This window comes from Lathyrus oleraceus, chromosome 1 (assembly GCF_024323335.1).
Source record: "Lathyrus oleraceus cultivar Zhongwan6 chromosome 1, CAAS_Psat_ZW6_1.0, whole genome shotgun sequence".
NCBI lineage: Eukaryota > Viridiplantae > Streptophyta > Magnoliopsida > Fabales > Fabaceae > Lathyrus > Lathyrus oleraceus.
This window is the reverse complement of record NC_066579.1, coordinates 60,907,814-60,979,902: the sequence shown is the minus strand read 5'-3', so window position 1 is coordinate 60,979,902 and position 72,089 is coordinate 60,907,814. Positions and strand designations below refer to the sequence as shown.

The window sequence follows — 72,089 nt, the reverse complement described above, 5'->3', positions numbered from 1 at the left end:
AAATTTGACTCTTATGGCATTTCTACACAAACTTGCAACATCTTCTTCGCCATAGCATGTCCGTTGGAATGAGTACGAAAGGAACCTTCATGGACTTCAGTCATAAAGAGGTTTGCTTCGTGTCTATCCACGTATCTGAGCAAAACCATATCGAAATTTCTCTTGTAAAGCACATCACCATTTAGGTATAAGTTACCAGCTAATCTTGTCAAAGTCTTCTTATCTTTCAAAGATGCCCCAGATGGGTAAATCTGACTTTGGAGGAAACATTTGATATCACAATACCATGGCTTTTCATCTTTGACTTATTCAACCGCAAACATATGAGCCGGCCTATCAAGACGCATCACAGTCAAATTAGGAACTTCATTCGAGAACTTTACCACAATCAAGGAAGCCAACGTTGCAAGAGCATCTGCTATCCCGTTTTTATCTCACGGGATATGATAAAACTCAACCTTTGTAAATAAAGTTGATATCCTCCTCGCATAATCTCTATATGGTATCAAACTGAGTTGATTCGTCTCCCATTCACCTTTGACCTGATTCACAACCAAAGTTGAATCTCCATAGACGTCAAGATATTTAATTCTGAGATCAATGGCTTTTTCGAGCCCCATAATGCAAGCTTCATACTCAGCCATATTATTTGTACATGTGAAGGTCAATCTAGTTGTAAACGGAAAATGAGTGTCTTGAGGAGTAATAATCACCGCCCCAATGCCATTACCATACGAATTAATAGCTCCATCAAAATACCATGCCCCAGCGAGAACCAGGTTCGGGCCATTCTTCAAACAATCGTTCATCACAATCTCTCATGATCAAGTACAAAATCTCTTCTTCAGGAAATCATACTACACTAACTGATAATATTCAATAGGTTGGTGAGGCAAATTTTCAGCCAGGAGACTACCTTTAATAGTTTTTTGAGATCGGTATTGAATATCATACTCAGATAACAACATTTGCCAACGGGAAATCCTCCCAGTTAAAGCAGACTTCTCAAAAATATACTTGATTGGATCCATTTTGGATATCAAACAAGTGGTATGATTCAACGTACACTGGTGCAAACGCTTAACAACCCAAGCCAAAGCACATAACGTCTTCTCAAGCATAGAATACCGAGTCTCATAGTCGGTGAGCTTCTTGCTGAGGTAGTAAATGGCATATTCTTTCTTCCCAGATTCATCTTGCTGACTAAGAACACAACCCCTAATCTCTTCAAGCACAATCAAATACATGATCAAAGGTCTTCCTTGAACAGGCAGAGACAGAATCAGAGGCTCAAGCAGATACTTTTTGATGCTATCAAAAGCTTTATGGGAATCCTCGATCCAATCACAAGACTTATCTTTCTGAAGGACTTTGAATATAGGCGCACATGTGGCAGTCATATGCGAAATAAATTCGAAATATAATTCAAGCGGTTGAGAAAACCTCTGACTTGCTTCTCAGTTTTGGGCGCATGCATCTCTTGTATTGCTTTGGCCTTGGTAGGATCAACTTCAATACCCTTTTCACTGACAATAAAGCCCAACAAGTTACCAGAGCGAACACCAAAAGTACACTTATTGGGATTCAAGCGGAGTTTATATTTTCTCAAATGCTGGAATAACTTCAACAAATGCTCAAAATTCTCTTCTTCGGTCCTTGATTTAGCAATCATATCATCAACATAGACTTCAATCTCTTTATGCATCATATCATGGAAAAGAGTGGTCATAGCTCTTTGGTACGTTGCACCAACATTCTTTAAACCGAAGGTGCATCACTCGATAACAGAATGTTCCCTAAGGTGTAATGAATATGGTCTTCTCTATATCTTTGGGTGCCATCTTTATCTGATTATAACTGGAAAATTTGTCCATAAATGAAAATACTTTGAATTTAGTTGTATGGTCTACCAATATACCAATGTGTGGCAGAGAAAAATCATCTTTCGGACTGGCTTTATTCAAATCTCTATAACCAACAAACATATGGACTTTTTCGTCCTTCTTAGGAACAAGCAGAATATTAGCCACCCATAGAGGATACTCGGAGGTAACAAGGAAACCAACATCAATCTGCTTCTGCACTTCCGCCTTAATCTTCATTTCCATATCAAGATGAGTTCTTCTCAACTTCTTCTTGACCGGAGGGAATCCTGGCTTCAAAGGCAATCTATACTCCACAATCTCATAATCCAAACCAGGCATATCTTGATAGGACCAAGAAAACACATCAGAATATTCTCAAAGAAGATCAACCAACCCTTTCTTAGCTTTTGGACACAATTGTGACTCAATCTTGACTTCCTTCACATCATCATCGGAATCCAAGTTGACTAATTCAATCTTCTCTTCAAACGACCGAATGGTTTTTTCCTCGTGCTCAAGCAAACAGTATAACTCATCAGACATTTCTTCATCATCATTTTCTTCCTCGGCTTCAAACACACGCAAATCAAAGTTTGGAGAGGGAGTAGGATCATTATGTTCAATGGGTTTGAGAATCAACCTGCATAATGATTTGATATTTTGATTTTAGAGAAATGGAGTGCGAATAAATACTATGCAGATGGAAATATTATCATTTATTTATGTTTTTTTTGTGATTACCATTTTTTTAGAAAAAGCAAAAAGTAAAAACAAAACATCTTAGATGTGGATGAATAAAATTTGTATTTTATTGATGATAATATTGAAAATGCCCAATAATGTTTCACTTTTCCCTTAGGCTTAGGAGAAGGATTTTTCTTAAACAATAAAACAAATTACTTTGAACGGTGCATAACAATAGGAATGTCTATAGCAACCCAATTGTTGCAAGTCTGGCCATGTGTCACACAGTTGGCATAAGCTTCATCTTCATCACTGTCTTCAATAATTGCAGTTGAGGGTTGATCATCCTTATGAATGAACCCTCCACGGCGGATTTTTTTTTCATAGCCTTAACATTGGCGTTGAACGACCCTTGATGAAATCCCAAATCGGCCATGCTCTTATTCTCAAGAATTTCCACAACGCGCCCCCGCTTGTCGGTGCCACCAGCCTGAAAAACCTCTTTGGCATCCTTCAGAGAAGACATGGGTGCCCCAGTCTTCTGCAATTCATCAGCAATGGTCAAAGCTTGGAACGGTGTTCCAACTTTTTCTTCAGCTTCCACATAGGTGAAGGATGATAAATCTCTTACTAAAAGTGCTTTCTGTCCACCAACAACGATAAGCTTTCCGTTCTTAACAAATTTCAGCTTTTGATGCAGAGTAGACATCATATCGCCAGCTTCATGGATCCATGGCCTTCCAAACAAACAACTGTAGGTCGAGTGAATATCCATCACTTGAAAAGTAATTTGAAAATCACTCTGACCTATCTTAACCAGAAGCTTCACCTCCCCAATGACAGTTTTTTAGGAACCGTCAAACGCTTTAACCACAACACCATTGTACCTCATCGGGGCGCCTTGATAAGAAAGTCTTGCTAGAGTTGACTTGGGAAATACATTCAATGATGAACCAGTATCAACCAATACATTGGATAGAGCATCCTCTTTGCAGTTTATTGAAATGTGAAGTGCCAAGTTGTAATTTCTACCTTCCTCAGGAAGTTCTTCATCACAAAAGCTTAAATTATTACATGAAGTAATGTTGGAAACAATGTGGTCAAACTGATCCACAGTAACATCGTGCTCCACATAGGGTTGTTCTAACAATTTCTACAAAGCCTCTATATGTGCCTCAGAATTCATCAACAACGACAACACATAAATCTTTGACAGCGTTTGGAGCAATTGATCCACAACGTTGAACTCACTTCTCTGCATCAAACAAAGTACCTCATCATCATCATTAGCCTTAAACCCATTGGATTCACCAGAATAATAAGTTGGAGCACTAACCGGATCAACTACATGAACTTCTTCCTTCTTACCCACTAAAACATATTCCGCAACTCTAGGAGATACTGGGCCAAACACACAGCCACTACAGGTCACCTTTACTACATCTGCAATGGTCACCATTAAATTTGCAGCGGGAAGAGGAACCTCTTGCCCATTCTCAAACATGGTGGAATTATACTTATATGACGCAACTTTCTCAAATGAATAGGGGACGAAGCCCGCTAACCATATAACCAACGACGATACCGATCTGTTGACATTTCTGTTGCTGCTATCAAATTGAATAACTACCCGCTCGGGGGTCTTGAACACTGGCACGATAATGTTTACATCATTTTTCATATACCTGGACTGTTGAACTTGAATAACATTTTCATCCATCAGTTTTTGAATATCCCTCTTAACAATTACACATCCTCGAGGGTTGATACTACAAATAACACAACCATCATGGTCATGTTCATAATCACTTACCAAGCACAAATCTTTATGAGTTTCCACCAATGACCTATGAATACGAGGCACATCAAAAACCCTGAAATTCCCAAGACAACTGTCCAACATGTTCACAGAAGCATTGCCATGAGTAGGTAATGGGTTGGCTTTTACATTAGGTGCTCGGTCCTCAAAGGACACCATACCGTTCTTAACCAGCTTCTAAACCTCATACTTCAAAGGATAATAGTTTTCAATGTCATGGTCGGGAGCTCCCTGATGAAAAACACATTGCAAATATGGATTGAACCACCATGGCAAAGGTTCAAGAATTTATGGATGATTTCTTGGTTGGATCAGATTCTTGACAACCAAAGAAGGATATAATTTTTCATACGTCATAGGAATAAGGTCAAAAGAGACCTTCTTCCTCTCAAAATTCTGATGATGATTATTGTTGTTGTAGTTGGTATGTTGTTGTGGCTGTTGTTGTTGTTGCTGAACATGAACTAATTAATTTGCTGAGTTATTAGTGAAAACAGGAATAACTGGTGATACTTGATAATGTTGCTGACGTGGTCTAACATTCTTCCTTACATGAGGCCTCACATGCCTCCCCACTAACACTAAATTAATTTATCCTTCCTTCTTTTTGGAGAAGCTACCACCGTATTCCTTTGGACAACCAGCCTTCTCTAACAACCATCTTGGTCATATCCTTCTCTTCCAAAGATGGACTACTCTGAGCAGCCAATTCCCTCCATCTTTGGGCATACTCCTTGAAAGTCTCTTTGTCCTTCTGAGACATTGATCTCAATTGATCCTGATCGGGAGCCATATCAACATTATACTTATATTGCTTGATAAAATCCTTGCCCAAGTCATTAAAAGTACGAATATTAGCACTGTCCAATCCCATATACCATCAGAGTGCAGCACCAGTCAGACTGTCCTAGAAGTAGTGGATTAGTAGTTGATCATTTTCGGTCTGAGTGGACATCTATCTAGCATACATGAAAAGATGACTCAAGGGCAACTATTCCCCTTATATTTTCCAAAGTCTGGGACCTTGAACTTGATTGTAATCTTGACATTGGGAACCAAACACAACTTAATAACACTCTTACCAAACAGATCTTTCCTCTTTAAGGTCTTCAATTGCTTTCTCAGCTCCAAGAATTGGTCTTTCATCTCGTCCATCTTCTCATAAACATTGGGACCTTCAAATGGCTCGGAGTGATAAATGGTATCCTCAACACGGGGAAAAGTATCCACAATGGGAGGAAGCACAGACAGGACCAGGCTAGATGTCGGCATAAAAGCAAATGTTGGAGCGTACCCTTCAGGCACAAAGTTTGGCGGCATTCCCCATGGGAATCCGACAGGCATGGTAGGCATCGACTGGATAATAGAAACAATAGGCACAAACGCTGAAGCGATCTCTAAAATCACAGTCCTCTGAGGAGGAGGAGTTGCAGGAGGTGGAGATGGTTGGTTCTAAGAAGGAATCACAGACTCCATCAAGGCAGTGAGTCTGAAAATCTCATCCTTAAGCTTTCGGTTCTCTTGTTCAAGATGCTCCATTCTTCTCAAATGATTAGCGTGAGTGTAGTAGTGATGAGTCAGCTTGACTGATACATATAAGAAGAACTGATAAGACATTTGGCGGAAGAAACATGTTATGCAGATGATGCATGAAATGCAATGTTTTTTTATTATTTTTAATTTCAAGGAACATATGAAGTCTCATTTACAAATATTTTTAATTAATAATAGTAATAATCAATAATAAAAATTCAATTGACCAAAAAAATCTCTTTTTATTCATAAAATTTGGAAGGATTACACTGAGTACAATTTCAAAAACAAAAATATAAATACAAGAGAAATGGAAAATATCATCCTAAGGATCCCTAACAATTGCATCAGATGTTCTGACTAAGGGAGTGTACTTCTTTCGGATGTGTCAATAACTCAAAAACCATCTGCATCTGAGCTTTCTCGAGGACAATTCGATCAACAATCTTCTTCCAAGCACCGGAAGGATGAGGCATACTAGAGGAAAATATATCCTCTAGCTCTCTCTGTCTCTTCACTACACTCTCCTCAAGAACATCAATAAGTGCATCTTTATGTTTCGACTCAAGTTGAAACTCCTCATGCTTTCAATTTAAAATGGAACCGTTCTTCCCACAAGTCTCTCTCTTGCTTCATCTTGGTAAGTGTGTCTTCCAACTCCTCTACATTTTGGTTAGGGAGAGTTGATGGCTCAGCCACAACCATAGACATAGGTATCTTACAAGCGTACGACATCTTGAGCTTCAAAGCTCTTTTCTTCACCCAAAAAGTGTAAGCTTCCTAAGCTACACAGTTGCGTGGACCAAGCTCGGATCTTTATTTCCTATGCACGTTGTGCCAAGCACGCACCATTCTACTCTTCAAAAGTTGGGGATCTTTACCCTCTTGATAAAATAGACCTTCTAACTGAATATTATTAGGTTTATCTCTCAACGGGAACCCAAGCTGGAGACGGGCCAATGTTGGGTTGTAGTAGATTGCTCCTTGCGTACCAATATGAGGCACGTTAGAGAACTCACCGCAACTGTCAATAGTATCCACGCTACCCAATGCAGAATCATACCAAACAATATCATTATTAGTGAGAGACATAAGTCTCTGGGACCACCGTAGACAATTTCGGTTCTTCAAGAAAGCAGGCGTTTGAGGCAAGTGAGAAATAAACCACTTGTACAGAAGAGGAACACAACACACAACGGTTCCACCATCCTTAGAATTCCTCAAATGCAAAGAGAAATACATGTCACCCAACAAAGTCGGAACAAGATTCCCAATCAAGAATATTATGATGGCATTAACATCAAAGAAATCGTGGATGTTAGGGAACAAAGATAGACCATAGATGAGAAATACAAAGATGACTTCAAAAGAGTCCATGCTACCGGCTTGAGCAAAACCGATAGCCCTATAATCCCTCCTTTTTTCACCATGTTGGCATCAATCTCAAATTTCTTCAAATGAAGAGCTTCGGCTATGACGTGAGATCTCAGGATCTCCTCCAATCCGTTGAAAGTTCCCTTGTTATACACGGGCATACCAGAGATATGGGCATACTCCTCTAACGTGAGCACAAGCTGATAATCAGGAAAAGTGAACACGGATAGAGAGGGTCCTAAAATTGCACAAAGATACTCAAAAGTCCTTCAACCACAATAGTAGATAATACGGACAAGAGCTTCCCATGATGTTGCTTGAAGTCCAAGGGGTCTAATACAAAGGATGAAAACTTCATTAACTCTTTCAAGTCGAGACACCTGAAACTGTACTTCTTAGTGTTCCTTCATCCACAATCCCTGGTCTGAAAATGTTTGTAAACAAGACCTTATTTCCTTGAATTTTTATTATTGTGATGAATGTTATGATGCACATGTATGCATGAATGCAACAATCACACACAAGGGATCACACAAAAGGCAAACACAAACATAAGCCAAGGGATGGATCAAATCATCATCAAGATCAATCGTCCATTTTGGTGGATTATGGTTTTCACCTTATCAACACCCAAGTTCCATTGATATTGATGAGACTAATCGGATCAACCAAGAACCAAAGGGTTTGTTGTGAGTCACGAGCATGGAGTAGGGTTAAGAACCATCCCAAAGGAGTGTACTAAGGATAGAACATGTAAATCATGTTCTAAAATGTTCCCAGAGACTTGATCCCATCTATCGGATATTATAGGTTAGGATGACTGACTTATCAAACCATAATATTCTCAAGAGAAACTCGTCCGAGTGTAGTATCGCGTAATAACTGTTATCAAATCTACACTTGAACAGTCTCCGCACTACGTCCTAAAATAGGCCAAGTTGGGTTAAATATTCTACGATCCTCAGCTTCTCGGACCCCTAATTTAAAGAAAGTAATGCATATCCACGACCTACCCGTGTGACATCAATAACTCCAAAGAGGTCTGCACTGAGTGGGGGATCTCATGTCAACTCTTTCAGGACTACTCCTTCAAAGCCAACATGACTATACCACCTTTCTATCTTAAATTGCACTCAAGTTCGGGTTAGAACTTATCTCACCACACAGAGATCACCAAGCACAACAAACAGAGTGCCACATAACAATATATACAAACAAACATCAAATATACAAATATATACACACACAAAGAAGGCTAAACCCATTGAGGACTACTCCCCAGCAGAGTCGCCACATATTTTTTGTAGCGGTAAATTCGTGACCATCAAGCTATGAATAAACTTGACGTCAATAAAACCAAAGTCGTCACCGCGCTTTTATTGTTTCTAAAGGAAAAGGGGAAAAGTACGAACAAAACCCAAAGATAAGAAGTTTTCAAATCAAAATAATAAAATGTCAGAGATAACAAGTAAGGGGGTTGGTTACACAGAGGGAAGGTATTAGCATCCAAAGTGTCCTAGGTACTCAGAGGGAGCCCTTTTTGGTATGCAAGTGTTTCGGTCAAAATGTTGTTTGATAAAAAAATATAGAGTGAGAGGATGAGGAAAGAATTCTTTAATTATATTTTTATATTTGACAAGACCTTCGGTCTTATACCTATATACCAACATAAAAATGAGGGATCAAAACCCCGTAGTTCATAGTAAATTTTTTAAAGAAGTTGGTGAATTGATTTTAACAAAAGTTTAAAAGAAAAGGCACAAAAGGCCAAAGACTTGAATGTGGTTGTTAGTTTCTTTTGGTCTTTTTTTAAATTAAAGTTAATATGGTTAAGTTCATTCACAAGTTTGATTTAAGAAAAAGTTTGAAAATTCATTGGCATAAGGCCAAAGTTTCTAATCATTAAAACATGTCTAAGTTGAAAACACAAACAAAGAAGGTTTTGAAAAGAGTGAGAGATTTTTAAAATTAAAGAAATTGGAGGAGATGAAGGGACTATCTTAGACAAAAATTAAGAGTTAAGAGTTGAAAAGATCTTACCAATTGGGTGCAATCCACAAGACAAGAATGTCAGATAGAAACCCATTTTCCCTAGGACTTTTGAGCAAGCAACAAGTATAAGCAATATCAAAATAAACCAAATGAAAGCCAAGGCAACATATAAAGATAGCCATAATATCTAAGCAAGCACTCCAATAGTTAGAAGTCTTCAATGTCTTCCAATGTATCAGATGAAAATATTCCTTGGCAAATTCTCAGAAACAATCATCAAACATAAACAATAATAACTGTATAACAATCAAGCACAGAGGCTAAGTGACAGATGAACCAAGAGACCTCAAGGGTTGCATCAGATGAAAGGCACAATCAAGGATAACTTAGTCTCAGATAGTGGCATTAGCCAAGTCCTCAAAGCATAGAGAAGTTGCCTATTCTAAGTCTAAACGTTAATATCAAGTCCAAGAGTCCACCAAGATATCTTTTTAAGGTTTTTTATTGTTATTAGGTATTTTAAGGTCCTAAGACCACAAATAGAACAAAATCACAAGCAAACAAAATATACAACCACAAGATATGGCTCAAGTAAGCAAAGTGAAAAGGACTGAAACATAAACATCTTACATGAAATTTAAATGACAATAAATGATAAAGGTACTAAAATTTAAATTGCATTAAATAAATGACTTGAAAGTAAAGCAATATTAATAAGGAGTTAGTCAAATGTTAGTGGATAGATTTTTTTAGTTGTTTAAGTCATTCCTTGGAGAACACTTAACCATCCACTCACAAGTATGAATACATAAACCAAGACATCATCCATGAGAAGGGCTCCAACTTGGATAAATCAACAAGTATGCCACTAGCTCTCATGAATGGAAAAAAGGTCAAGTTTTCATACAATTCCATGAAGAATAGGAGACTTACAATCTCACTTACAAGAATGTTATGCCTTTTGGGACAAATTTAGCTCTATGTTAAGCAATCATAATTTGACTTATGTAGAAGTCACAACTACCTGAGGCCAGGCAATAAAGATATTGGTGTTAATGCATGTTAGAGACTCAGTACAAAGAACCAAGCTCCTAAAACATTCCACACACTAAAAATAAAGTGGGAAGGACCTATCTCAGTCAGACTCATGTTGATTCATATCACACAAGGTCATTGATGAATCAACTAGCATTAGACATGAAGAGAATTCATTGGCCAATGATGGATTGGGGAAGAATAGGGATGAAGATGAAGAGGGAAGGGGAAATAGAAACCCAAATTGATCATAGGAGGAGTTTCATCTGATCAATACTATCCATTCATTTTGATGGATGAAATGTACATTTAATCAACCTTCTAAATCCAATAATATTGATCAAATGGAAGTTCAAATCAACCATGATCAAGGCCAAACAGAAAGTCAAACATCACAAAGTCAACCAAATGGCTCAACAATATTTTTAAATAATTAATCAATTAAAAATCAAATTAAAAATGAATTAAAATGTGATTTAAAATGGATAAAACCTCAAATCCCTTCAAACCACCAAGTAAATGACCAAGAGATTTATCCTAGGTCAAACAAGGTTAAAGGACCCTAGGCAAAAAATCTCACAATTTTTGGAAAGTCAGAAGTATTTTAAAATATTTAAAAATTAGTCCAAAATCAATTAATTCACAAAAAATATCAAATTCAATCCAAAAAGTTATTTTATTTCAAAATATGGAAGAGGAAAATATTTAAAGATTTTTGGTGAAAGTCCCATATTTTTTGGATTAAAAATGACGTTATTATGAATTAATCAAATTAACCGGATTAAACAAAAAATCAGAAAACAAAATAAAATTTAAAAAAATAAGGGCCATCATATCTGCCTCATCAATTGAGGTGGCAGATTTGATGGCCACGCGCTAAGATGCATTATGCACTCAAGTCAACTGCGTGGCAAACATGGTCATCACAATCAACGGATGATATTAGAACGTTGGGACATGATCAGATGGTTGAGAGATTGCCAATGTACCACAAGAGCTAGGGCTCCGATCATCTTCTCTGGTGGACCTCACCGGACTGGATCACCACCAACTTCCATAAAAATTAAAATTAAATACAATATTTTGAAGAAAAATCCTCTGGAGTCCAAATCTGACCTCAAAATTTTCAAATTCCAAGTATATTGAAAGATACATGGATTTGAAAATTGAGGAGTATCATCTGAGTTACTTCAATTTGACCTCAAAGAAACTCAATCTTGTTGCCTATGTTGGTAGGATTACAGCCAACCAAAAACCAAGTGAAATGATGGAGAATTGAGAGATGATCGAAGAAGGAAAGTTTCACAAAATTCACCTTATATTTGCAGTAATAAAGCTCGATCTAGATCTCAATTTGCTTGGGCTTGTTTCCACTAGCTTGCAGGAGATGAAATGGATGCTCAAATGGTTTGGACTCTTGTAGGGTAGGAATGTTGCAGGAGCAAAGCTTGGGCAAGGTCTCCCTGATTCTGAGCAGAATGAGTTGCATTTATAGACTCTTCAATTGTTTTCCACACATTTCCATTCAAATGCCAAAAATAGTAATTCTAGTGTGCATGCTTGAAGTCTTGACATGAGACCATGTAATGTGGAATTAAAATTGGTCATGAGAAACTTCCAAATAGGGCGATGCAATACAACCATGTGCAAGTCCTTCAATTTTTTTGCAAATGCCATGATCTTGGACTTGTTGGAAGGTAACATGAAGGGTAACAACTTATCTATTTAACACTTTTCAATTTGAATCTTATATCATGATGAATATTAAGGTGGAAGTTGGAGAAATCAAACATAGTTACAAAAATTCTAAGTATAAAGTCAAATGATCACTTTTTCCATCTTGAATAACTCTGGCTATGAGCTTTAAATAAGAATGAATCCTTCTTCAAAGTTGTACATATTTCATTCCTATTCAATATGGTAACAAATTTGACACCATTCGAATCTTGCATGAGGGAGTTATGGATTTTATTAGTTGAGGAAAATTACTTGTTCAATGATGATGGCCCAAAATGACCTATAACGTTTACTCTTGGCACATGTCCTTTCAAGTAGAATTTGAAATTTCTCAAAGAAGAAAAGTTGGATAAGACATCTTCAAATTGATCATGAAACTTGTATGGACTTGATATCATAAAAAATGATCATGCTATGATTCATGGAAGTTGACATTCCATCTAGGGCACAAACAAAATGACCTATAATCTTTCATCATAAAAGATGACTTTCCAAGCCAAATTTTATCTTGATTACAACATGAGAGTTGTTTGGAATGTCTTAAAAAGGAACTTTTCTATTGGAATCATTTTCATATGACAAAAATTGTAGGATATAGGGTCTAGGGAACCCTAGATTTGGCCGGTTGACTTTTCTGGTCAACCTCCTTGAACCAACTTGCAAACTTGAAGTTCCTTTGATATTTAGGGATCATGGAGAATAATATATACTTGAGATGATGTAAAATTAAGTATAACTTGATATCTTTGACCAATTGTTGAAGAAACTTACTGAGGAAGTCACACAAGATACCTAGATGAATTAGGGCTTCCAAGGCAAACAAGCTTCAAAATCTTGATGAATTCTTGATAAAAATGATAAATAAAGAATATGGGGATCCATATATGATGCTTGGAAACATTGTGAACATTTCCTTGATTGATATTTTGAATTGAGGGTCTCAAACCCTAGATGTGAGCTTGATAAGGCACATATGGATGCACACACTACCTATAAAAGAAATGAAACTATACTAGACATATTTTTGGAATTTTGGTTTGTAAACAAAAGAAAATAAAGTATGATACAATCAAAAGTGCTTGGTGATATCTCCCAATGCAAATCAAATGAATGATGGGTGAGGAGGATACTAAGGTGTGATCCCAAAGCCAATGCAAATGATGAGATAGCATGAGGGATCTTAGGATCAAAATTAGGGTCTTACATGACTAAAAGTCAATAGTAGACCAAAACTCAACTATTTCTCAAACATTGTATTTTTTCCATTTTTCTTTCCTTGTGTTTGGGACATTGTAATGAGATTTTGGGCAATGTAAATATGATGTTGACTTGTGTTAATAACTTGTTTTCCAAGTAATGCAAAAGGTTTCCCTCCACTATTTGAATTTGAAATCTCCTTGAGTGTAATGCCTTGATAAAAAGATAATAACCCATCCATGATTAATAAAACAAGAAACCTCATAATACTTGGTCAACAAAAAGTAAACCCCCCTGGTTGACTTTGTTGACCAAAAGTCAACTTTATTATGAATAACTTCTAAATGATGTGCACCAATGGTCATGATTCATACTTTAGTAGAAGCTCAAATGATTGGGTCAAAAGCCAATCTTCAAAAGGTAACTTTGACCAAAAAGTCAACTGCAACCCAATAACTTATTTTCCAAGCAAACACATACCAAGAGGACCAATGAACCAAAACAACACAAAAAAGAAACCCTAGTCCATAAGTAACAATAAGAGCACCAATCATAGTCATATGATCAAATCTTCAATATCCCAAATGTTGAGCAATCCAGTTGAAGTCATGAACCTTTTGAATCAATGATGTTACCTTATGCAAATGAATGAAAATGTATGGTTGGGAAATGACTGTTAAAAGGACTATGTAGATGAATTGGAGACGTGATGAAGTAGGCTCAAATAATGCAGTTAAATGCCTTTATACCTAACTCTTGCTTAGATATTTTTCAATTTTTTCGTCCACCGGGATACCTATTTTTTCCTAAATCTCCACTTAAATTTTTCGACTTAGTGAGCTTATTATCCTCATTTTTTATTTGATCCCTAATTTTTTCCTGGACATTTCTTTTTTGATCCACTGGGATATCCATTTTTGCCTAGGTTGTCCTTTCGGATGTTAACCTATCAGGAACTTGTTCATCATTTTTTTAGGTATAATATTCTTTGACTGCATCAGAGTTCACTGAAAGTGGAAACTCCTCCTCATCCATGGTGGTGAGGATCAAGGATCCGCCTAAGAAGGCCTTCTTTAAGACAAATGGTCCTTCATAGTTATAAGTCCACTTGCCTCGTGGATCCGAATGTATTGGCAAATATTTCCTGAGCACTAAGTCAACTTCTTGGAGTTTGCGAGGGTGAACCTTTTTGTCAAAAGTGTTCTTGATTCGTCTCTGGTATAATTGACCATGAAAAAGAGAAATCAAGCGCTTTCCTTATATGAGATTTAGTTGATCAAACATGGATTGGATCCATTCAACTTCATCAAGCTTGGCTTCCATGATGGCCCTTATTGAAGAAATTTCAATCTCGATTAGAAGGACAACTTCCATGCCATATACAAGTGAGAACGGAATTGCCCCAGTAGAGGTGCGTGCCGAAGTTTTGTAGCCATGTAGCCTGAAGGGAAGCATATCATGCTAATCTTTGTAGGTTTTTACCATTTTTTGGACAATCTTCTTGACGTTCTTATTCGGTGCTTCCATGGTGCCATTCAAATTGGGATGATATGGTGAAGAGTTGGGGTGTTCAATTTTGAAGCTCTCACACAACTCTTTCATCATTATATTATTCAGGTTATTGGAATTATTAGTAATAATTTTGCTAGGAACTCTGAAGCGACAAATTATTTCCTTTTTCTAAAATCGTGTAACCACTTGCCGAGGTACATTGGTATATGAAGAAACTTCCACCATTTAGTGAAGTAATTGATATCGACTAAAATGAAGCGATGACCGTACATCTAAAGCAACTTCCACCTCATGGATTAATGAAGCGAGTACATATCTGAGCAAGACCAAGTCGTAGTGTCTTTTGTAGAGTACATATCCATTAAGGAAATTTATGGAAGCAAGTCTTCGTAAAAAATTTCCGTCACCGTTGGATGCCTCTGCTGGATACTCTTGTTTTTGAAGGAAACACTTGATGTCATGGTACCAAGGTTTGCCATCAGATTCTTCTTTGATTGTAAAACAGATTGTTGGTTTGTTTCTAAGATCCATCTTTATTAATGGTGTTTCATTAGGGTAGTTTACTTTGTACATTGATGATAGTGTAGCCAAAGCGTCTGTCACTTCATTTTTTTCCTCTAGGAATGCGATTAAAGGTAATTTCTTCAAAATTCTTCATCAATTCTAAGACATGATCACAATAAGGAATCAAATTTGGGAAACGGGTTACCCATTCTCCTTTTACTTGACAGATAACGAACGCTTAGTTTCCGTACACCTCTAGAGTTTTATTCCTTAGGTTGATAGCAGCTTCGATACCCATGATACAAGATTCATATGCAGCCATATTGTTTGTACACTCAAAGCATAATCTTGCAGTGAAAGGAATACAACCATTATTTGGAGTGATCAAAATGGCTCCAATTCCATGCCCCGTAACATTTGAGGCACCATCGAACACGAGCTTTCATCTAGCCCCTGGTTCAGGTTCCTCATCTAGACCGAGAATTTCATAGTCTTTTACAAGCATTACATCCTCATCAGGGAAGTCAAACGACATTGGTTGATATTCATCCAAAGGTTGCTGAGCAAGATGATATGCCAACACGCTTCCTTTGATTTCCTTTCGGGTAACATACTAGATATCATATTCAGCCAATAGCATTTTCCAATGAGCTATTATTCCAGTAACAACAGGATTTTCGAATATGCACTTAATTGGATTCATTTTGGATATCAATGAAGTAGTATGACATACCATGTACCGCCTTAAGCATCGAGCAACACATGCCAAAGTGCAACATGTCTTCTCCAAAAGTGAGTATTTAGTCTCACAATTAGTGATTTGTTGCTCAGATAATAGATGGCATGCTCTTTTTTGCCTGTATCATCATGCTGGCCAAGTACACAACCCATTCATTCATCTAGTATTATGACATACATTACCAGTGGTCTACCCGAAATTGGTGGTATTAGGATCAGTGGTTCTTGCAAGTATTTTTTACTTTTATTGAATGCCCCATAGAAATCATAATTACACTCGATCGTCTGATTTTTTCTCATAAATTTGAATATAGGGTCACAAGTAGCTATTAGATAAGAGATGAACCTTGAGATGTAATTTAGTCTACCCAGAAAGCCTCAGACTTCCTTTTCTATCCTAGGAGATGACATATCTTGAATATATCAAACTTTGTCAAGGTCAACTTCAATGCCTCGTTGATTTATGATGAATCCCAATAGTTTACCAGACCTAACCCCAAAGGTGCACTTTGCAGGGTTCAATCATAGCTTGTATTTTGAGTCTAGGAAACAGTTTTCTCAAATGACCAATATGTTTGTCTTTAGTTTTGGACTTGGAAATCATGTCTTCCACTTTAACCTCTATCTCTTGATGCTTTCTCTCTTATGCAGTAAAAGTTCAAAAAAGGTAGAGCTAAACATATCAAAGGGATTCAGACTTTCCAGAAATACTTTGAAACTGTGTATGACCCTAATCATCTTGGTCATACGATTTTTGAAGTAGCTAATTATCATACCCTAAAATTCACCCTACTCTTCATAATGATCATCTAGGTCACTAACCCTAATCATTTTCATATCCTGATAAGCATTCATCTCATCTACATATCCATAGTAGCGTAGTACATTCCACTTGCATTGAAAAAGCATAAAATAATGGATTCAAGGGTTTTTATCACACAAGGCATTGAATATGAGGTGATCCCTTCATCCTGGTTGTCTTTATCATGGAGCATAGGGGAAACCCTAATTCATTGGTATTGGATTCGATCCATGAAACCCTAATTTCAATTGGTGGCCATATCCTACCCTCCCTATTATACCCTTATGTATGCATTCAAGATTCAGGTTTCATCTACTTCATTATGGCCCATAATGGATGGTCCATCTGCTTGATTAATATTCATGGCCTTGATTCATTGATTGGGATATATTCAAAGCCTCACATGTTCATGACCTTTTGTTTGGCCGATGTTCATCTGATTTAATTCACATCAGGGCATAAGCTCTTTGGTTTAGGGGCATTGTGGTCCACATTCCATTGTTCAGAAGAAAATACACATTTTTACCTAAGTTGACTTTTGGCCAACTTTTGATTTTTTGGTCAACAAGTTGACCAAATTCAAGCGTCTAACCAAAGTCATTTTTTAAAGTCATAATCCATGTTCATGCTCATTTTGACCATTTTAAACCATGTTCATTTTAAGCCTTTTTAAACCATTTATAAATCATTACCATTTCAATTTCCAAATAAATCTTCAATACAATTCAAACCATTACACTAACTCATTCATTCAATTCACATTCCATATACATTCACATTTCTATTCATATCAATTACATACATTCAAATTTCAAACCGAATTCAAATTACAATATTTCTATTCCATCCATAGTTCATTTCAAATCAAAACCATACATACATTAATTTCCAAACATTCAATAATATTTAACTTCCAAACATATCCAAACTCATTTTCATGCATACATTTTCATGTCCAATTACATCCAATTACCATTGCATACATCCATTTTCAATTCATATATTTCATTTCACATTACAACAAAGACTACAATAATGACATGTCTAAGCAAGCTTTTCCAAGCAATCAAATCTACACTTCATAGCCTTGCATCCAATTCCACATGATCAGCATGTCCAACACGATTCGGTACCTGTATATGGAACATAGAATTCAAGCCATTATCACAAGCATTTCAAAATGGAAAAGCATCAAACAATAGGAATGCATGACATTTAGCCCCCAAGAGTAAACCATTTATTCCAATCCATTTGAGTTCATATGTTATACCCATCACATAACACTCACTGTCAGAATTCCAACACTACTCTTTGAACTTCACTAACCATCTCAAGCATTCAAATTAATTACAACAACCAAAAACATCCATAAAAATTGATAATAGTCCATAACAAAAATGGTAACTCATAACCAATAGCATACAACTCACCACACTAATAGCCCATTAAAAAAAGACTCATATGCAAGTAGTCATTACCATACATTAACATAAAACCACTAGTTGGAACAAAAAGTTCTAACCTTCCCCTTGCATAACCAACTTTCGAATCTGCTCTTGGTTGTGAGACCATTCTTCATTTGGGGTTTTATCACTATTTTCCCGTTCCTTTGGAATAAATAAAATTCGGTGGAGACTCTGTATTTTTTGCGACACAACACTAATACGCTAAAGGAAAAAATGATGGCAAAACTCCAAACTTGCGCATTCCTGATTATGTGAAGGACAAGTACGATTTTGCCTTAAATTTTCATCCTCTTAAATTTCCCCCTTTGCCTACCATGAAATGGCTCCGGATTTCGCACTTCCATTTCCATGCTGGTTCGTTTGTGGGGAATTTTTGAAGGTGCACAAAAATGAATGCCTAAAACCTGCCCAACGAGTGACTCCAACTAAGCAAGACATATACAGTTTCAAAGGCCACCTTTTTGTCGACATTAAACATGTTAGGTTTGAAAATACCATACATGAGGGTGAGGAAAGCAAAATATCTCTTCACAATCCTTTTACATCCAAAATGTTTTTCTTTGTATTCGCAATTAATTTTGCATGTTACAACTGTCGAGCACGGAAAGAGGACTAGAGATGCTGACAGTGATAAAACAAGGCTTAAGAAACTCAAAGTCAAAGCAACTTCATCCAAGCCTACATAAGTAAGTTCCAATATCTGAAACTAGGTCAATGATCATACTTATAGTATTTTCATCACTTGAATTTCTTATTTTCTCATGTAGGTCAATGATGCAAAGGTTGAGGGTGAAGCTGCTGAAATCATACCTAGACCCATTTAGGTCGAGGACTCGTCTCCTGAATCTCCTCCTTAAAATAAAAAGAAAGGAATGTTGGTGTTGACACTAGGAAAATTTCACCTAGTCCTAAAGTGGCCCCTACTCCTAAAACAAAGAAAGAGAAGAAAGCTACCTCAGGGAAGGGTGAAAAAGCGACCAACACAGCAACAAAACCGGTCTCTATGGAAAACGCCAATTCAATCTCAGATGCAGACGTATTAAAAGTAAGTCTACTTTTCTTTGTCCTTTTTATATCATTTTTCTAAACACTGACGCTTGAATTCTGTAGGAAAAGCCATCAACCAAACATGTGTTGACTTTTAAATGCCCAACGCTCCCAAGTATCAACTCTCTCACCAATCAACCTAACCTAAATGCAGAAGTCACTGAAGAGGTCAATAAACCCAAAGAAGTGGGTGACAAGTGTAAGACCCCAATTTTGACCATAAGATCCCTCATGATATTCTCATCATATGCATTAGCATTGGAATCACACCTTGGCATTCTCCTTACCCCTCATTCATTGGGTTTGCATTGGGAGAGATCGCCAAGCACCATTTGATTGTATCATATTTCATTTTTTTTATATTTTACTAACCAAAATACCAAAAATATGTCATTGTATAGTTTAACTCTTTTGTAGGTAGTGCACATGCTCACCTTTGATCTATCAAGCTTATATCTAGGGTTTAGGACCCTCATTGCAAGTAGCTCTATCAAGAATTGGTCTACTATGTCTCTAAGTATCATATATGGATCCCCATGATCTTCACATGTTATTTTGATCAAGAAATCATCAAGAGTTTGGAGTTGGTTTGCCTTGGAAACCCTAATTCATCTGGGTATCTTATGTGACTTCTTCAACAAGTTTCCTCAACAATTGATCAAACATTTCAAGGGATACTCCACATTTCATCATCTTATGGATATATGATCCTCCATGAGTCCCAAAAGTCAAGAGAATATCAAACTAGCAAGTTGGTTCATGGTGGTTGACCAGAGAAAGTCAACAGATCAAAACTGGGGTTCCCTAGACCCTACCTCCTACAAGTTTTGTCATATGAAAATTATTACAAGCGTAAAGTTACTCTAAATTATATTACAAACAACTTTCATGTTGAGGTATAGAGCCAGTTTTGCTTGGAAAGTCATTTTTTATGATAAAAGATTATATGTCATTTTGTCTAAACCTTAATTTGGAGGTCAACTTCCCAAGACCATAACTTGCTCAATTTTTATGATATGAAAGCCATTAAAGTTTCATGATCAAATCTATGATGTCTACTTAAACTTTGATGTTTGGAGGAAGTGCAAATTCAACTTGCAAATACATGTGATATGAGGAAACGTTATAGGTCATTTTGGGCCAATACCATTTAACAAGTGATTTTCCTCAACTTCTAAAATGCATAACTCCTTCATGATAAATCCAAATGAGGTCAAATTTGTGACTAAATTGAAGGTATTTGGAATAGATACAACTTTTATGAAGGAACTTTTCTCATTTGAAGTCCATAGGAAAAGTTATCCAAGGTGGAAGAAGTGAACATATGGCTTGATACTTAGAATTTTTTTTGATATGTTTTATTTTCCAAACTTCCACCTCTAAATTCATCATGATCCAAGATTCAAATGAAAAAGTGTTCAACATGAAAGTTGTTCCTGTTGATCTAACCTTTTCAAAAAGTCCAAATTCATCCCATTTGAACAAAGTATTAATGACTTGCATATGGTTTAAAGTTGAATGACCATTTGGAAGATTTGAAGTTCCACTTTCCACACACGATTGCATGGCCTTTCCACTTGACTTCAGCATTGCTTACACTCATTTTTGGACCTGAATGCATTATTACATGGGTCTATCACACGCCCATGCATCCATGCAAAGGCAAATTTCTATTTTTGAATTTTGAAAGAAGTGTGCAATTATCAATGACCTTGGCTATAAATAGAAGCTCTCTCACTCAGAATTGAGGACCCTGGCGCGCAAGCTTTGAATCAGCAACCTTAAACCCTCACATTCAAAGGATAAGCTTGGTGATTTTCATTGAAAATCGAGTTTGAAATCTCCCACTGTTTTGAGATTCAAACTCCAAGAGTCCTTCTTCTTCCTTGATCCATTTCCACTCCATCAAGCATCTGAAGCAAGGCCAAGCACAATTGAGACCAAGATCGTATCCATCTGAACCTACAGTGAAGGTGAAATTCTGAATTTTTCATCTCTTCGATTCTCACTCAATTCTCCACTATTATTGTTGTTTTTTGGTTGTCTGAAGTCCTACAAGTGTAGGCAAGAAGATTGAGTTGCTTTGAGGTTAAATGGAAGCAACTCAGATCATGATCCTCAAAATTCAACTCCCTGTATCTTGCTATATACTTGGAGTTAGATGAAATTGAGGCCAGATTCGAGCTCCTGAGCATTTTTACTTTAAATTCATGTCCTCCTTTTTCATTTTGGTGATGGTTAAGGATGGCCAGTCCGATGAGGTCCACCGGAGAAGAAGACCGGAGCTCTGGCTCCGGCGATGTGTTGACATGTCTCGAGACCACATGATCCTTCTAATTTGTTTTAATCCGGGGCGTCCAAAGTGATTACCACGCGTGTTGAACATTTGACTTGGTGTATGGTGGAACGCGCGCTCATATCCACTTGATCTGCAACCTCAATTAATGAAGGAGATCAAGTGGTGCACGTTTTTTGTATTTTCTAATTTTCATTTTAATTGCCTTATTTTCATTAATTCATATTAATTTTGATATTGATCCAAAAAATATGGGACTTTCACCAAAAAATTTCAAATAATTTTCTCTTTCATTTTCTGAATTAAAATTATGTTTTAGATCAATATTAATATTTTTCATGATTTAATTGTTTTTGTGCATGTTTTTAATTGTTTAAAAATACTTTTAAGTTTCAAAAAATTATGAATTTTTTTCTCCAACGTCCTTTGACCTTGTTTGACCCATGATAAATCTCTTGGCCATTTATTTGGTGTTTTGAAGAGGTTTTAGGTTTTTAATCAATCATAATTTAATTTAATGTATTTTTAATTTATTTCTTAATTGCTTAATTGTAAATAAATTGTATTGAGCTATTTGTGTTGACTTGTTGAGTTTGACTATGTTGTTTGGGGTTTGGTCAAGGTTGATTTGACTTTGTTGGATTAAGATAATTGGATTTAGGGGATTGATGAAATATACACTTCATCTCCCAAAATGAATGAATGATTTTAATTTGATAAAAGTCCTCCTTTGACCAATTTGTGTTTATCTCATTTCCCCTCTCTCTTCGTCTTCAATCCCATTCTCTCCCATCCATCTCATTTGACCTATGATATCTTTATATCCTAAAGCTAGTTAATTGTAAAATCAACACAAGTATGGATGAGATTAGGTCCACCCTTTTGCCATTTTCTTTTTGTGTGTGGTATGTTTTAGGAGTATGGTTCATTATACCATATCTCTAACATGCATTAACACCAAAAAATTTATTGCCCGACCTCAAATAGTTGTGACTTCTACATAAGTCCAATTACGATTGCTTAACATAGCTCTAAATTTTGACACAAAAGGCATATCATTCTAGTAAGTGAGATTGTAAGTCTCCCTCATTTCATGGTATTGTATGGAAACTTGGCCTTTTTTCCTTCATTTGGAAGATGTCTTGGTTCAAGGATCCATGCTTGTGAATAGAGGGTTGAGTATTCTCCAAAGAATGACTTAAACAATCAAAAGCAAAAACTCCACTAACTTCTAATCAACTAACATTTGACTAACTTTTAATTTCAAGTCATTTACTTTTATGCACTTTAAATTCAAGTCTTTTATCATTTGCCATTATTCATACCATTTAACTTGTTTATTTTAATGCCATTTTCACTTTGCTCACTTGATCCATATCTTGTGATTATATTATGATTGTATATACTTGTTTGTGTATCTTGTTTGCATTTGTGGTCTGTTGACCTTAATATACATAATAACAACAAAAACTCTAAAAAAGGATTTGTGTGGACTGTTGGATTTGATCTGAGACTTTGGACTTAAAATTAGGCAACACTCCCTATGCAAAAGGACTTGGCAAATGCCAACTTTTTTGAAAACCAAGTGCTTGTGAAATGTATTTTCATCTGATGCAAGTATTGAAGACGCCTTTTGAGTTCATATGCTTCATGGTCTTGATGAAATTATTATTTTAAACCTGTGTCTAATGACTCATTTTGAGTCAATCAAGGAGTAGCTCATCTGATACATGGGAGATTATGAAGAAGATCAGGGAGTTGCTAGCTTGGATGTGGCTATCATTATTTGATGCCTTGATCTTCATCTTGCTATTTGTGTGTTGATATTGATTGATTCTAAATTCCAAGGGAAAATTGAGTTTCTATATGACATTCTTGTCTATTGGATTGCATCCTATTGGTTAGATCTTTTCAACTCTTAAATTTTAAATTTGCAAATAGGATTAGTCTCTTCATCTCCTCCCACTTCTTAAATTTCAAATCTCTCCCTCCTTTTAAAATCTTCTTTGGTTGTGATTTCTAAACTTAGACTCTTTTGCAAATTAGAAACTTTGGCCTTATGCCATTGTATTTTTAAACTCTTTTTCTTAATCAAACTTGTAAATGAGTTTAACCATATTGACTTAAAATTTCAAAAGACAAAAAAAAACTAACACTCATTCAAACTCTTTTAGGCCTTTGTGCCTTTCTTAAACTTAAAATTTTGTTAAAAGCAACTCACTCATTTTGAAATTGATACCACAAACTATAAGGTTTTGATCCCTCATTTTATGTTGGTACGTAGGCACAAGTACGAAGGTCTTGTCAAACACAAAAAAAAATCTAATTAATGAATTTTTTCTCATCCCCACACTCTATTTATTGCAAACATCATTTTATACCAAAAGACATATGCACAAAAAATGGCTCCCTAGGAGTACCTAGGACACCTTGGGTGCTAACACCTTCCCTCTATGTAACCAACCCCCTTACCTGTATCTTTAGCATTTTATTAGTTTTGATTTGAAAACTTCTTTTCTTTGGGTTTTGTTCGTACTTTTCCCTTTTCCCTTGGAAACAAGAAAAGCACGTTGGCGACTCTGGTTTTATTGACGTTAAGTTCATCAATAGCTTAATGGTCATGAATTTACCGCTACAGAAATTAAGTGGCGACTCTGCTGGGGAGTAGTCTCCAGTGGGTTTAGCCTACTTTTTGTGTGTATATAATTGTATATTTGATGTTTGTATATTTGTTTGTATGATATAATCTGCTTGTTGTGCTTAGTAATCTCTGAGTGGTGAGATAAGTTCTAACCCAAACTTGAGTACAATTAAGATATGAGGATGGTATAGTCATGTTCGACTTGTGTGGAGTAGTCCTTAACAAGTTGGCTTGAAACCCATCTACTCAGTGGAGACCTTTTTGGAGTTATTGATGTCACACAAGTTATTTGTGGTTAGGCATTACTTTCTCTGATTTGGGGTCCGAGAAGCCGAGGACCGTAGAATATTTAACCCAACTTGGCCTTTTTAGGACGTAGTACAGAGACTGTTCAAGTGTAGACTTGATAATAGTTGTTACATGATACTACACTCAAACGAGTTTCTCTTGAGAATATTATGGGTTGATGAGTCAGTCATCCTAACCTATAATATCCGATAGATGGAATTAAGCCCCAGGGAACATTTTAGAACATGATCTACAAGTTTTTATCCTTAGTACACTCCTTTGGGATGGTTCTTAACCGGACTCCATGCCCGTGACTCACAACAAACCCTTGATTCTTGGTTAATCCAATCAAGTCTTGTCAATATCAATGGAACTTGGGTGTTGATAAGGTGAAAACCATAATCCACCAAAATGGATGATTGATCTTAACAGTGACTTGATTCATCCCTTGACCTTTGTTTGTTTGCCTTATGTGTGATCCCTTATTTGTGATTGTTGCGTTCATGCATTCATGCGCATCATGACATTCATCACACGAAAAAATAAATTCAAGGAACTGAGGTTTTATTTGCAAATATTTTCAGACCATGGATTGTGGATGAATGAACACTAAGAAGTACAGTTTCAGATGTCCCGACTTGAAAGAGTTAAGGAAGCTATCATCTTTTGTATTAGATCCCTTGGACTTCAAACAATGTCGTGGGAAACTTCTATCTATTTTGTCTGCTGATGTGGTTGAAGGACTCTTGAGTGTATTGGTTCAGTTCTATGACCCTCTCTACCGTTGCTTCACTTTTCCCGATTATCAGCTTATGCCTACGTTAGAGGAGTATGACCATCTCTTGGGAATATCTGTTTCTGACAAGGTGCCTTTTAGTGGATTAGAGGAGATTCTCGGATCTCATATTATAGTTGAAGCTCTTCGTCTGAAGAAGTCTGAGATTGAGGCTCATTGGGTGAAGAAAGGAGGAATGTTTGGATTGACTTCTGAGTTCCTTATTAGGGAAGCTATTGTCTTTGCTCAAGTCGGTAGTGTGGATGCTTTTGAAGCTATCTTTATGTTTCTCATCTATAGGTTGGCTTTATTCCTTAACATTGACGGTTTTGTTGATGTTAACGCCATTAGAATTTTCTTGATTGGGAATCATGTGCCTACTTTGTTAGGTGATATGTATTTTTATTTACATCTAAGGCATTCTAAAGGTGGTGGAAGGATTGTGTGTTGTGTTCCTCTTCTGTACAAGTGGTTTATTTTGCACTTGCCTCAGGCGCCTGCTTTTGTGGAGAACAAACAATATCTACGGTGGTCTTAGAGACTTATATCTCTCACTAATGATGATATAGTTTGGTATGACTCTGCGTTGAATAGCTTGGATATTATTGACAGTTGTGGTGAATTCTCTAATGTGCCTCTCATTGGTACACAAGGAGGAATTAACTACAATCCTGCTTTAGCTCGTCATCGACTTAGGTTCCCCTTGAGAGACAAAACTAATAACACTTTGTTAGAAGGTCTTTTATATCAAGAGGGTAAATATCCCCAACATTTGAAGCAGAAGATTGTTCATGTTTGGCATAATATGCATAGGAAAGGAAGATCCGAGCTTGGTCTGTGCAGCTGTGTAGCTTTGGAAGCTTACACTACTTGGGTGAAGAAGAGAGCTTTGGAGTTGAAGATGTCGTATGCTTGTGAGAGACCTATGTTTATGGTTGTGGTCGAGCCATTAACTCTCCCTAACCAAGATGTAGAGGAGTTGGAAGACACACTCGCCAAGATCAAGCGAGAGAAGGATATGTGGGAAGAGCGTTTCCATGATTTGAGCCAAAAGCATGAGAAGTTACAACTTGAATCTAAGGTCAAAGACGCAGTTATTTAGCTTCTTGAAGACCGAGTAGTGAAGAGACAGAGAGAGCCAGAGGTTTCATCTTCCTCTAGTATGCCTCAACCTTCCTGTGCTTGGAAGAAGATTGTTGATCAGCTTGTCCTTGAGAAGGCTCAGATGAGGACTTCTTTTGAGTCTGAGATTCGATGCATCCGAAGGAAGTACGCGTCTGCGGCCCGATCATCTGACATTGTTGTTAGGGGATCCTTATGATGATTAGTTTCCTTTCCTCTTGTATTTTTATTTTGGTTTTTGAAATCGTACTAAGTGTAATCCTTCCAATTATATAAATAAAAGAGATTTTTATGGTCAATCAAATTGTTGCAATCGTTATTATTATATATTTGCAAATAAAATAGTAAGTTCCTTGAAAATAAAAACAATAAAATCATTGCATTTCATGCATCATTTGCATAGCAAGTTTTTCTTCCACCAGATGTCTAATTGGTTATTCTTCTGTGCTTCAGCCAAGCTGACTCATCGATACAATACTTGCGCAAATCATCCGAGAATCATGGAACACTTGGAACAAGAGAACAGAGAATTGAAGGACGAAATTGCTCGCCTGAATGCCATGATGGAGTCAGTTTTAGCTGCTCAAAGTCAATCTTCTCCAACGCCTGCAACTCCTCCTCCTCAGAGGACTGTCATTTCAGAGGTTTCTACCTCAACCGTGCATGCCACTCAGTTCGCTCCTACTACGCCTGTCGGATTCCCATAGGGAATGCCTCCGGAATTTGTGCTTGAAGGTTTTGCGCCTACTTTTGCTTAGATGTCGGCATCTAGCCCGGTCATGTCTATCCCATCACCGGTTGTTCACACGCTGCCTCGTGTTGAGGACACCATCTACCATTCCGAGCCGCCTGAGAGTCCAGATGTTTATGAGAAGATGGATGAAATGAAAGACCAATTCCTTGAGGTACGAAAGGAGTTGAAGACCTTGAGGGGAAAAGATTTGTTCGGTAAGAGTGTTGCGGAACTGTGAGTGGTTCCCAACGTGAAGATCCCGATGAAGTTCAAAGTCCCTGACTTTGAAAAGTATAAGGGAAACATTTTCCCGCTCAGCCATCTCGTCATGTATGCTAGAAAGATGTCGATGCAAACTGATAATGATCAATTATTGATTCACTACTTTCAAGATAGTCTGACAGGTGCCGCTCTGAGGTGGTACATGGGATTGGATAGTGCAAGTGTTTTCACATCCAATGATTTGGGTGAAGCATTTGTGAAACAGTACATGTACAATGTGGATATGGCGCCGGATATGGATCAACTGAGGTCGATGTCTCAAAAGGACAAGGAGACGTTCAAAGAGTACGCCCAGTGATAGAGAGAGCTAGCTGCTCAAATCAACCCTCCTTTGGAAGAAAAGGAGATGACCAAGATTTTTCTCAAGACTCTGAGCTCGCTTTACTATGAGCGAATGATTGCTAGTTCCTCTAGTGACTTTACCGAAATGGTAAATATGGGGATGAGATTAGAAGAGGGTGTACGAGAAGGAAGGTTTTCTAAAGAAGAGGTATCGTCAAGCAAGAAGTACGACAATGGGTTTCCAGAAAGAAAGAAGGCGAGACCAATGCAGTGTCAGTTGGGAGGCAGAGGATGCCTCAACCCCGTCAACACCATCATCAAGTATCATTTGTTATTCCAGTATTTTCCAACAACTACAACACCAACAATAATCAACAACAACAGAACTTCGAGAGGAAGAAGGTCTCTTTTGACCCTATTCCTATGTCTTATGCTGAGTTGTACCCAACTTTGGTTCTCAAGAACCTTCTTCAACAGAGAAATCCTCCATAGATTCCAGAACCACTTCCATGGTGGTATAAGCCGGAACTCAGTTGTGCCTTTCTCCAAGGAGCTCCCGATCATGATATTGAGAATTTCTACCCGCTGAAATATGAAGTCCAAAAGCTGGTAAAGAGTGGAATAGTGTCCTCTGAGGACCGTGCGCCTAATGTTAAAGAAAACCCATTGCCTTCTCATGGTAATCCTTTTGTCAATATAGTAGACGGCTGTCCCGATGAGTTCAAGATATATGATGTCTGTTTCATTAGAAGGTCCTTGGTGACGATGCATAAGGATATCTGTATGATTAGTGATTGTGAGCATAACCATGATGGTTGTGCAATTTGCAGTGTTAATCCCCAAGGTTGTCTAATTATGAAGAGGGACATCCAAAGGTTGATGGATGAAGGTATGATTCATATTTTTGAATCCCGTCACTTGGGTGATGATGTGAATGTTATTGTTCCCGTGTTCAAGACCCCGGTGAGGGTGGTAATCTAATTTGACAGCAGCAGCAGTAACAACATTAATAGATCGGTATTGTCGCTGGTAATACGGTTAGCAGACCCAGTCCCGTATGCATCTGATAGAGCTATTCCGTGTCAATATTATGCTAGAGAATGGTCAAGAGGTTATGTTGCCTATGACCATTTCTATTGTGAACATTGCTGATGTAACTAAGGTGACCCGTAATGGTCGAGTTTTGGGGCCTAATTTCCGAAAGGATGTAGAGGATGTCAGTAAGAAGGTTGAAGTGCCTGCAGTAGATCCGGTTAGTGCTCTGTAGCGGTGTATTCATCGCTATATGATCTATTGATTAAATCATAAGCAAAGTATACAATAAACATAGAGTCGCCACCGCACTTTTATTTATCCGAAGGACTGGCTAAAAAGCGAACAAAAGCCTAAGAAGTTTTACACGTAGAAAACTAATGAAAAAGATCAGAGATCGGGGTAAGGGGTAAATTACGCAATGGGAAGGTGTTAGGCACCCATCACGTCCTAGGTACTCCTAGGGAGCCCTTTTCACACTTGTTGTATAAGAAATGTTTATTTGTTTTGACATATTGTGCAAAAATGAGTGAGATGATGAGAAAAGAATGTACATGTTAATTATTTTTGTGTTCGAACGGATGAACCCGTTGCCTACGTACCTTCCATCAAAGGTAAGGATCAAAACGCCGTAGTTCGGCTAAAAACTTCCAAAAGTTAGTGGATTCAATTTTAAAACACAAGCTCAAAGGTCTTACGTTACCCACGGGAGAAAACTCAACCTTAGGAAACAACAAGTCCACCATGTGAGAAAAGCTTCAACTTGCTAGAGAGGGGTTAACCCTATTATAAGCAAGGAAGACTTACAATTCAATCAACTAAGGACAAATAGGTGAGATTAATATCAACCAACTAGGGTAAATCAAACCTATAGCTAATGTATGAAAACTTAACAAACATGGACAAAGCCACAAAATCATTTGAATGGGTGAAGTTAATTGATTTGGATTATTTACAAAAAGGTCAAAGTATGATTAAAGTCAATTCAAAATGAAGGATTTACAAAAATGAAGTTTGGAAAATCATGGACTTAAGGTCCAAGTTTCTAATTTGGAAAGAAGTGAGAATGTTTGCACAACAAGTCAAGGTTTTTTTGAAAGCAAAGTGTGAAAAAGTTTAGGACAAGGAGGGTATGGATGATGGAATGTAAAACTTCTTATAAAGGTTCACCTCTTGAAATCATATAGAAGATGATTCAAGTGTGTCCTTAGGAATGAGGCAACAAAGCAAGTAAACAGAATAAAAGCAAGGTGATACCGGATGCCATCAATGGTCTTATACCAATCTCACAACAAAAAGCGGATATCGGATACCAATAAATGGGTTTACACCAATCTCCTAAAATAAACAATGATACCGGATGCCATCAATGGTCTTATACCAATCTCACAAAAGCAAAAAGCGGATGTCGGATACCAATAAATGGATTTACACCAATCTCCTAAAATAAAACAAAACTTGGAAGTCGGATGCCAATCTATCTGGACTTAAACCAACCTCCAAAGTATGGTCATAGGAATACAAATGCCACATCACAGGGACTTACAATTGCATCCTCTCATACAACAAACAAGAGCAAAGAAGATATGAGTGACCAATGATACACTCTATCCTTCCATATCATGGGAACAAAAGCCAATCAACATGGTCTTACAATTGTCCTCAATGGGTAAACTCAACATAGATCACAAGGATATGCAATAATGATCATACAAGAATTAACAATCAATAATGATGAATGCACAATGGCAAGTAAGCATGTACAAATGCAACAGTCAATCAAGCAAACAAAGTCATTTAGCACCCACTATAACCAAACAAGGAGGCTCAATCAAAGGGTTTGACTTAAAAAGTCCACTGGAATAGGCGAATGGCGCTCTTAACCTTGCCATTGAGGGACTAAGGTGAAGCAGATGAAAGGATATGAGGGGTGTGCCTCATCACTCTTATCCCTGGTCAGGGAGAGCATTGAATATCAGAAGGTGTGGGAGTTCAGAAAGATGGAACTCTCTCCACAAATTAGACTCGATAGATCTTGGGTTAGGATCTCAATGCTACAACCATGTAATGGGAGCAAGGAGAAGACTCACAGAATAGTGGGAGATAGGCTACATATCTCTTATGTCCACCAATTGCCTCAAAATGAGGACTTTTCCTGCTTGGGACAAACATAAACAATCACAAACATCGCCTCTTAAGGAGGACTTCAGACAGTTGCCTGGCTAAATAACAAGCCAGGTCTTCCAGACTACATGGAGACAAGAGAGTCTACCTCAATGAAAATGCTATACAAGCAAAGCAATGCAAGTTCTCAAAAGAACTGAGCAACTAAAGGGTACCTGAAATCAATCAAATATAATCAGCATCCCAACATAAACAAAACAACAACATAATGATTAATAAACAATGTACAATCAAACAATAATGTGCATAGCACGAAGCTCAAGAGAACCAAACACCCTACAACACAAACAAGTTAGTTCACAATAGTCAAATGAAACAATTCAACTTGCATTAATTCCTTTAAAGCACTTTGCATCTTAACCTGAAAAGTCAAAGTCAAACTCAAACATGAGTAATAAGACCACTAGGACAAGCCTAGGGTCCAAAGGATGGAAAAAAATGTAAACAGCAAGTGAAACATAATCAAAGTCAAGATAATTCAAATAAGAAGAGATCCCAATTGGTCTCATATCCAAACTATGCACTAATTCTATTTTATGCACAAATAAGACAAAGTGAACAAAGTTGAATCACAAATGAGTGAACAGAATGACTTCAATCAAATAAATGTCAAAACAGCTCAATAAATTCCACAAAAATTACATCCTAAACAGAAGGCATTCAATAAGTTACATGTCAATTTTCATGCCATTTGGATAAAAGGAACTATGGGAATTAAATCAACATGTTAAGGCATGCAAAAACACAATCAAAGTAGGCCACCAAAATGTACACCTACTCCAATCAATGGTAAAATAGTGAGATCAAATTAGAAATGAGTGGGACCAAAGCAAAATTGAAGCTATGCATGTTAGGAAGCACTCCACCAAATTTCACATTCATATGGTAAGGGATGAGTATTTAACAATACATGTAAATTTGCTACTCAAGACATAACCCAAAAATGCTAAACAGCAATCAAAAATCCAAATCAATTAGAAAATGGATCAATAAAATCCACAAAAAATCATGGTGAAGCCTAACATATGAAAGTCATCTCATGCAAAAAATCAGAGCCATAGGCCTAAGGTAAGCATGGAAAAATAAATCATGAAGTCAGCATAGCATAGTGTGACACATATTGTCACACTCAAATTAAATAAATCATATCTAACAAACCAGAGGTCCAAAAATTACAAATCATATATCAAAATCTCCAGGAATGTGTCAAGAATCATCATATGAATTTTCATTAAATTTGGAGCTAGCATGATTATTTGGTGATTAAAATGGTAAAACATATGAAAATTGCACACATGACAAGAATCAATAAGCCATTCTAAAATTCTACCAGGCACAACTTACACTACTATACCTAAAAAAAAGTAGATTAAATTTGGAATCTAACAAAAAAATTCCCACCTAATTTGGACTAAGGATGAGTTTAATATGATTTTTTGAAGTTTTGTTAATTTATTGAAATAATTATTTAATGTGTAATATGAATTAAATTAGTCTGCAGTGGCAATTCCGTAATTAACCCGCGCCTGTCCAAAACGCAGAAGCTTCATTTATTGCGTGGCGGCTCCTCATTGGTTCTTTCCGGCGCCAAACAAGAATTTGAAAACGGCCAGGCGAGTGAATGGATCAAGCTGCGAAAAATTTCCAGAATCCAAAAGCTGCGTCGCGTGTTCATCGTCCTTCCATTTCCAGCTACGGTTATGAGCTTTTCTCGACCAAATCGCACGAGTCTTATACCGTTTTCTTCGTCTCTCCACGTAGATCGCAGTTATGGCCATGGTTAAGTCTAAAGATCAATGTACAAAGAGATCCATGCAAGAATTGTTTTGATGCGCGATCTTTAAATCTGAATATCTCCATGAATACTCAATGAAATCGCATGGTTCAAGCATCAAAATGATCTACGTTCTACGCACTACATAAGCCATATCTTGATTTCACGAATTAAAGATTTCGAAAATTTACCGTGTGATTATGCAACTCGTGTTATTGGCGTTTTTTGGCTTTAATTATGTGAAACAGTTCGCGTATGTTGCTTATGAAAGTGATTGGTGAAGAATTCTTAGCTCAACCGTGCATGAATCAATGAAAATTTTCAGCTGCCATGGGAGAACTCAAGCTTCCAACAATGGAGTTCTTGTGCGAATCTTGCTTTAATTCTTTCAAACAGAACTTCAACAGTACCTACACATGAAGATTCAAACAAAAACTTGCAAGAACAATGGAGAATTTTTGATGAAATGATGAAAAAATGCTTATGTGAAAAGTGGAGAAAAAGTGAGAGAATTTTGAGGATTTTGATCTTAGATCTGAAAAAGTGATCCTCCCTGAGTTTCTGTTATAATTAACCTTATATATGATTGCCTAATCCAAACTTTAATCATGATTAGCCCAAAAATGGAGATTAGTGAAATATGCACATTATGGCAATTTGGCATTTTTGCCCTTGGATGGCTAGGCTTAATGTAACAGTGATTTTTCAATTTGAACAAGTCATAATTTGCATTTAGAAGCTATTGGAATTGGTCCCATGTCAAAATTCCATGTACTTTGAAAGTTGGACCATTTTGCCCTTGGTTTTTAATTGGTTCACTTAAAAAATGACCTTTTTATGTGAAGGTTTTTGGTAAAATGTGGTGATGGATTATGAAAGTACATGTTAAATGGGATTTGCTCAAAGAAGAACCATCCAATTTGGCCATTCCAAGTGAAAGTTATGCCACTTTGAATTCGGGCATTTTCTGAAAATGATCTGACCATATCTTGTCAACCACACATGGGAATTGAGTGTTCTTGGACTTTTTGGAAAGGTGAGAACAAGATCTTCAACTTTCATGTTGGACAAATTTTGATTTGAAGCTTGGTTCATGATGTAATTTTGAGGAGCATAACTTTCCATCTTGGGCAGGTGAGAATTACAGGTCATTTCCATTTTTGGAAACTTTTTGTCTGACATCAAATCCTTCAACCTTGATCTTTGAAATGTTGAATGAAGCTCATATGGACATGAATGAGACCTTTCCAACCATCTCACACCTTCAAATTCCTGATTAAATGTACAGTTGACTACAGTTGACCACAGTTGACTTTTCTATGGTTTTGGTGGACTGGGCCATGTTCTGATGAATTTCAAGCCTCTTTCTCTTGAGATCTTGATCCCAAATGATATCATAGCTCATATGAACCTCTTATGAATGATCATGGTGCCCAAATTCTTCAAGAATGGTCACCATCTAGCTCAATGGCTGGTTTTGACTGTTTGACTGATGATTGCTTCAACTGCAAGAAACATGGTTAGATGACAATATTTTTTTGTACTTTTGGTTAGTAAACATATGAAAAGCAATGATATACAAATGCAATACATGCTTGGTGATCAAGAACCACACTCACAAGGTATCCCACCCACTAGGAGGCAAGCCAGGGTATGCAATGATCCTTGAGGCCATGATATGGTGTTATGGGCCATGAGGGATCTTAGGGCAAAAATTGGGGTCTTACATGCTCCAAGATGTAAGTCTGGTGAATCCAGCAGTTTGAAGCCTAATGATGATGATGAGGTACTTCGTTTGATTAAGAGTGAATTTAATATGGTGGAGCAGCTACTCCAAACTCCTTCCAAGATTTCAGTGTTGTCTTTGCTCATGAATTCTGAAATGCACAGAGAAGCATTGAAAAAGGTATTGGAGCAAGCTTATGTGGAACATGATGTGACGGTAGACCAGTTTGATCACATTGTGGCTAACATCACTTCCCACAACAATCTGAGCTTTTGTGATGAAGAACTTCCCGAGGAAGGTAGAAATCACAACTTAGCACTGCACATATCGATGAACTGCAAGGAAGATGCTCTGTCCAATGTATGGGTGGATACATGTTCTTCATTGAATGTACTCCCTAAATTAACTCTTTCCAGATTACCATATCAAGGAGCTCTGATGAGATACAGGGCGTGATCATCAAAGCTTTTGATGGTTCTCGCAAAAATGTTATTGGTGAGGTGGACCTTCCTGTGAAGATAGGTCCGAGTGATTTCCAAATTACTTTCCAAGTAATGGATATCCACCTGGCCTATAGTTGCTTGTTAGGAAGGCCATGGATACATAAGGCGGGAGTTGTTACATCAACTCTGCATCAGAAGTTGAAATTTGTGAAGAATGGTAAGCTCGTTATCGTTGGTAGGGAGAAAGCTTTGTTGGTAAGTCACTTGTCGTCTTTCTCATATGTTGAAGTTGAGGATGAGATTGGAACGACATTCCAAGCTCTATCTATTTCTGAAGAAAAGAAAGTTGGGGCACCTATGTCCTCTTTTAAAGACGCACAGAAGATTGTTGAAGACGGTAATTCTGATCAGTGCGGCCGGATGGTAGAGGTCGCTATGAACAAGAGCAGAGCTAGTTTGGGTTTCCAACAAGGGTCGTCTGTGATTAAGGATGAATATGTGAAACCCATTTTCCGTAGTGGAGGGTTCATTCATGGTAATGAGCAACACTCAGCTGCAGTGATCGAGGGGGATGAAGATGAAGACTGCACCAATTTTGTGACGCATGGAAAAACTTGCAACAATTGGACTGCTGACTCTATTCCACACCAGGAGTTACCTCATGGACACCATCCTCAGCCTGGATCTCCAAAGGCTCCATGTCAGCAGTCATTTTCTGTCCCCCGACCCAGGAAAAGCAACCCAGTGTAGAATCAATATCCCAATCAGCAAGGGAGCTATGCTCGGTAAGGTCAGAGAAAGAAAAAGAAGTCTGAGAGGTATATGGATCATGTTCCTATGTCATACAATAAACTTCTCCCTTTATTGCTTCCGCATTCATTATTTCAGATGTGAGAATCAAGGGCTCCTCCTACACCTCTCCCTCGTGGCTACAATGTAAATGCCATGTGTGTATTCCATTATGGAGCACCCAGGCACACGACCGAGGATTGAAAAGCTCTCAAGTACAAGATATAAGATTTGATTGATTCAAGAGTTATTGTGTTCACACCACAAGGCCTGAATGTAGTACGCACTCCCAAGACTTCACGGGAAGGCACATCTCAAATGCCATGATCAGTGCAAGTAGAAGCCAGGGTAGATCTGAAGAAGTTCCATCTGTAGGACTACTCCATCAGCTTCTGCAGGCACCAAAATCCCAAGTTGTGGGAAGAATAAGGCTGATCACTCTAGCAATCACTAGTTTGTTCAATAATTCTTCATGTGTACCTTTTCTTGTTTGTCATTTGTAACATTCATTTGTAATAAACTCGTTTATTTTTGAATAATAATGACATTGAAATAAATATGCATATTTTGAATAAATAAATTCATGTCCACTCATACTTCTCATCAATATCAAGCTTTTGTTAAGCAAAATCAGAAGGAGAATGATGAAATTGAAAACACGAAATCATTGCACGTACGCTTTTGAATAGAACCTTACTGGCGATGTAAGGCATTACTTCAAATCCCCAAACACCAAAGTTATAAGGAAGATAATCCCTAGTGAACCCTTTCGAGCCAAGGAGTATGAGTTTCTTCCAGAACGTAAAACCCTCAATCTTAACCCGGGGTAGGGTAGTCGTCAGTTAGTTCGACCAAACATTCAAACTTCAAAAGAGGAGTGTCCTATCTGAGTATCAACCACATCTTATCCCTCACAAGAGGTCGGAAACCAAAAATCCACATCGGTTGTCCCTCACCCCCAGAGACACGAGGCAGTCACAACGTCCCTTCCAATCAATCAAACAAATGTCACACGATTTGTTCCATAAAAAAATCACAAGAAGAAAGCCCACTAAGTCGAAAACTTGAGAACAAGTGACTTAGGAAAAAATTAGGGCATTCCTGTGGATTGCAAATCAAAGTCAAACCAGCAAAAGTAGGGAAATCAACAATAAAAGCAATGCAAAGCAAAGAGGAATCAAAAAAAGAAAAGAAAATCTTCAGTAAGAGCAGAATCGTGTGGCTACAAACCAAATAGAAGGTGCATGATTTCCACTCCAAAAAACCTCGTTGGTTTATCATTTTCACTCCTAAGTCCCTTTTGGAAGAAGAGCGCTTGTATTGAACTAGCTGAACGTAGGACTAGAGAATATTAAGGAGAACAGGTGGGTTAGAAAAGGTTTTGAGCCATAAATCCTTTTTTCTGAAAACCATGAACCAGGCCACGTTACAACCCTCAAAATACCTAATTGAAGGAGATTTTATTTCAAAAGCATACTATAGTCAGTAATATCGTGTTAAAAATGACTCCTTAATGATTTGCTTATCATTCGTGTTGGTATCGATATGACATTCTCCTTAGTGATCTATTCACAACATGTCATAGTTCCAGTGAACAAAATTGGATCTCAGAACTAGCATAAACATGACATTATCATTATCATTTCTCAAATGAACTTGTCTTGATAAAAAATGTAGAATGCCTGAGACCTCCGTTGAGCAGGGACAAGCCACTTCTCTTGATCACACCAAGGTAGAATTCTAAAGACTCTGTTGAGCAAAAAGACAAGTCACTTTAAGATCCAGTCAATCTAAGATAGTCACGTCGAGAAATCTCTACAAGATTCAGTCAATTTGAAGCAGTCACATCGAGAAATCTCTACAAGATTCACTCAATCTGAGATAGTCAAGTCCAGATTCGATAAATCTCTCCGAAGATCAATTAGTCAGGGACTTTCCCTTAAAGATCAACCAGACAGAGGCAAAGTTACTTCAAGGATCGTACTAGGGCAGGCCATCCCAAGAGCACAAGAAGTCAATCTCTCTGAGACGGTTAATTATAGGAATGCAGTTCCAAGAGACTAGGGCAGGTCATATTGAGATAATCTATGATAAGGCTGCTTCATAATTTGTGTATGGGATAACCCGTGCAGATACCCAACAGACTGGGGTAAGACAATCTAAAGAGAGGAAGGTTCTATCCTTTCTTATGAAAGCTTTTAAGATCCTTCCTGGGGCATCAGAAGGTCCATCTCAGATTCTTCCGCCAACAATATCAAGAAGATAGGATGTTAAGAAGTCATGCAAGATGTAACCCGTACCCTATAAATCAGAAGCCTTGCAACTCAAGCAAATTTTTCTCAGTATTCATTACACCATACCCAATCTTGGGGCAACAACATACCCTCATATCATTGTATCAACCTGACATGCATAATTCATATCATCCAATTCATGCATATCATCCAGCATAGCATGAAGCTCTCTAACAAGAAAGAAGCAAGCTTGAAACTCTCTTAGAATTATCCAACAACCCATTTCTGTTGGCACCTTCCCATAGCCCACCCTGTTGGCATTAAAAAATAAAATACATGACCTTTTTTACCCTGTAAAATTCCTAGTTGGCAACCCCGACGAGATTTTTCAAGTCATTCCTTTTCGCTTACCCGTCGTAAGAATTTGGCCTTCTTCATAGAGATGATTTCATTGAGATAACTCTCCTTTCGTGAGTTTATTTCGTTGCTTGGTGCATGAAATCACATCTCCCCCTTGTTTCCTTTTGCACGAGAAGGGTTGTCTCTGTCAAGACTTTTCCTTTTGATTTGTTTCGAAATACCCAGTGTAGGTTTAGTGAGTCGTGGGAAGGGTAACCATGTTTCAAAAACTTCATCCTCTTCGTTGTGCCTGTGGGACCCCTTGAGGTTTCCGTGCCTACAATAAAGTGCCCAATTGACATATCCTGCCAAAGCCCAAACCTTGTTTGGCAAACCTCTTGCAAAGTCCAATCCCCATTGGTAAAACCCTTTTTAAACCCAACTCATGTCTGGTGATTCCTACCCCTATCTCCCAAATCCAAAAAACCAGTTAACCAATCATCAGTGTCTATCACTTTTTTTCAATACCCGTTGGTATTGTTATCCCTTTGCTTATCAGTTTCTATCACTTTTTTTCAATACTTGCCTGTATTGATGTCCATTCGCTTGTCGGTGTCTATCACCTTGTTTTCAATACCCATTGGTATTGGTATCCCTTTTCTCCAACTGCAGAGTTATAGATAATCACCTTTTTTTCCAATTTCAAACTTGATGATGTTGTTACCTCCAACCCCTGAGTTGAGAGGCCATTCTATACCCGACCTCAGAGTTGATGTCAGTTCCTACTCCAACCTTAGAGTTGTTGCACCTTTCTTATTTTAGAGTTGTTGTCTATTTCTCTTATTTCTAACCTCAGAGTTGTTGTCTTTCTCTTATATATGACCTCAGAGTTGTATGTTTCTCATTCCCAACCCCAGAGTTGATGATAACCTTTCTTATTTCAGGCTCAGAGATGTTTCCCCTTTTCTAGCCTCAGAGTTGTTGCCCCTTTTCCAGCCTCAGAGTTGTTGCCCCTTTTCCAACCTCATAGTTTTTTCCCTTTCCTTACCCCAACCTCAGAGTTGTTTTCCCTTTTCCAACCTCAGAGTTGTTGCCCCCTTTTCTAACCTCAGAGTTGTTTCCCTTTTCTTACCCCAACCTCAGAGTTGTTACCCCTTTTCCAGCCTTAGAGTTGTTGTCGCTTTTCCTATTTTCCAACCTCAGAGTTGTTGTTTACCGTTTTGCTTCCAACCTTAGAGTTGATGTTATCATTCTTTTCCTAACCTGAGAGTTGAGTATCTGCTTATTTCCAACTATGGAGTTGATGATTACCATTTTTTACTCCCAGCCTCAGAGCTGAGCAACTATATTTTTCCAACTTCGGAGTTGGTGTATCTCTTTTACTTTTAGCCTCAGAGTTGAGTATCTACCTTTTTCCAACCTCAGAGTTGACGTTTATCTTTTTTTACCTTCAGCCTCAGAGTTGGACGCCTACGTTTTTCCAACTTTGGAGTTGATGTACCTTTTCTACCTCTGGCCTCAAAGTTGAATGTATGCATTTTTCCAACTTTGGATTTGACGTACCTTTTTGCCCCTAGCCTCAGAGTTGAATGAATACCTTTTTCCCAACTATCCAGTTGTTGTATATTTTCTTATCCCCGACCCCAGAGCTGATATCTATAAATCTAACCTTAGAGTTGACGCCTACCATTTTGTTCCCAACCTTAGAGCCGATGTCCATCCTGTTATACCTAACCCCAGAGTTGACGCCTATCCTTTTTCCAACCTCATAGCCAATGTTGATCATAATTTTTTTCCAACTGCAGAGTTGAGAATGTCCAGTTTGACCCCATTCACAGGATTGAGGTCAAAATGCTTCAATCCTCAGGAATCAGAGTTGGTCATGTTTCTATCCCCAACCTCAGAGTTGACGACCAACTATTTACTTTCTAATTCCCCTACTGTCTTCCCCAGTGAAGTCATCTATCACCTCAAAGCCCAGGTTTTGCCTGGAAAAACATTTCCCAAAAATATCTCACAATATATCCCCCAACAGAAAAACATCTTTCTCAGTGCCTGCTAGAACTTGTTAGTAAAGATAAAATGAAAAAAAGATCCCATATTTCATTATCATATTGCATACGTCATGCATATCTAACATTTCCATAGTTATCCATTTCACTCAAATAACTTCTCATCCTCAGCAGCTGCCCTGTACAACGGCTAGTTTGTTCATCCTATATCCTAGTGGAGAATTTCTTTGTGACCTATCTTCACATTTCATTTTTTCTTGGTGGGCAAATTTTTCGATATTTTAGTACATAATTCCCTCCTACCATGAATTTCTGAAAGTTGTTACTATCCATTCATTCAGGTTTGAGAATATTAAATATGGGCAACTGTCATACCCCAAAATTCACCATACCCTTCATAATGATCATCTAGGTCACTAATCCTAATTATTTACATATCCTGATAAGCATTCATCTCATTTATATATCCATAGTAGCATAGTACAGTCCACTTGCATTAAAAAAGCATTAAATCATGGATTCAAGGGTTTTTATCACACAGGACATTAAATAGGAGGTGATTCCTTCATCCTAGTTGTCTTTATCATGGAGCATAGGGGAAACCCTAATTCATTAGTATTGGATTCGATCCATGAAACCCTAATTTCCAGTGGTGTCCATATCCTACCCTCCCTATCATACCTTTATGTATGCATTCAAGATTGAGGTTTCATCTGGCCCATAATGGATGGTCCATCCGCTTGATTAATATTCATGGCCTTGATTCATTGATTGGAATATATTCAAAGCCTCACATGTTCATGACCTTTTGTTTGACCGATGTTCATCTGGTTTGATTCACATCAGGGCATAAGCTCTTTGGTTCAGGGGAATTGTGGTCCACATTCCATTATTCAGAAGAAAATACACATTTTTACCTAAGTTGACTTTTGGTCAACCAGTTGATCAAATTCAAGCATCTAACCAAAGTCATTTTTCAAGTCATAATCCATGTTCATGTTCATTTTGACCATTTTTAACCATGTTCATTTTAAGCTTTTTTAAACCACTTATAAATCATTACCATTTCAATTTCCAAATTAATCTTCAATACAATTCAAACCATTACACTAACTCATTCATTCAATTCACATTCCATATACATTCACATTTCTATTCATATCAATTACATACATTCAAATTTCAAACCGAATTCAAGTTACAATATTTCTATTCCATCCATAGTTCATTTCAGATCAAAACCATACATACACTCATTTCCAAACATTCAATAATATTTAACTTCCAAACATTTCCAAACTCATTTTCATGCATACATTTTCATGTCCAATTACATCCAATTATCATTGCATACATCCATTTTCAATTCACATATTTCATTTTACATTACAACAAAGACTACAACAATGACATGTCTAAACAAGCTCTTCCAAGCAATCCAAACTACATTTCATAGCCTTGCATCCAATTCCACATGATCAACATGCCCAACACGATTCGATACTTGCAAATGGAACATAGAATTCAAGCCATTATCACAAGCATTTCAAAATGGCAAAGCATCAAACAATAGGAATGCATGACATTTAGCCCCCAAGAGTAAACCATTTATTCCAAGCCATTTGAATTCATATGTCATACCCATCACATAACACTCACTGTCAAAATTCCCAACACTACTCATTGAACTTCACTAACCATCTCAAACATTCAAATTAATTACAACAACCAGAAACATCCATAAAACTTGATAACAGTCTACAACAGAAATGGTAACTCAAAACCAATAGCATACAACTCACGAAACTAATAGCCCATTCAAAAAAGACTCATATGTAAGTAGTCATTACCATACATTAACATAAAACCAATAATTGAAACAAAAACTTCTAACCTTCCCCTTGCATAACCGACCTCCGAATCCGTTCTTGGTTATAGGACCATTCTTCATTTGAGGTTTTATCGCTAAAAATCAGGAGGAGTATGAAGCATTCATAGTCGGCCTCACTCTCGCGTCAGATATGGGGGCATAATGTCATACCCCGATTTTGGCCCTGAAAATTTTCCCAATTCAATCTGTTTAAGCACATCTTCATATCCTTTGGATAGTTGTGCATCTACTCATGGTAATCAGAATAATGAATATGAAGAAATTGGCCATAGGAATGAGGATGGTTTGGTTGATGTTTCCAAATATTGTTTTGATGCTTCACTGGATGTGGTAGACCATAAGAAATATGTTTCAACTGATGCATCTGATGGGAGCAGCCGGGAAAGACTGCTGGGCAGTTTTAAGAAAATTGTTGATTGTGATGCTACTCAAAAGCAGAATTTGTTGTCAACATTTGAGATGCCACTTGATATTATAATTGACAAATGCTTAATTCAGGAAATCATGGTTGAATACAATTATGTCCGCAAATTAATCATCAATGTGCTTAAGGAGGCATTTAAGTTGCAAGAGCATCTTTTAGCACTGCGGCGGTATCATTTTACGGAATTGGCGGATTGGGCAGATTTGTTTATCCTGTCACTTTGGCGACATAAGTAGTCTTTTACAGAAGCTAATGAGATACTTCCAGAAATTTAAGGACTATTTGAATTGTCAATTCAGAAGTCTTCCTGTGAAGCAAGACACCAATAAGGCTAGGTTGTTTGTATACATGAAAGAACATGGGAAATTACAGTATCAATAGATGTACTTCAAGCAGCAACATTGAAAACAAATAGACAAAACACACTGATAAACTACATCTCTAATTGGGGGACATCATATGCTGCTTAAAGTTTCTCTAGTGTTAGCAAAACACATGAATTGCTTTTAATGGAGGAGACCTTCACCTCACTGCAAAAAGCAAAGATGCTCACACGGGACCACTTATTCATTGCTGCTGCACTGAAGGAATCTTCACTGCTGGTTGATTAGTAGTGATGAGGAAAAGAGAATTCGCCAGAGGACCATTCAAAGGAGAGCATTCGGCATACTTTTAGCTGGGATTCCCACACTACAACAATATCCCATCATCTTTTGAAATTTTCAATTCGGTTACATCAGTGACAAATCTCTTGGATCCATCAATGTCGTTATTGGCTGCCTTTGGCGGCGACACTGTCAAAATATTCGATGCTTCCGACAAGCTTTTCGACTCTTCTGTCATACCTGCGATCCTTGTACCTTTAGCTTCACTCCTTCTCCTGGATTTCAAGTCAATTAAGCCAAATGGAATCACTCAAATTACCGTAAGTGAATGTCGGCATTGTCATTACAGCAAACACAACTGTGACCCTGCAAAGATCAAACCAAATCATAACAGTCGATACCCCAAAAAAAACTAAGAAAATCAAAAGGAGTTGTTGCATGCAGATTCACTTTTGAAGAACACAGCCGGATCTAAGGACAGGAGGGAGATGCCACAAAAACTGAAAAAAAATCTAAAACCTGCTTTCTTCTAGAAACTCAGGCTGGAGCTTACCTTAATAAAGTACAATGCTACTGTTTTGAGGAGCAGCGGCTACTAACCGCGGAGTGCTTGTTGTTTCGCCTGCTGGAAACGAAGGAATTCTGAGTTCTGCTACTAATCTTGCTCCATGGATGCTTATAGTTGCTGTTAGCTCAACTGATAGGGATTTCACTTCTGTCATCATGTTAGAAAATGGCGCAAAGGTCACTGGTGAAAGTCTGAGTCTGTTTGAAATGAACGCATCGTCGAGGATAATTTCTGCTCTTCAAGCATTTGCGGGATACTTCACGCCGTATCAATCCATCGAAGCAAGTCAAAATTCCGACCAACAGAACTTGATATAAGCAGAAAGGGTAATATTGCAGTAATACGTTGTCGTGTTTATGTGGTGAAGCGAACCGTCACACTTATGGTAGCTCAACAAACTGCACCATGACCCAGGATCCTGCACAGCATCAAACACAATAAGTTCTGCGTAAATTCACCAAGTCTACGACACATGAAAGGTGTAAACAAGGATGGAAAAAGGCTTACCATTTGTTTCCTTGGGATTCCTAGACTAGTCTGAACCATACATCACTCGTCGCTCTAAATTCTGCTTACCTTAAAGGAGAGATTAACGTGGAAGCACTTGAGGGACTTGTGGCAAGATCACCTAACCTTAAGAGTCTAAGGTTAAACCATTCCATAACGGCTATTGCACTTCAAAGGATACAAGTGCATGACTTTCTATCTACAAGGCCTGTTGGTTTGGATTTTGCAGTGGTGCTGATGTTCTTTCTGCTATGGATGATGCCATTCATGATGGTGTTGACATACTTTCTCTCTCCCTTGGTCCTAATCCTCCACAGCCGAATTACTTTGAGGATGCTGTCAGTGTTGGAGCATTCCATGTATTTCAAAAAGGAATTCTTGTTTCCGCTTTTGTTGGAAACTCGGTTTTTCCTCGAACGGCTTGCAACGTTGCTCCTTGGACCCTCACTGTTGCCGCTAGCACGTTAGATGGAGAATTCAGTTCAAATATCTACCTTGGCAACTCAAAAGTTTTGAAGGGGTTTTTCTCTAAATCCAATAAAAATGGAGTATTCTCATGGTTTGATACATGGAAGTTCAGCCGTAACGTCTGGAGTTTCAGTAACAAATGCTAAATTCTACCAAACACCTGAAATCAGTAAAGGGATTCAAGTTTTAAACTCATAAAAAGCAAGTTTGCGATATAAGATATAAGCCATGAAGATTTTGATCCGACCATATGCGTATTCGGGCTATTAAAGCGAGTCGAAATTCAGACCAATACTAACCTGATGAGCAGAAGAGGTTTTACTTTTTCAATAGCTTTTTCCTTCGAAAGTCAACTGATTTAGATAGCGATCCTTCAAATGCTTCTGATGGCAGAGCAACTTTTCAATATGTATGCAGAGCAGCTTTAGATAGAAATCCTTCAAAGGCCATTTGCTGCAATTGTGGGTGGTTCCAAAGTCTCATCTAAAATTGGTGTGATTGAGTCGCTTCTAGAAAAAGTTGGCATGCTTCTTCTCGGTGGAGGGATGATCTTCACATTTCACAAGGCAAAAAGTCTTTTAGTTGGTTCATCACTTCTAGAAAATGGGGTGTCGCTCTTGTTACCGTTGATGTCACGACTGCAGACAAATTCGCTCTTGATGCGAACAGCTAGATTGTGCCAGCATCTGCCATTCCCGATGGTCAGATGGGATTGGATATTGGTCCCGATTCTATTAAAACATTCACCGAAGCATTGAACACCACCAAAACCGTCATATAGAATGGGAGTGTTCGAGTTTGACAAGTTTGCTACTGGGACAGAGGCTATTGCAAAGAAGCTGGCAGACCTCAGTGAAAAAGGGGTGACAACTATTATTGAAGGAGGAGATTCTGTCGCTGCTGTGGAGGAAGTAGGAGTCGCTAAAGTCATGAGCCACACCTCCACTGGTGGTGGTGCGAGTTTGGAGTTAGTGGAAGGCAAAGAGCTTCCAGGTGTCCTTGCTCTCGACGAAGCCACACTAGAACCGTGTCAAGATAGCTTTGCGATATCTCGCCGACACCAATTTAATCCACGAACGAATCATGTCGCTTGCAAACCTCAGCTGAAATTCCACCCGGCGTGGCGTATGTTCTGCAAGTATCAGCAATAGATGAAATTAACACAACCAATGTACCATTAATTCAAAAACGTATACTCAAGTGGTTTCATAGCAGTGATTTACCTGTGGTAAAAAAATAGGATGAGAGTTGAGGGGGGACCACCAAGCTTGAGCAGACAATTTCAGAACTCACGCTCCACTACATGGACAGGTGCCTAAGCTCCTGGTCACTACCAACGGTACAGAAAAGCAGACGAGAGGGACCACCAGCTTGAGTGAAGACAAAAACCTCCAGCATCCTCCGTACGGACAGCGCTCCACTACACCACAGGGAACACATCAGAGAGGTCGTATATAAAAGGGGTTACTATTCACGAAACCCTAAGGAATTTTGGGGGTAAGAAAAAACGGCGAATCCATAAAAATCCAGGAGGCGACGAACCTTAGGAGAGGCAACGAAATCGATTCAGGTGATTCTTGGGAGCTCAAGCAAAGTAGCTAAGGCGTCGATTCCGAAAGAGGAAAAAGAGAGAGAACCGCATACTTGTCTATTCGCTTCCAAGGCATACCGACGGTAGATTTCTGGCTCTTTCTTCATCTCGTTTTCGGTCTCGTAAATGTGCGTATATCTTCCTTTTTCTTTCATAACTGTGAATCAGTGTTTTTTTTTTATAACTGTGAATCGGTGTTTTTTTGTGAGGTTGAGTTTCAGTTAGGGTGAGGAGAAGTGTTTTCCTTCTTTAATGGAGATGTTTTGTGTGAAAGTATCAGAATGAGGAGAGGAAGTTTGAGGTGGAGGGTTAACCGGATCGAGCTTGTGGATCCGGATAACCCGGTTTGGACCCGGACCCCTTTTGGGCTTTGTGGGGCGACCACCTCCGTTTCTTTTTGGTTTGCTGGGCCCTGATGGGCCTTAGGGGTATGCAGAGCTTATTTTTTTTCTTTAATTTGGTCATTTATTTATTTATGTGTTTATGTATTTAAGGGACTGTTATAATAACAATGGGTCGTCCGTGGCCAAGTGGAGGAAGGTTTATCTTGCCTTCCTTGGGGTAGTGGGTTCAATATCCATATATAGCATTTTGTTTTTTAGCATTCATTTTTTTTTTCTTTTTTTTCTTTTTTTTCTTTTTTTCATGTTTAGGTTTTATTATTGATTTCTCTTGCACTCATATTTTCATTATCACTTAATAACATAAATTTGGTATCCTTTAAATTCATCATCCATTCAAAACCGTTTTAAGAATATAAATTACCTGTTTCTCGATTCAATGTCGAGCCCATTTTCATACCCTTGTAAGTCGATTGCTTTTAAGCATCGCCATCAACCTCACATGGCTTACTCTTGGGCCTTCTTACAATGAGCTCTTAAGCAACATCAACTTAACTGTCAATAATTTCAAACCTCGGTACTTTAATTGTTTTAATTTAATATTCAAATCATTTTCTAAATAAAACGTGAAGAAAAAGATTACCTGGATGGAATGTCCAGTCGTAATCCCGAATATTAGGCTCAAGTTGTAAGAGCTTGCAAGCCATAAATATTCGTCTTTTCTTAAACACTCAAATATTCAAATCATTTTCTAAATAAAACGTGAAGAAAAAGATTATCCTGGAGGGAATATCCAGTCATAATCCCGAATATTAGGCTCAAGTTGTAAGAGCTTGCAAGCCATAAATATTCGTCTTCTCTTTAACATTCCAAATATTCAAACCTCTTCTTAATAAAGTTGGAAGAAAAAGATTATCCTGGAGGGAATATCCAGTCATAATCCCGAATATTAGGCTCAAGCTGTAAGAGCTTGCAAGCCATAAATATTCGTCTTCCCTCCAAAACATTCGTAAATATTCGAATCATTTTCTTAGCAATATTGGAAAGAAACAGACTGCCTGGGTGGAATGTCCAGACGTAGTCCCGAGTACTAGACCCAAGCTGTAAGAGCTTGCAGGTCACAAGTACTCGTCTTTCAAACTTCAAAATACCTAATTCCTACCTTAATACTTTTTCAATAAAGATGGAAATGGAACATGGTGTATACCGTGCACTCCTGAGACTAGGATTCGAGATGTATATCTCGCCCATCCAAGCTCTCGCCATCACTCAAAATACATCCAACCAATCAAACTCTTTTTTTGCCGACGTGCGATTAATCGAAAACCTTTTTCATAAACGAAAGATATATTGTCTTAAGTGATACAAAACAATGTTTCGGCCACGATTGTTGAGTAGAGATAAATGACGCTTTTCCGAATGTAGATTTATAAATCCGTTCGATGTGTGGTACGCGTCCACTCCTCATCTGTTTTGGGTAAAACAATGTTTTCGTCGATTAATACAATATAGCTTTCGCTAAAATCGACCAACAAACAAACATTTTTCTATCCAGAACTACGTAAGCCTTGATTTCTCTTTTGAGATACGTAGGAGCAGGATTTGTAAATCTTGTCAAGCCTACTAATAAAAAACCTAGGTTTAGTCCTTCGTCAAAAATCCAAAAACATTCTCTTCTCATCCTTTCTTTCTTTCCCACCTAATAATTCGAAAAGCCTAATATTTCAACTAACACTAACGCGCACAACTAACCTAATGGTTCCCGTTGAGTACAACGGACGTGAGGGGTGCTAATACCTTCCCCTTGCGTAATCGACTCCCGAACCCTGATATTGGTTGCGACGACCATAATCATTGTCGTTCTTTCTTGGGTTTTATCGATATTTCCCCTTTCCTTTTTAGGAATAAATAAAGTTCGGTGGCGACTCTGTTCAGTCCATCATTGCGAGCGTGCGATTGCGCTTCGCTTTAAGTCGTATCCCCGTTTTTCGAGGTGCGACACATAATAAGTCAAATTATGCATGGATTCACAAACTCATTTTCTACCAAGTCAAATTGTATGCGCATGCCAAATACCCCTCACTACATAAATACTTCATCATAGTAAAGGACGAGTTGGCCTCATATAGGTCTTATGAAACCGCACACATACCTCGAAATCATAACCTAAGGGAAGATGTTTTTTCAAAACTTGTAAGCATGAAAGCATCAGGCGACAACCATTCCTTCATTCATGAGATGTTAGACAAATCCAACATTGTCATATCAAGCTTGATGGTAGCTATGACGGATGGTACGATATACCCCTCGTGGTCATGGATAACATTGATAATAACATATATAAAGGTCGGAACAATACTGACTGACCTTTCTGAGGATAACCTCGTAAAAAGAATAATGTGTTGTACGAAAGAGGACTGTCCACCCACTCGTTAAAGTGTTATGAAGAAGAGGAAGCCAAATATGTTCTTGATGGAGTCCACGAGGGCATATTTGGACGTCATTTAGTAGTAAGAGCCGAATACTATTTTCCATCTATGGCTCAAGATGCCAAAGTTTACCTTAATAAGTGAAAGGATAAGCTAACAAATTACTCAAAACAAATGTTCATTATTACATCAGCTTTGGCATTATGCATTATTGCAAATGATAAAAATAATCACCACCAGTATACTATACAACCAGGGTAACATTGTTCCCTGTAAGGGAAGTTGCAGTGCCATTTTTAAGCCATCAACATTACCATATTTCATCAACCTAATATCCATTCAGCCATCAAACTAATATAAGACATGCATTTAAAAATGAGTATCTCTGTATGCATGACTTACTCCATCCATTCAATTCAACTAGTCCTCCTTCAATTACATTTACTCAATTTTGTTAATTTTTGGTTTTACGTGAAAACCAAACATATTTGATAAAACTCTAGTATGCTAACTATGTGTCAGATGTGCATTACTCAAGTATATTCCCCTCCAAAATAGAACATCTCCCATATACACGCCTTTTAATGGTCATCTAACTTTTAGGATCACTGACCATTTCAAAGGTATGGATCGTCGCAAGAAGAAATCCCAACAAATATAAAAAGTTCACATTGCAAGGGGGTAATTCCTATGACAAATTTTGGATGCGATTTTTAAATTTAAATTTTCCTACCTTGTTAGATGTAACCCCTATAGATATTTTATGACGTAGTTTAGAAATTTATTACTCTTTGTTTTATAATAAATGATTCATTTGAAATAAAATAGTATCACAAAATGAATGATCCATTTTAATTTATAATGCATATTTTTTAATTTTATCCTCTAATTAATATTATTTTCATCATTCTTAATATATGATAAGAGTACTTTAGTAAAAAATATCATTTTCTCTTTCATTTATTCTTTTTTTTAATATGTGTGAAATAGTCAATTGAGTAGCTCATTATACGACGGACAGAGGAAGTATTCTTAGTTTGACATGGATAACCACCGACAACGAGCTAAGTATGATGCATAATTTTCTTGAATAGTGTGCAATGTGCATGATGTAGAAAAAATTGCAAGAGTTAGCTCCTGAAAATGTTTAATGATGAGTATAAAATTTGTAAGGGGTAACTCATAACGACATTCACTAGGGAGAGAATGTTGCAACGGGTTACCTCTAGTTGTCTAATATATTTAATGACAAAATTTTCACTTAATCGATTCAAAATGAGGTAAAATATCCTAGAATGCGGGATTTTATTTTATTTTAATTAAATTTTGTTCTTTGGTTTTTAAGAAAATCGATTAAAAATGTAACTCAGGATTTGAGCTTCGATTCTCAGCTTCTATAATTTCGTGATTCATTTAGAAACAAAATGGAGTCCTTATTTTATTAGATTTTTAATTATAATATAAATCATCTTTTTCCTCGATCGTTTAACCAACCGACATGAAATGTTGCTTAATGTTTTATTTAAATAAAATAGAACCCATTTTTTTACCTTTGTTGTTTATCCTCGATGTTTGCTTCCAACTAAGATATAAACTTCAAACAATATTATATTCCAACATAAGAATGTTAACTCTCATTCACTTTTACTAACTCCTATAAAAAAATTGTACCCGAGTGTCATACCCTAATTTTTAATCCTAATATTCCACATATCATTGGTATCCTTGCACATAAACAAGGTCACCTTTTGGTCCCTCTCATCTTTGGGTTTTGCTTTTGCATGGATCATCAAACACCTATTTGCTGATGTTTTTTTACCTTTGTGTTTATATGATTAATTGCTTATCTAACCACTAATCAAAATAGCAAAAATATATTTTATTTTTCTTAAGTTTATTGTGCAAGGTAGGGTTTTTCAATCAAGAGCATCTCAAAGTCTTGTAGCTTAATTCTCAAGGAAAGTCAAAAGTTCATGTGTTTATTTTTATGCCTTCTTCAACAAGTAACTTCAAGCTTTGAGAAATTTAATCAAGATTTAATTAAGGACACCTTATTTTGAGTTCATATGATCATCCATGTGCTTTTAAATGCAAGGAAAATCCAAGTACACAAGCTTGTTCTAAGAGGTTTGATAAAAAAAGTCAACATTTTGAAGTCAAGGTTCCAAGAATCACAATTCCTTCAATTCTCAACATTTTTGAATGATTATTTTTGCATGATAAGAGCCAATTATTCTTGGAGGATCATCAAAAGTTTTGAGACATTATAGGTCATTTGTGGATTTGGTGAAATTTGACCTATTTTTAAGTAACTATTTCTCAACTTTCAAAAATCACAACCTCTTTAATTTTCAACATTTTAGGCTAATTATTTTTGCACAATATCATTTTTGACTCCCTCTACAAGTTTGATTCAAGGATCAAGGTAAAAATATGCTTGGAAGGCCATGGAATTCATTGAGATATTATAGGTCATTTTTAGCCATGGAACACTTGAATTTTTCTAAGTTATATGATTAGATTTTCATGCCAACTTCAACATGACATAACTTTGTTCTCAAACATCCAAATGCAACCATTCTTGGTACATTATAATCTTTTCTATGATGTCAACACATTGCAAAAAGAATGAGATCAAAAAGCCTCCTAAGTAGGATGCCCCATTGGGTTGAACATGGTGACTTGGAACTGAAGAAATTTCCATTGCCCGAATTTTGAACTTCACTAATCTCAATTCCAAGCCAAATTAGCATGTGTTTTGGACCTAAACATGTTTAAACAAGTCTTCAGAAGTTAATTAACCTTTGAAACACATCATTTGGCTGAGTTTTGGTGAGTTGCACTTTCTCACATTCTGATCAAATTCGTTTTGCACGAATTCAGCATCATCCCACACATATTTGGATCCAAACACATTCCCTATAAATAGAGAAAGCTACTGCGTTCATTTCGAAGCTTTTGAGAGCCAAGAAATCCCTGTTGAAACTTAAAATTTTCCAGAAAAAATCAACTATCGTATTTTGAGTTTCAGCTTGTTTCAATCCCATTTCTTGATTCCATTAGCATCCCGGCATCCTCTGAAACTTTTGCAACAATTCTCAAGCTCTAAGACCTTCTAAAATGCTCTAACCAAATCGAGCTTCATAAACTTCTGATCACCATCTGGACAAGGTAGTTCTGAGCATCATTTGAACTCAAACAAGTTACCACAATATAGTCATTCACTCTTTGATGCTTTCCACTAACTTATCTGGCGTTGATTGATCGTGTTCATCATTTAATTTCATTTTTCATGGCTTGCTTATTTCTGAAACTTCTCTGAAATTCCCTTTGCTCAATTTAGATAAATGAATTTGGAGCATAAGGTTGAATTCGGGATGAGAAGAGGAACACAATGGTGGTGGTCTCGTGTTTTGATTTTACCAAACAATGAAACTCCGGTGAGAGCTCACTAGAGAATATGACCGGAGTGTTCCAGGTCATCTGAGTTTGGCCAGACACGTTGGGCAAACTAAGTGTTCTGATTGGCTGGTTTTAAATTGGATCTCATGTGTTGTTTGTAGCACGTTCCACCATGCATGTTAATATGAGGAGTGTTGGATCTGCCACGTCAATTAATGAGGCGTGATCCAACGCTCCGTGTTTCTTCTGATTTTAATTATTTTTAATTGCTTTTTCTTTTAAAATTCACAGTAATTTCATTTTTCATCCAAAAAATCCCAAAATAATTTCTAAAATTCTCTTTTATTTTTCTATCATCTGGTTTTTATTTTTCAACATTTTATTTCACTGATTTTCTATTTTTCATGTATTTTCTGTTTTCTCCTTTGTTTTAATTGGTTTTAAAATATTTTTCTGCACTTTTTACTTCTGAAAAATTTATTGCATGTTTCTCATTTTATTTTCAACCTTCCAAATTTTTCTTGGCCATTTATTTAGTGTTTTGAAGGACTTTATGGATTTTTCATTTTATTTTTATTTTTAAAATTCAATTAAAAATACTTTTGGTGCATTTTTATTTCATTTAATTTCATTTTATATTTGTGTGATCTTTTTGAACTTCTATTGGCCTTGGATCATGATAATTTGGATCATAAATCTCATCAAACTCAATGGATCTTGGGTGTTTATGGGGTTAAAACCCTAATACACCAAATGGATGATTAATTTTGATGATGACATTATCAAACTTTTGATCCAATTTGGGTGTGACCTCTCTTGTCCCCTTCTTCTTCATCTCTTTCTTTTCCCTTTGATCAATTGCATGACTTGTGTCCATCTTGTTCATGATGTGTGGATTGGTACTTGATGAACTTTCATCATTTCAAATATACCTCCTAATTGATCATGGATCATTTAAGGTACTTTAGATTGATTCATAAGTTTGTTCTAAGTGTCACGAAGTGTGGATTGAAGTAATGGACCATCCTCCTAGCCTTTGTGCTTGATCATTCCCCCTTTTATTTTTGTGTGGCATGACTTTAGGAGAATGATTTACATATCATTTCTCTAGCATGTACTAACACTAATATTATTATTGACCGGCCTCAGATAGTTGTGACTTCTACATAAGTCTAATTACGATTGCTTAACATAGTGCTAAATTTGTCAAAAAAACAAAGGAATTTTTATAAGTTAGATTGTAAGTCTCCTACTCCTCATGGTATTGTATGAAAATATTACTCCCTTTTCATTTGTGAGAGCTAGTGGCATACTTATTGATTTTTATCCAAGTTGGAGCTCTTCTCATAATGATGTATAGATTCATGTTTCATGCTTGTGGGTGAATAGTTGAGTGTTTTCTAAAAATTGACCAAACCATCTTTCACTTTTGATTACTAACATCATTTACTAACATTTTATTTGTATTAACTTTTACTTCAAAGTCATTTACTTTAAGCTCTTTTATTTTATGTCATTTACTTTATATTTTATGTTTAGCATGCCATATCATTATTTGTGATTTTATCATTTGTTTTTTGTCCATTTGGAATTTTCTTTTATATTCTTAAAAAGAAAACACTAATAAATAAAATATTAAAAAGGAAACTCATTTCTCCTGACTAATAGACTTGTGGTTACTATCCTTGGCATCATTGTGGAGTTATGGACTTCGAACTAGGACATTGACCTTTGCTTTGGGGCTTGTAATTTGAGACCTTAGAATCCATCTGATACCTTTGACTTGGGACTTCCTTTGAATACTTGGTTTTGGTTATTTTGGTTTCATCTGATACATGGATTATTATTTGCTTATTTGGCTTCTTAGAGACTTAATCCAAAGGAGGGAATTCTTGCTTGACTTATGTCATAAAGCTTGATATCTCTTGGTAAGATCTGTTCTCCCTAGTTTTTATTTTATGCTCTAGGATGATCTCTTATTCTCCTCCCTTTCTTTAATTTTCAAATATTTTCCCCCTTTTCAAAAAACCTTCTTGTTTTCTAACTTGAACCAATTTTCTCAATAAACCTTGACTTTTGTCAAGTGATTTTCAAAACCTTTTCTCAATAAATGCTAATCCATCTTAAGCATATTCAGACAAATTTCAAAATACTAAAAACGCATAACTCATTTAAATCATTTGTGTGCCCTTTGTGCACATTTCCTTTTAAAATCTTTCTCAAAGTTTAGACATGAGTCATTTCAATAGTTGAGATATGATTCTCCTATCCCCATAGCATTGATGATCATTATTTTCCATCTAAAAGAGCTAGTGATATACTTGTTGATCCTAATCCAAGTTGGAGTCCTTCTCATGATGATGCAAACTTCTCATACTTGTGGGTGACTAGTTGAGTATTCTCCTTAAAATGAAAAAATATCTTTTTATTAAAAATGAATCAAAACAAACAACTTTGTTATTTTTACCATAAACTATGAGGTTTTGATCCTCCATTGCACTTTGTTGGTACGTAGAGATGAGACTTCAAAAAGTCTTGGCAAACACAAAAAAACATAAAAAAACATTTCATTCCCCATCTCTCTAATCTTTTACAAAGAACACCTTTTTTGAAACTAAAATGTACACATTTTCAAAGAGATCCCCATGGAGTACCATGGATGTTTAGGGTGCTAATAACTTCCCTTTGCATAACTAACCCCCGAACCCTTGTTCTCTTTTTATTAGTTTTATTTTAAAACTTATTTGGATTTTATTCATACTTTTTCCCTTTTCCTTTGGAAACAATGAAAGCGCGGTGGCGAATCTTGCTTTATGAGTTAAGTTAATCAATAGCTTAATCTCAATTTTTTTGCCGCTACAGAAAACTGGCGACTCTACCGGGGAGTAGTACCTAATGGGTTAAGCACAACTTTGTTTTTGTGTATATATTATGATTTTTGTTGCTTGTTATTGTTTTTTCTATCTGGTGCTTGGTGATCTCTATGTGGTGAGATACGGACTTGAGATCTCTTATGATAGGAGGGTGGTATAGTCATGTTTGGCTTACGTGGAGTTAATCCTTAATAAGCTGACTTGAGACCCCCCACTAAGTGGAGGCCTCTTTGGGATTAGTGATGTCACATGGTAGTCGTAGTTGGCCTTACTTTTTCTGACATGGGAGCCCGAGAAGATGAGGACCTTAGAACCCTTAACCCATCTTGGCATTTTAGTATGTAGTGCGGTGACTATTTAGGTGTAAACTTGAATTAGTTGTTACGTGATACTACACTCTGACGAGTTTCTCTTTAGAATATTATTGATTGACGAGTAGTCGTTTAAGCCGGTAATATCCAAAGATGGAATTATGACTCTGGGAACTCTTTTTAGAACCTTGTTTCACAAGTGATTATACCCTTAGTACATACATTATGGTTTGGTTCTTACCCTTAGCTCCATGCTCGTGACTCTGAACCTTTGGACCTTATTTGTGTGCTTTGTGTGATCTTGTTTGTGGTTGTTGCATCATGCACTCATGGAATTCATAAGAATTTCTCTCAATTTTCAAGGAACTTAGAGACTCTCTTTGCAAACATTATAAATATTTTTGATCATGGATATTGGAAGAAGGAATACTCGAAAGTATAGTTTCAGATGTCCCAATCTCATGGAATTAAGGAAGCTAACATCTTTTATTGGAAGACTTTTATATGTTCTATCTACTGATGTTAAGGATGGCCTTATTTGTACTTTGGTTCAGTTCTATGATCATGTTTACCGGTGTTTCACTTTCCTCGACTATCAGTTGTTGCTCATCATGGAAGAGTATGCTCATCTTTTGGGTATGGTAGTTTCAGATAAAGTTCCTTTTAATAGGGTGGAAGGAGTTCTTGAATCTCGAGTTATTGCTAAAGCCATTCACCTGAGGAAGTCTGACATAGATGTCAATCTCACTGTCAAAGGAGGTATCATAGGGTTGACTTCAAAGTTTCTAACTGAGAAAGCCTTTTCTTTTGCCAACGTTGGTAGTATGGTGGCCTTTGAAGCTATTTTTTCCTTACTCATCTATGGTTCGGTTTTGTTTCCCAAGATTGATAATTTTGTTGATGTTATTGCTATGAGGATCTTCTTGATTAGGAATTCGGTTCCAACTTTGCTCGGTGACACCTATTTTTCCATTCATAATAGGACTTCTAAAGGAGGTGGAACTATTATCTATTGTGCGTCTTTATTGTATAAGTGGTTTATTTTGCACTTTCCGTAGTCTCCTATCTTCAAAGAAAATAAGGATTGCTTAAGGTGGTCTCAAAGACTTATGTCTCTCACCAATGATAACATAGCTTGGTATTCTTCTGTTTACGATGACGTTGAGATTATTGATAGTTGAGGGGAGTTCTCTAATGTGCCTTTTCTTGGTACACGAGGGGGAATAAACTACAATCCGGCTTTGGCGAGACGTCAACTTGGGTTCGCTATGAAAGACAAACCTAATAACACTTTGTTAGAGGGTTTATTTTTCCAAGAAGGGAAATACACTCAAGGATTGAAAGCTAGAATGGTACGTGTTTGGCACAATATTTATAGGAAAGGAAAAGGTGAGCTTTGATTTAATAATTGCATAGCTTTGGATCCTTAAACTAGTTGGGTGAAGAAGAGAACAAAAGAATTCAAGATGTCATATGTAACACCCCAAATAAAGAAAAAGAATTATTTAATTAGGTTGATAATATATTTATTAATTTAATTAAATAAAATTGAATTATTGGATTATTATTATTATTTGGAATAATAATTATTATTGGAAAATATATAAGTGGAATAAGAGAAAAGGTTTTCATTTTGGAAAAGGTTTTTACGTGAAAAGTTGAGAAGCGGCAGAAAAGAGGAAAAGGGCAAGAGAAAAACTGAAGAGCACGGTTGAAGAACGGAAAAGCTAAAGCTTAGAGAATTGCCGGATTATCTCAGGTAAGGGGGGTTTATCGTCGTTTAATGGGTATTATCGATTAACATGTAATGGGTAGTGATAAGCCGTCGATTGACCCTAATTGGGATTTAGAATGCTGAGAAATTATGTTGAATAAGTTGTATTAAAGCTGAAATTGAATTTGTGTTTGAGTGTATTGTGAATTTCTGAGCGTATAGCTTTTTACGGAAGTTGAATCGGAGGTCCGGAAGTCCTCCAACGGCGGAAAATGCGGAAACTCTGCATTCTGCCTAGTGTTAGCGCAGGAACTGCTGTTTCGCCTGCGTTAACCGGTTAACCCAGGGTGTTAACCGGTTAACACTGTTATAAATTGTGAAAAATGTTGAGTTTTGCCTGCGTTAACCGGTTAACCTATAGCGTTAACCGGTTAACACTGTTGCGTTTTGCCAGAAATGGTATTTTTGTCCTGCGTTAACCGGTTAACCTATAGCGTTAACCGGTTAACACTGTTGCAGTATGTAAAAATGGTTGATTTTTATGATGTAAGTGTAATTGGTGATTGGCCGATTGTATCCAATTGTGATAAATAAATTCGTGGAGTCTATGTTGCGAAATGTTGATGCAAATATGTTGATAAGTTGTGTTGTGGAAAATATTAAGTTGTAGGCTGATGAGCCAAAGTTGAACATAAGTTGTTTTGTTGAAAATGCTGAGTTGTAGGCTGATGAGCCAAAGTTGATTTTTAAGTTGTTGTTGCTGAAAAAGCTGTTATGTTGTCGTTGTTATTATGTTGTTGAACTTTCAAGTCGTACATACCATATACATTCATATGCATTGAGTCGGGGCTTTTGCTCACACCACGTTGGCCTGGATTGGCAAAAAATTATGGGGCTTTTGCTCACACCACGTTGGCCTGGATTGGCAAATTTTTAAGTTGAAAGTTGAAGGCTTATGCCTTGATGCCCACTAAACTGGCAATGATTTTAAGTTGGGAGTTTTACTCCAAATGGTACCACATGCATGAAGAGTCGAGTCTCATTGAGTTGCATTTTATGTTGTTATTGAGTTGCCTTTTATGTTGTTATTGAGTTGCAGTGTATGTTGTTGTTGAGTTGTATTTACGTTGTGATTGAGTTGATTATGCCGTTACTAAATGTATGATATGATGTGGGTGATTAACGTGTAAAGTTACTTAACATAACATGATGATTTATAATATTTGTTATATCGATTGAGGAACTCACCCTTACAGTTATATTTTTCAGGTAGCGAGCAGTGAGTCGAATAGAAGCTAGTGCTTGAAGTCTAGTGTGGTTAGAGGGTCATGCTCTGATAGATGTAACATCGGGACGGGATGTTGAATTGTTGAATAAATGTTAATTTTGATGAATTACAGATGTTGAAATATTTTATCCGCTGCGTATTGTTAAAGAAGTTTTTATGTTGAATAAAATTGAGTATGACTGCTTTTATGTTGAAATTTGTGAAGAAATTGTTATGTGACACCCTTGAGTTGCAATATTTACTCTGATATGTATGATTTAATTGTTGTTGTTTTAATTAATTAATTGGGGTATTTAGAAGGGTGTTACATTAGTGGTATCAGAGCAGGTCGGTCTGTCCGGCCAGTTGTCGTGTCGTTACTGTCTAACAATTGTGTAATTGTTATTAATCTAACGTTAAGTTGTGTTGTATTGACAAGTTGAAATGGCTGGAAGGAATGACGCTGCAATGGCTGCCGCAATGCAAGCAATGGCACAAGCGGTGCAGAACTTGCCAAATGCTGGTGGAGATGCTGGATCACGTAGCTTGGCGACTTTTCAGAGAGAGAATCCGCCGGTGTTTAAAGGGAAGCATGATCCAGATGCAGCCTTGGGATGGTTGAAAGAGATTGAGAGAATCTTTCGTGTTATGGATTGCACTCCAGCTCAGAAGGTTCGGTATAGTACTCACATGCTAGCAGTCGAAGCTGATGACTGGTGGCTAGAGACTCACGAGAGGTTGACCGTGGCAGGTGAAGTCATTACTTGGGATGTATTCCGTAGGGAATTCCTGAGAAAGTATTATCCGGAAGATGTCCGTGGTAAGAAGGAAATTGAATTCCTTGAGCTGAAGCAAGGAAACATGTCTGTCACGGATTATGCTGCGAAATTTGTGGAGTTGTCCAAATTTTATCCTCATTACACTGGTGCTGGTGCTGAATTTTCAAAGTGCATCAAGTTTGAAAACGGATTGCGCTCTGAAATTAAGAAGGCTGTTGGGTATCAGAAGATACGCATTTTTACTGAATTGGTTGATAGCTGCAGGATATTTGAAGAGGACAATAATGCTCATTACAAGATTGTCAGTGATCGCAGAGGCAAGCAACATCAAAACCGTGGCAAGCCGTATGATGTTCCAGCTGGAAAGGGGAAGCAAAGAGCTGCTCCGGCCCAGAGAACTAGTGGGGGAGGTACCCCTGTTGGTATAGTTTGCTTCAAGTGTGGTCAGGCTGGTCATAAGAGTAATGTATGCACTGCTGAAGTAAAGAGGTGTTTTCGCTGTGGTAAGATTGGCCATGCAATAGCTGATTGCAAGCACAAGGAAGTGATTTGTTTTAATTGTGGAGAAGAAGGGCATATTGGAAGTCAGTGTCAGAAGCCGAAGAAAGGGAATCAGTCAGGAGGCAAGGTCTTTGCTTTATCGGGTTCTGAGACTCCTGCAGATGATCGTTTGATCCGAGGTACGTGTTATATTAATGGCTTTCCTCTTGTAGCTATTATTGACACAGGTGCGACTCATTCCTTTATATCTTTGGATTGTGCTGTGAAACTTAAGTTAGAGATATCTGAGCTGTTTGGTGGTATGGTAATTGATACTCCTGCGAAGGGTTCAGTGACTACTACTTCGGTTTGTTTAAATTGTCCTTTGAGTATTTTTGGTAGGGACTTTGGGATGGACCTAGTGTGCCTTCCACTAGTGCAGATTGATGTTATTCTGGGTATGAACTGGTTGGTGTTTAACCGAGTTTCTATCAATTGTTTTGATAAGACGGTGATATTTCCTGAGAGTGAGGAAGGAAAGAGTTTGTTTCTATCAGCGAGACAAGTGGATGAGGAAGTAGCTGATGGGGCAGAGTTGTTTATGCTGTTAGCAACTTTGGAGGCCAAGGATAAGATGGTGATTTGTGATCTAGCCGTGGTGTGTGATTTTCCTGATGTGTTTCCAGAAGAGGTGAATGAATTGCCGCCAGAGCGTGAAGTGGAGTTCTCTATTGACTTGGTACCTGGTACTAGGCCGATATCGATGGCTCCGTACCGTATGTCTGCTGTTGAGTTAACTGAATTGAAGAGTCAGTTGGAAGATCTATTGGATAAGAAATTTATTCGTCCGAGTGTGTCACCGTGGGGTGCACCAGTGCTATTGGTTAAGAAGAAAGAAGGTACTATGAGGTTGTGTGTGGACTACAGACAACTGAATAAAGTGACGATCAAGAATCGGTATCCGTTGCCGAGGATTGATGATTTGATGGATCAATTGGTTGGTGCAAGTGTGTTCAGCAAGATAGATTTGAGATCTGGGTATCATCAGATTCGTGTGAAAACCGAGGATATTCAGAAGACTGCTTTCAGAACCAGGTATGGACATTATGAGTATTCTGTAATGCCTTTTGGTGTGACTAATGCGCCTGGAGTATTTATGGAGTATATGAATAGGATTTTCCATCCGTACCTAGACAAGTTTGTTGTGGTGTTTATTGATGATATTTTGGTGTATTCGAAGTCTGAAGAAGAGCATGCTGAGCATTTGAGAGTGGTTTTAGAAGTTCTACGAGAAAAGAAGTTATTTGCTAAATTGTCCAAGTGTGAATTTTGGTTAGGAGAGGTGAGCTTTCTTGGTCATGTGATTTCAAGAGGTGGTGTTGCTGTTGATCCTTCTAAGATAGAAGCGGTGTCTAAGTGGGAAGCTCCGAAGTCTGTTGCTGAGATTCGAAGTTTCCTTGGTTTGGCTGGTTATTATAGGAAGTTCATTGAGGGATTTTCTAAGTTGGCACTACCGTTGACAATGTTGACTAGAAAGGGGCAAGCGTTTGTTGGGACTCAAAATGTGAAGAAGGTTTCCAAGAGTTAAAGAGAAGGCTGACTACTGCTCCTATTCTGATATTACCGAGTTCGTCGGAATCATTTGAGGTTTACTGTGATGCTTCATTGTTGGGTTTGGGTGGCGTGTTGATGCAGAATAAGCAGGTTATAGCTTATGCTTCAAGACAGCTGAGGGTTCATGAGAGGAACTATCCGACGCACGATTTAGAGTTGGCAGCCGTGGTATTTGTTCTGAAGTTATGGAGGCATTACTTGTATGGGTCAAGATTTGAGGTTTTCAGTGACCATAAGAGTTTAAAGTATTTGTTTGATCAGAAAGAGCTGAATATGAGACAGAGAAGATGGTTAGAGTTTCTGAAGGATTATGACTTTGGTTTGAATTACCATCCGGGTAAAGCAAACGTAGTGGCTGATGCATTGAGTCGGAAATCATTGCATATGTCTATGCTAATGGTTAAGGAATTGGATTTAATTGAGCAGTTTAGAGACTTGAGTTTGGTGTGTGAGAGTACTCACAATAGTGTTAAATTGGGAATGTTGAAGTTAACAAGTGGTATTCTGGATGAGATCAGAGAGGGTCAGCAATCTGATATGCTTTTGGTTGATAAGTTGACTCTAGTGAATCAAGGTCAAGGTGGCGAATTCAGAGTTGACGAGAATGGTGTTTTGAGATTTGGTAGTCGGGTGTGCGTTCCGGATGTTACCGAACTTAAGAAGAGTATTCTGGAAGAAGGACATCGTAGTGGGTTGAGTATTCATCCTGGAGCTACGAAGATGTATCATGATTTGAAAAAGTTATTTTGGTGGCCGGGAATGAAAAGAGAAATTGCAAGTTTTGTCTATTCTTGTTTGACTTGTCAGAAGTCAAAGATTGAGCATCAGAAGCCGTCTGGGCTAATGCAACCGTTGGCTATTCCAGAGTGGAAGTGGGACAGTATCAGTATGGATTTTGTTTCTGGGCTACCAAGAACAATTAAGAATTTTGAAGCTATTTGGGTGATTGTTGACAGATTGACGAAGTCGGCTCATTTCATTCCGATTAGAATGGATTATCCGTTAGAGAGATTTGCTGAGTTGTATATTGAGAAGATTGTAAGTTTGCATGGTATTCCGTCTAGTATTGTTTCGGACAGAGATCCTAGATTTACATCGAAGTTCTGGGAAGGTTTGCAGAGAGCTTTGGGAACTAAGCTGAGATTGAGTTCTGCATATCATCCGCAGACTGATGGTCAGACTGAGAGGACGATTCAGTCACTAGAGGATCTTTTGAGAGCTTGCGTTTTGGAAAAGGGAGGTGCTTGGGATTGTTATTTACCTTTGATTGAGTTTACCTACAACAATAGTTTTCATTCGAGCATTGGTATGGCGCCGTTTGAAGCTTTGTATGGTAGGAGATGTCGGACACCGTTATGTTGGTATGAGTCCGGTGAGAGCGCTGTGGTTGGACCGGAGATTGTTCAACAGACTACAGAAAAGATTAAGATGATTCAGGAAAAGATGAGAATTGCTCAGAGTCGTCAGAAGAGTTATCATGATAAGAGGAGGAAGTCACTTGAGTTCCAAGAGGGAGATCATGTGTTTCTTCGTGTTACTCCGATAACAGGTGTTGGTCGAGCTTTGAAGTCGAAGAAGTTGACACCGCGATTTATTGGTCCTTATCAGATTCTGGAGAGGATAGGAGAAGTAGCCTATCGTATCGCTTTACCGCCGTCACTTGCGAATTTGCATGAGGTTTTTCATGTGTCTCAGTTGAGGAGGTACATTCATGATCCGTCGCATGTAGTCCAAGTAGATGATGTACAGGTGAGAGACAACCTGACTGTTGAGACATCGCCTATGAGGATTGAGGATCGAGAGTTGAAGCAGTTGCGGGGTAAAGAGATTGCCTTAGTGAAGGTAGCTTGGGGAGGACCAGCAGGTGGCAATGTGACTTGGGAACTGGAGAGTCAGATGAAAGAGTCCTATCCAGAGTTATTTGCTTGAGGTATGTTTTCGAGGACGAAAACTCTTTTAGTGGGGGAGAGTTGTAACACCCCAAATAAAGAAAAAGAATTATTTAATTAGGTTGATAATATATTTATTAATTTAATTAAATAAAATTGAATTATTGGATTATTATTATTATTTGGAATAATAATTATTATTGGAAAATATATAAGTGGAATAAGAGAAAAGGTTTTCATTTTGGAAAAGGTTTTTACGTGAAAAGTTGAGAAGCGGCAGAAAAGAGGAAAAGGGCAAGAGAAAAACTGAAGAGCACGGTTGAAGAACGGAAAAGCTAAAGCTTAGAGAATTGCCGGATTATCTCAGGTAAGGGGGGTTTATCGTCGTTTAATGGGTATTATCGATTAACATGTAATGGGTAGTGATAAGCCGTCGATTGACCCTAATTGGGATTTAGAATGCTGAGAAATTATGTTGAATAAGTTGTATTAAAGCTGAAATTGAATTTGTGTTTGAGTGTATTGTGAATTTCTGAGCGTATAGCTTTTTACGGAAGTTGAATCGGAGGTCCGGAAGTCCTCCAACGGCGGAAAATGCGGAAACTCTGCATTCTGCCTAGTGTTAGCGCAGGAACTGCTGTTTCGCCTGCGTTAACCGGTTAACCCAGGGTGTTAACCGGTTAACACTGTTATAAATTGTGAAAAATGTTGAGTTTTGCCTGCGTTAACCGGTTAACCTATAGCGTTAACCGGTTAACACTGTTGCGTTTTGCCAGAAATGGTATTTTTGTCCTGCGTTAACCGGTTAACCTATAGCGTTAACCGGTTAACACTGTTGCAGTATGTAAAAATGGTTGATTTTTATGATGTAAGTGTAATTGGTGATTGGCCGATTGTATCCAATTGTGATAAATAAATTCGTGGAGTCTATGTTGCGAAATGTTGATGCAAATATGTTGATAAGTTGTGTTGTGGAAAATATTAAGTTGTAGGCTGATGAGCCAAAGTTGAACATAAGTTGTTTTGTTGAAAATGCTGAGTTGTAGGCTGATGAGCCAAAGTTGATTTTTAAGTTGTTGTTGCTGAAAAAGCTGTTATGTTGTCGTTGTTATTATGTTGTTGAACTTTCAAGTCGTACATACCATATACATTCATATGCATTGAGTCGGGGCTTTTGCTCACACCACGTTGGCCTGGATTGGCAAAAATTATGGGGCTTTTGCTCACACCACGTTGGCCTGGATTGGCAAATTTTTAAGTTGAAAGTTGAAGGCTTATGCCTTGATGCCCACTAAACTGGCAATGATTTTAAGTTGGGAGTTTTACTCCAAATGGTACCACATGCATGAAGAGTCGAGTCTCATTGAGTTGCATTTTATGTTGTTATTGAGTTGCCTTTTATGTTGTTATTGAGTTGCAGTGTATGTTGTTGTTGAGTTGTATTTACGTTGTGATTGAGTTGATTATGCCGTTACTAAATGTATGATATGATGTGGGTGATTAACGTGTAAAGTTACTTAACATAACATGATGATTTATAATATTTGTTATATCGATTGAGGAACTCACCCTTACAGTTATATTTTTCAGGTAGCGAGCAGTGAGTCGAATAGAAGCTAGTGCTTGAAGTCTAGTGTGGTTAGAGGGTCATGCTCTGATAGATGTAACATCGGGACGGGATGTTGAATTGTTGAATAAATGTTAATTTTGATGAATTACAGATGTTGAAATATTTTATCCGCTGCGTATTGTTAAAGAAGTTTTTATGTTGAATAAAATTGAGTATGACTGCTTTTATGTTGAAATTTGTGAAGAAATTGTTATGTGACACCCTTGAGTTGCAATATTTACTCTGATATGTATGATTTAATTGTTGTTGTTTTAATTAATTAATTGGGGTATTTAGAAGGGTGTTACATCATACACTTATGAAATACCTATGTCTTTAGTAATGGTCAAACACCCACTATTAAAGGCATAGGGGAGTTGGAAGAGGCTTTGGATAGGGTGAATCAAGAGAGGGATGATTGGGAAGACAAATTTCATACTTCACACCTTTAGAAAGTAGAATTGCAGAAGCAGTTAAAAGAAAACGACAATTTGATAGAATTGCTTGAGCAACATGCTGTGAAGAGATCAAGGGACCAAGAGGATTTATTTTCCTCTAACAGTTCATCATCTACTCATCCTCCCACTTTCGGTGCTTGGAAATGCATTGTAGACCAGCTCGTGATAGAGAAGGATGCTATGAAAAGCAATTATGAAAGAGAGATCAAAAGGCTTCGTAAGAAGTATCAGCTTGGAGTCAGGTCGTCATCGGACATGATTCTCTATATCTAATTTCTTTTTATTTTTAATCATTGAAATTGTATTTCTGATTGTAATCATTTACGTTATTAATAAATTGAGTGTTCCAGTACATCAAAATGAGTTATTCCCATTATGATGTTTGTAATTTATGTCTTAAAGTTTTTTGGAAAATAATAATAATAACATTCACATTTGCATTTGCATATCATGCATCATGTTGCATCTTGGTCTTGCTTTGAGTAAGTTTGCCAGGGGTCTTATTTCTTTCTTGGTCTTCATCTAGATAAGATGTTTCACCGGTACAATACTCGAGCTAACCAGTTGACGAAAATGGATCGCCTAGAGCAAGAGAATCGTGAACTCTATGAAGACGTGACTACTTTAAGGGATAGTTATGAAAGGCTTACTGCTATGATGGAAACTCTGGTGGCTGCTCAGAATCAACCACCACCTCCTCCGACTCCGACTCTGCTTCATAGGACCGTGATTTCTGAAATTGTTTCTACACCCATCTCTGTGGCTTCAGCCAATGCTCTGTAGCACCACAGGCCTTCTAGTTTTCATTGGGGTGTTCCTCCTAACTTCTTGCCTAAAGAGTATCAACTTGTTGTTGAAGTTTCTATGGCCCAACCGATTATGTTTATACCACCTCCCATGGTTCATGTTGTTCCTTATATCGAAGAACCTGTTTTCCATGCCGACCAGAGTGAAACTGTTAGTGTCTACGAAAGAATGGAAAAGTTTCAAGCTATGCAAAAAGAGATCCAGGCTTTGAGGGGGAAAGATCTATTTGGGAAGAATGCTCATGATATGTGCTTAGTTCCTAATATGAAGATTCCACATGGGTTCAAGGTACCGGATTTCAAATAGTACAAGGGAAACTCTTGTCCTCTGAGTCAAATTGTGATGTATGCTCGTAAGATGTCGACTCAGACTGACAACCATCAATTGTTGATCCACTACTTTCAAGACAAATTGACTGGTGCTGCTTTGAAATGGTACATGGGGCTCTATAGCACTCAGATACGAACCTTCAATGGCCTACGTGAGGCGTTCGTTCGTCAGTACAAGTATAATATTGACATGGCACCAGACAAAGATCAACTCCGTGCTATATCCCAAAAGGATAAAGAAACTTTCAAGGAGTATGCATAGAGATGGCGCAATATTGCTGCACAGGTTAGTCCTCCGTTGGAAGAAAAGGAAATGACAAAGTTGTTCTTGAAGACATTGAGTCCATTTTACTATGATCGGATGGTTGCAAGCGCTCCTATTGATTCTACCGAGATGGTAAATATGGGTTTGAGATTAGAAGTAGGTGTCCGTGAGGGACGGTTGAAAGAAGGTGGTTCATCTGACAGTTCCAGAAAGTATGTGAATACGTTACCCAAGAAAAAGGTACATGATGGTAACATTATCTTATAAGAGAAACACGGGAGACTTCCGAGGAACAATCAGCGTCATCATCATGTGGTGTCAATGACTCCAGTTATTAATTCTGCTACGATTATTCAAGTAGCACCGAGTTATCAATCGCGTTTTCAACAAGTACAAATCAACATAATTAACATAATCATTCCAAGAGGCTCGCACAATTTGATCCAATTCCAATGACCTATACATAGTTATTTCATGCTTTAATGCATAAGAATTTGGTGCAAACAAGAACTCCACCAGCTATTCTGAAAGAGCTTTCGTGGTGGTATAAACCTGATCAGCATTATGCATTCCACCAAGGAGCACCCGGTCATGATATTGAAAATTGTTTTGCTTTGAAAGCTAAGGTGAAAAGGTTAATGCAAAGTGGTATTTTGTCTTTTGAATACTCTAGTCCAAATGTACAAGTTAATCCGTTGCCCAAACATGGTGGTGCAACTGTGAATATGGTCGAAGGATGTTTAGGAAAATATTGAGTTTTTGATGTCAACCTGATCAGAAGATCCTTGGTCGAAATGCACGCAACTTTGTGCGAGTTGAGCTATTATGAGCATGACCATGCTTCTTACCATATTTGTTCCACAGATCCCCGAGGGTGTGATATCGTGAAAAGAGACTTACAAGAAATGCTAGATCAAAATCTTATTCAGATTACAAGGGAGAGAAATGAAGATGAGCATGAGGTGAATGTCATAGTTCCTCGTTTTAATATACCATAACCAGTTGTGATTGCGTATAATGGTCAGAAGCCTGTTGTTTCTCTGTTGGTCATTCGTTTGGAGGGTCATACGCCCTACGAATCTGATAAAGATGTGCCTTACAAGTATAGTACTACCATGGTGAAATACGATAAAGAGGTGCATATTCCCGTTTTCTCGTCTATTTTAAACATTGCCGATGTAACCGGTGTGACCCGAAGTGGTCGACTATTTGTTGTTGCAGCTCCTAAAAGGACCGAAGATATGATGATAGAGAAATCGATTCAAGAGAAAACTCATGTTGTGTAAACTGGCCAATCCAGTAGTGTGAATCAGAGTTATGATCAAGATGAAGTGCTAAAATTGATTAAGAAGAGTGATTTCAATGTGGTGGACCAGTTGTTGCACACTCCGTCTAAGATATTCATATTATCTTTACAGATGAATTCAGAGGCTCATCAAGAGGCTTTGCAGAAGCTCCTGAAGCAAGCCTACGTGGACCATGACATAAAGATTGATCAATTTGATGGCATTGTAACCAATATTACAACATGTAAAAATCTGAGCTTAAGTATAAAGAGTTTCCCGAATAGAGGAGGAACCACAATTTGGCTATGCATATCTCTATGAATTGTCAGGAAGATGACATGTTCAATGTGTTGGTGGATACTGGTTCTTCTTTAAATGTTTTGCCTAAGACCACTATGTCTAAACTTTCTTATCAAGGTGCTCCGATGTGATTCAATGGGGTTATTGTGAAGGATTTCAATGGCTCAAGAAAGACTGTAATTGGAGAGGTTGATCTCATAATGAAGATAGGTTCGTACTTATTTCAGATCACTTTTCAAGTGATAGATATTCATCCGCCTATAGTTATCTCTTAGGACTTCCATGGATTCATGAGGTTGGGGCAGTGACATCGACTTTCCATCAGAAGCTGGAGTTTGTAAAGAATGGGAAGTTAGTGATCGTGGGTGGCGAGCAGGCCATGTTGGTAAGTCATCTCTCTTCATTTTCATACATTGATGTCGACGAAGCTGAGGAAACATCGTTTCAAGCTTTTTTTGTTGATGATATTATTGCTAGAAAGAATGAGGGATCCATGGCATCTTTGAGAGATGCCCAACATATGGTAGAGAATGGTCAATCTTCTATATGAGAACAAGTTGTTGAGCTTGCCGAGAACAAGAACAAGGCTGGTTTGGGCTTTTCACTCGGTACAACCCGAAGAGATTTGAAGCAAATTTAGGAAGTATTCCACAATGCTGACTTTATTCATTCTAAAAATCAGTTTGCTTCCGCCATCCTAGAGGACGGTGAATAGCAAGAAACGCCAAACTTGGTGACACATGGATAGATATGTCAAAATTGGATTGTTGTTGATGTTCCTTCTGTTATTCACTTATCAAAGTAATATGTTTTTATTGTTATTTTCAAAAATCATTTCACTATGCCCAAGGTAAAAGTGAATCTATGTGGGTTTTGTTTCAGATTTTTATCATCATTAATAAAATGTTATTTCGTTTATCCATATTATGTTTTCCCTTTTTTATTTTTTTCTGAAAAAAATGGTACCATAAAACACAAGATAATAATCACTTTTATATATGCATCACAATGTGAGTTTATCTGTTCATATTCTAAAATCAAGCATAAAATTATTATGCAGATTAATTGTTAAACCCATTGAAAATAATTACCATATGCCCTTTCCCAACTTTGAATTCCCTAATGGAAGAGGAGGATGTTGAAGAGATTTTTGATAAGATTTCTCGGTTTCTTGAGCACGAGGAGAAGACCATTCATCCTCATAAAGATTCGTTGGAAGTGATTAATTTGGGTTCTAAAGAGAACAAGAAAGAAGTCAAGATTGGGGCACTGCTTTGTTCAGATGTTAAGAAGAAGATGGTAGAGCTTCTTAGAGAATATATGGATGTGTTTGCTTGGTCTTATCAAGATATTCCAGGTCTTGATACGGATATTGTGGAGCATTGATTACCATTGAAGCCAGAATGTCCTCCGATTAAACAGAAGTTAAGAAGAACTCACCCTGATATGGCTGCCAAGATTAAAAAGGAGGTGCAAAAGCAGATTGATGTTGGATTTCTTGTTACTTCTGAGTATCCTCAACGGGTGGCTAACATTTTACAAGCTCCAAAGAAATATGGTAAAGTTCGGGTGTGTGGTGATTATAGAGACTTGAACAAAGCTAGTCTAAAAGATGATTTTCCCCTGCCACATATTGACATGTTGATGGATAATACAACTAAGTTCAATGTCTTCTCCTTTATAGATGGGTTCTCCGGTTATAATCAGATCAAGAAGGCACCCGAGGACATGGAAAAAACAACATTTATTACACCCTGGGGAACATTCTGCTATAGAGTGATGCCTTTCAGTTTAAAGAATGTTGGTGCAACGTACCAGAGAGCCATGACTACTCTTTTCCATGACATGATGCACAAGGAGATAAAAGTGTATGTCGATGATATGATTGCTAAGTAGAAGATGAAATAAGATCATGTTGAGTATTTGTTGAAGATGTTTCAACAGTTGAGAAAGTTTAAACTTCGCTTGAATCCTAATAAATGTACTTTCGGATTCCTTTCAGGGAAGTTGTTGGGTTTCATTGTCAGCCAGAAAGGTATTGAAGTAGATCCTGATAAAGTCTGAGCTATTCGAGATATGCCTACACCAAATACAGAAAAGCAAGTCAAAGGGTTCCTCGGGCGCCTAAATCACAGATCCGGATTTATATCCCACATGACTACCACGTGTGGGCCAATATTAAAGCTTCTTCGAAAAGATCAAGGTTATGATGGGACAGACAACATTAATGAGTATCTGCTTGAACCTCCTATCTTGTCTCCTCCAGTGGAAGGAAGACCATTGATTATGTATTTGACTGTGTTGGAAGAGTCCATGGGTTGTGTGATTGGATAACATGATGAAACCGGTAGAAAATAGCATACCATCTACTATCTTAGTAAGAAGTTTACAGATTGTGAGTCTCGATATTCCATGCTTGAGAAGACTTGTTGTGGTTTAGCCTGGGATGCCAAACGTTTATGCAAGTATATGGTCAATCATACCACTTGGTTGATATCCAAAATGGATCCAATCAAGTATATTTTTGAAAAGTCTGTTTTGACTGGAAGGATAACTCGTTGGTAGATGTTATTGTCTGAATATGATATTGAGTATCATACTCAGAAAGCGATTACAGGAAGTATTCTTGCAGATCATTTGGCTCACCAGCCGATCGATGATTATCAACCCATCAGGTTTGATTTCCCTGATGAAGATGTACTTAAAAGCTAAAGATTGTGATGAGCCATTGCCTGAAGAAGTACCAGATCCTGGATCCCGGTAGGGTTTAGTGTTTGATGGAGTTGTTAATGCTTATGGTAATGGAATTGGGGCAATCATTATTACTCCTAAGGATTCTCATATCCATTTCACTGAAAGATTGATGTTTGATTGTACGAATAATATGGCAGAATATTAGGCTTGTATCATGGGTCTTGAAGAAGCCATTGATTTGAGAATTAAAATCCTTGATGTGTATGGAGATTCAGCCTTAGTGGTTCATCAGATTAAAGGATGATGGGAGACTCGTCATCATGAATTAATTCCTTACAAGGATTATGCAAGGAGGTTGTCAACTTTCTTCAATAAAATAGAGTTTCATCATATACCTCGTAAAGAGAATTAGATGGCTGATGCTCTAGATACTTTGTCTTCTATGTATAAAGTAAATCGTTGGAATGACGCGTCAGGATCACGACTATGCACCTTGATAGGCCTGCTCACGTGTTTGCAGCAGAAGAAGTCACAGATGATAAGCTTTGGTATCATGCTATTAAATGTTTCCTCCAAGGTCAGGAGTACCCGCTTGGGGAATCCAGCAAAGATAAGAAGACTTTGAGAAGACTGGTTGGAAATTTCTTTCTGAATGAAGATGTGTTATACAAAATAAACTTTGACACGGTATTACTCAGATGCATGGATAGACACGAAGCATACATGTTAATTCAAGAAGTTCATGAAGGATCTCTTGGTACTCATGCCAATGGACATGCAATGGCTAAAAAGATGTTAAGGGTAGGTTACTATTGGTTGACAATGGAATCTGATTGTTGTAAATATGTGAAGAAGTGACATGAATGTCAGATTTATGCTGATAAGATCCATGTGCCTCTGATGCTTCTCAGTATTATTTCATCTCCCTGGC

At 37.5% G+C, this 72,089-nt stretch overlaps 1 protein-coding gene and 1 pseudogene across 1 annotated transcript; both read left to right on the top strand.

Moving 5' to 3' along the window:
* Positions 1–43,335: 43,335 nt before the first annotated feature.
* On the top strand, positions 43,336–44,866 carry LOC127091416 (uncharacterized). Its single transcript, XM_051030052.1, has 4 exons — positions 43,336–43,507; positions 43,767–43,921; positions 44,277–44,392; positions 44,482–44,866. The coding sequence occupies exons 1-4, from the start codon at positions 43,336–43,338 to the stop codon at positions 44,864–44,866; spliced, it is 828 nt and encodes a 275-aa protein (XP_050886009.1).
* A 363-nt stretch (positions 44,867–45,229) lies between these two features.
* On the top strand, positions 45,230–45,871 carry LOC127091405 (phosphoglycerate kinase, chloroplastic-like; annotated as a pseudogene).
* The last annotated feature ends 26,218 nt before the right edge of the window (positions 45,872–72,089 follow it).

What these genes read in the sequence shown, in the direction of transcription:
- LOC127091416 (XM_051030052.1), top strand. Translation starts at nt 43,336, where the DNA reads ATGTCGTTATTGGCTGCCTTTGGCGGCGACACTGTCAAAATATTCGAT. An exon ending in TCAAATTACCGTAAGTGAAT is followed by an intron (nt 43,508 to 43,766) that starts GTCGGCATTGTC and finishes TTTGAGGAGCAG; the next exon opens with CGGCTACTAACCGCGGAGTG. An exon ending in CCTAACCTTAAGAGTCTAAG is followed by an intron (nt 44,393 to 44,481) that starts GTTAAACCATTC and finishes TGGATTTTGCAG; the next exon opens with TGGTGCTGATGTTCTTTCTG.